Consider the following 62,380-nt stretch of genomic DNA (forward strand, 5'->3'; position numbering starts at 1 on the left):
GAGGTGCAGGTGTGACAATGAAGCAAAGCAGAAAAACTAAGTTATTGAAAATATCCGCTCACTCACTGTGTGTTTTATGATAGTAACACCCTCGGTAAAGAAGGAAGCACTCGTCCAGGACAGGGTCGCAAGGGTCACAGGGGTCAGGAGCCTATCCTGGAAGCGTAGGGGCAGAGCACCGCTCACTGAGGGATCTCTCTCACACACAAACACACGCACACGCACACGAACCCGCGCTGCGCCGCCGGCGACTTCAATACTCCTTCCCGACATTGTTTGTGTGACTCTGCAGCTCCGCACCGAGAGCGCGGCGCCGAGCTGCACACACTGTGTATGTGTGTGAGAGTGAGTGAGTGAGTGAGACAGCTCCGCGCAAGGACGTGCAGCACTTCGCTCGGGAGCGCGCGCGCGCGGGGGCGCGCAGGGAGAGCGGGCGGAGCCTGCGGGGGATTCCCCGCCCCGAGTCCCTTCTCTTAAAGCCTTGGGCCGCTCACGAGCTCGAGACTCGGCGCTCGGATCCCCCAGCAGCTGCGCCAGGTGTTCTGTCGTCATGGCGGGTGAGTCGCGAGCTCCGCTCCTTCACTTGTACCCGCCGTCTGTCTGTCCCTCTGTCTGTCCCTCTGTCTGTCCCTCTCCGTCCCCCCAGCCCCAGGTGCGCGCTGTAACTGTACAGGACTGCTGTCGCTGTGTTGTACTGCGTTACTGTATCTCAGTCAGTGCTCGCGCTCTGAACGCGCTCATGGAAACACAGAAAGTTTCGCTCGACGCTTGACACACACTGACTACTTAGTTTGAACGGCTCGTGCAGCTCATGCCAGGCTCCAAGTTCAACGAACGCGGTTGTTGAGATTCGTTCACTATTTTATCTGTTGTTGTTTGCTAAATACTTCTCTCTCTGTTCTTCGCGAATCCCGGCTTTGATCCGTCCCAATTAATAACAATAGTAACAGTAGAAACAGAAAGCCCGGGGACCGCAGCAGGCTGGCTCTCAGTCTCAGGCCAGGGTGTGTTAGTTCTGTACTGTAGTGTGTGTCTTAAACTGCGTATCGTGACGTGTCATGATGCTGACTACCACCACCACGATGATGATGATGATGATGCTGAAGAAATGTGATTGAAGAGATCTCATTTAATTTATCTCTCATATTTATGAACGTGCGCTGAGTGAACACAGGAAGGCGGAAGGGAGACGGAGTGGGAACTCCGAGTGGAACACAGAGTAAAACAGGGGAAAACGTGGTACTGTATGTAAAAATGAAAAGAAAAGCATGTAAATCATGAGATGGGTGTGTCTGCGCTCTTAAGTGCTCCTCATCAATGAAAGTGCTGAAAGTGTGAGGGCTCTCTCTCTCTCTCTCTCTCTCTCTCTCTCTCTCTCTCTCTCACACACCGGTCTCCTATACTTTCATTACTTTGGTCACACTGGTATTTTAAATATGAGTGTCTCTGCTGATGTCACACTGTCGGGGAGGGAGGGGTCACCAAACTGATGGATCAATTGATCGATTGATTTGAGATCATTTTTGATGGACCGACTCCTCACTGAACAGCCCAGCTGCTTCACTGGGGACTGAGCTCATGGGTGGGCAGCAGGGGGCATAGTGGTTAGAAACAGTAAATACAATCATGTCTGAATTTGCCTGGTGCTGCTGCTGCGGGACAATTGATACTGTAGAAGTTACCCTGCAGTATAAATGGTAAATCAGTGTAAGTAGCTCAGTGGTCAAACCTCACTCACAGTGTGAGTCGCTTTGGAGAAAAGCGTGAGATAAATGAATGAAAAATGGAAGTGAAAGGAGTTCTGAGTTCACAGCTCCAGGTTCTTGGCTCTACCAGGTCCTGCTCTTCCCTCTGCTTGACCGTGTTTATTGACCCGTTATTCTTGACCGTTTCATTCACTCACTGACTCCTTCATTCCCAACAGCCTCCATGTTTCCACTGACCGGCGACTCCCACCTCTTAGGTAAGACCTTCTCCACACGACACTCTGACACTGACTGAGAGAGGAATCAATGGGCTCTCAGTCATCTATCCTCAGTCATCTATTCCCCCCCGTTGGGCTCAGCGACAGGACTCTCGAAGGACATGGAGTGCAACACTTTTACGCTGTTACACGTGTTTACCGCCGTAATCCGCCATGTGGCCCACGAGTCCAGTGGCAGCATGGTCCGTTCTGTAGGGCGGTGCGGTCCAGGGCAGGGGCCCCGTCCCCCCAATAACCATAGACTATAAACACATGAGTCTCCAAGTGGAAGAGCAAACAGATGCTGCTGCAGTCAGAGCTCTGTAGGGGGGGCTCTCTTACGCAACTTTTCCACTGATAAACATGTCGATTCAGTGGAAACTGTGCATCGGGGCGGTTCAGGAGTCGGCGAATCTGAACACAGTCTGCCGTCGCTCTGCCTTCGCGCCACCTGGTCTGAGAATGGAGCCGGTACCTGTATGCAGGACCCCTAACGGGGCGCCACCCAGGGCTCGTTCACCTGCCCAGGGACTCTGGGCTCCACACTTGTCCTGCCTAGTCCAGGAGATCCAGGACCTTTAACAACCTTAACCGTTAGCGCCTGCAGAGCCTGCGGTGCGCAGCTGTGCTTTTCCTGGAACACCTGCACAAGCGCGGTACTTATACTCATGAAGCTCGCGGTGTTCAGTTTACCCTAATCATTACATCCCCGTGTGGCCAGTGGGAGAGCCCTGCGTTCAGATCTTCGAGGAGCCCAAGCAGAGGGGCATGCGCTTCCGGTACAAGTGTGAGGGACGCTCAGCTGGCAGCATCCCGGGGAGGATGAGCACCGACAACAACAGGACCTACCCCAGCATCCAGGTGTGTATGAAGCACCACCCTTATTCTCCTGGCTCTGCCCACCCGGCATGCTTTGAGCTGTGTGTCAGCTGCAATACAAGTTGTAGGCTCGAAAGAGGCATGATCTTCCTGTGCAGGTTGTGTGTGCAAGAGTGTGAGAGAGTGTGTATGGCCTCTATGCATTTCCAGCTCTGTGGTTTCTGCTGAGAAATGGTTCACTTGTGTGACAATGCTCCACTGAGGACGCTCTCAAGGTCCATGAGAAGACACCGCTGCGCCAGGTGTGTTTGTGGGGGGTGGTGAGTGCGGTTGGCTCCTGCTCATGGGGAAAGGCCTGCAGGAAACCACCGCCTCTCCATCTCCCCCAGCTGCACCGTGGCACAAGGGTTTGATGCCCTGGCTGAACGCCCGAGTGTGTGTGTGTGTGTGTGTGTGTGTGTGTGTGTGTGTGTGTGTGTGTGTGTTATGGGAAGGTTTGCCACATGATGCCTCTGCCTCAGCTCCCCACCCCTCCCAGAAGACAGTCTCACCTTACATTCATCTCGTCTCACTGCAGATTCTGAACTACTGTGGGAAAGGCAAAGTGCGGGTTTCCCTGGTGACCAAGAGCGAGCCCTACAGGCCACACCCCCACGACCTGGTGGGCAAGGACTGCCGGGACGGCTACTACGAGGCCGAGTTCGGGCCCGACCGCAAGGTCATTGCGTAAGTCTTGTGGACGAGCGCTACAGCAGGAGGTGCCATTCGAACCTGGGTCCTTTGAGTCCTAAGGCAGTGGCCCAAACCACCACGCTACCAGCTGCTCCTTATTAATACACACTTACCCATTATTAGATATCAGTTGTTATTCAGTCACCTTTGAACGTCACACATTGAGTCCTAGGGCAGCACCCCGTGAACTGCGCCGCTCACATGTTCTGACCAAGTGCTTCCAACTGTCCTTGGTGTGTTCATGGTTGCCGTGTGCTCCACATTCATACGGCTTTTATTCATATTCATCGCTGGAGTGAGAAAACCAGGGGCTCTTGTGGTTTACGATCCCACGGTGATGTCTCGCAGTGATGTCATCACTTTCCCCACCCACACGCAGCCCTGGCCCGCGTACCGAGCAGAGGGGTTTCCCCTAGTGAAGGGCAGGGGTGGCTCGACCGTGCAGCGGCCAGCGGGCCAGCGCTCTGACCGACTGCGGGGCATCGTGGAGCGTCCTCTCATCGTAGCCCAGCAGGGTCCATGCTGTAGTACTGTGATGCGGCGCCACCGTGTCTGTGTGCGGGGTGGTGGCGGGCGGTAGCACAGGTGAAAGATGGGTCTGACCATGACTCGGTTGCCTTCCAGGTTCCAGAACCTGGGAATCCAGTGTGTGAGGAGGAGGGAGGTGAAGGATGCCATCGTACAGAGAGTGAACCGCGGCATCAACCCGTTCAACGGTGAGGGTTCTCTTCCGGTCAGCTCCCCGCCGGGGGTCAGAGCGCGGGAATCGCCCACATCTCGCCACCACTTCACTCCAAAGAAATTCGACAGATGCCGGAAACCTCTGAGCAACACACGGACTCAAATGGGACAGTCTGGTTCTGTTCTGCCTCTGAAAGAAGGAATAAATTTTAGTGCGCTCCTAAAACAATTATTAGGTTATAGCACTTTGGATGAGTTGCTCTGCGGCTAGCGGAATGGTAGTGGCTATGAGCGTCGATACATTAATACCAGAAGCACGCTCATACGGTAGGGCTGTCAGCCCGTTCCCACCCAGCCCCCAGTTTGGACACAATGATCCCTTTCTACAGCCATTCTTTCGGTGAATCACGCAACCACACGCAGTTGTGGCAGAACAAACATGGCGCCGAAGGGATTTGATCAAAATGTGAGGGAAAACCACACAAAGGGAGTCTGAAAGAAAGGGGAAGCGAGAGCCGGTCGGGGCGTGACTCAACATGGCGCCTAAGAAGGGTGTCGCGCTGCACCCGAGGTTCCGCGGCCACCGGCGCCGCTCCTTCTGGGGCCCCTGTGAAGCAAGGGCCCGTCTCACTTCTGCAGCGAAACCCATCTGCTTCCTGCAGCAGAGAGCGGCGAGCGTTCGACTTCCTGAAATGGGTTCGCGTCCCGCCGGCTCTCGGCCGCATCTCCCGGGGTCCGCGATCGCACGCACGGTTGCTGCCTGACCACCTGCAGTGGGTGCGAGAGCTGCCGTTGAGTGGATCCACAGAGAAACGTGTCGGTCTGCTGTGGTACGAAGAACAGAAGTTTGAACGGGACGCTTGCAGTGACATGTAGGAGGAACCGCCCCCGCAATGTTGCACTATTAGCGCTGCACTATGAATGTGGCACTATTAATATCGCATTATTGGCATTTCCCTATTAATGTGACACTATTAGCGCTACACTATGGTGACACACTACTAGCGTCGCACTATTAGCTCTGCCTTCATCTTTCTAGCTCTTTGATGTATTGCTTCTAGCTACAGTTTCTTCTGTTAGCTTTACTATGGAGATGAAACATACAGATCTTCGGGCCCGCACCACCCCCACCCCATGCAGCGCTTCCTCTCTGAGGGCTGAGATTAACCCTCTAAGCGCTGGAGAAGCCTCTGGTCCATGTGATGTTGAGCTGCGGACTGCAGTCGACCCTCTGTTTTTCGGGTCTTTAGTTGGGCAAAGTTGTCCCGCCCCTTAGAACAGCTCTGCAGGGTCTCTCCTTCACGAGTGATGATGTCGGTAACGAAACGAGTGCCCGTAGTCGCGAGGCGCACCTGGACGAGGATGCTGCTCATTGACTGTACGGCCCAGTGGCCCGGAGGCTCCCCGTTGACCACACCCATCTGGGCCTCTCAATGATTGGAGATCCCAGGCCAGGGAGTGACCGCTGTCCCGATGGAGGATTGCAGTCGGGGCTGAGCTTTGGGAACGGGCTTCTCGCCGTGCTGTCATCCAGACCGGCGTAACGCCGCCCCCAGAACTGAAAACGCATCAGGACTGTAAGAAAAGGACAGTGGAACGAGACCCAAAAAGGGCAAAAGTCAAGGTGTGAGTCACGGGAGGGAGTAGGAGGGCGAGAAGTTCAATATCCAGTCCCACGGAGTGATCGCACCCGCCCCCGGGGCACCGTCCCTAATTCAGTCTAAACCACTAACCAAGTCGCTCTCGCCCTACCACCTGCACTCTCTCTCTCTCTCGCTCTTACGGCCTACTCTCGCTCTCTCCTCTCCGCGGTCGAGTTTTACGCGAGTCTGGGGGCTGCTCTCTATGTCACACTCCGCCTAGCTGCAAGGAGCCTGAAGGTGTTTCCGCACCCCCCGGCCTCCGCCCCCCCATCTGACATCAGCGAGCGGCCGATGACCTCAGCTGTAGGTGGACATGAGAGATCCCCGGGATAAAATTTGCGAGACGCAAACCTGCGCATACACGTGTTTGTCCCGCACTCGCTGGCGCCCCACACAGGCGGTCTTTGGTCTCCCCTGCACTTGTCCTCCCATCCTGCTCTCTTTTGCCTTTTCTTTCCCTCATTCCATCACAGCTTTACACCTCAGTCTGAACTCTGCCGACCCCCCTTCTTTGTCTCCGGTGCATGATTTGCCATTTACCGTAGTGACCTTTGCCCCCCGCAGTATCCCGCGAGCAGCTGCTACAGACGGAGGAGTACGACCTCAACGTGGTGCGGCTCTGCTTCCAGGTGTTCCTGCAGGACCAGTCGGGTCATTACACTCGAGCGCTGAGACCCATCGTCTCCAACCCCATCTACGACAACCGTGAGTAACGGCTCCCTCCCGCCAAACAAACTGCCGTTCCGCCTCATTAAAGCAGGGACCCAGGTTCAAGGTCCGAGTATTTCCAGTCAAGGTACTTACCCTGCACCGGTAGAGTAAAAATAACCCTTCCGTATGAATGGGCAAATCAGTGCAAGTAGTGCAGTGCACAAACCTCTCGCTGTAAGTGATCTTGCGGAGAAGCACCGGACAAAAAATGGTTTATCTCAGTTAATAGTGTGTGTGGCGCTTTGGGCACCTGTTGCTAGAGGGGTCGAGCGAAGGACATCTGTGCGTGAGGAGACTGAGCTGAACACCACGTTGATGGAACACCGAGGACCTTGTCCCGTCGCAGTGCTCCCCTTGTCCCCCTGTCCTCCCCCATCACTCTGTCCCCATGGCTCTCTGTCCTCCCTCTGCCCTTCTGTCGTTCTGTCTTTCTGCTTTCCTGCCCCTTCGCCTGTCCCCCCCCATCCTCCCCATCCCTCTGTCCTCCCTCTCCCTCTGTCCTTCAGTCCTTCCTCTTTCCTTCCCCTCCCCCTATTCCTTGCTCGCTCGCTCGCTTGCTGCAAAAGAGGAACACACAGCAGTTCCCCTTTCTTTCAAAATCTCTCCAAACACACGCTGGCACTTCCTCTTCCGAAAGGCTGATGTGAGATTTAAGGTCCCCCGTCGGGCCCTGTGAGATGCTGGAGTGCTGTGGAGGCGGAGCTTGGGGGTCCGCTGGGAGGGGACATTGCAGGTGGCGCGTAAGCCCAGCTGGAGAGACACGACCCTACATGACCTCTTCCTGCTGCAGTGCATCATGGGAGGCCAGACTGATGGACTGGTCAAAGCCCTTCGCTGCTGCAGTTTTCTGCGCAAATTGATGGACAGCTGGTAGCGAGGTGGTTAAGGCTGCTGCCCTTAGACCTGAAGGTTGCAGGTTTGAATCCCACCCCCAGCTTCAGTACTCTTGAGCAAAGTACTTACCCTGAATTGCTCCTGTGAAATTACCCTGCTGTAGAAATGGGTAAATAACTGTGAAGCACTTTAGAGTAAATGTAGACATGCAGAAATCAACATTCAGTGCAGATCCTCTGTGGATTCAGGGTCTTTGGGATTCGTTGGTTGCCTGACCTTTGACCTCTTCCCCGACTCCCCAGGAGCCCCCAACACGGCAGAACTGCGCATTTGTCGTGTCAACAAGAACAGTGGCGGCGTCAAGGGCGGGGATGAGATCTTCCTGCTGTGCGACAAGGTGCAGAAAGGTGGGTTTGAGCCACAGGGGAGAGACAGCAGCAGGAGAGTCGCGCTGCGAACTCGGTCATCCTCTTCGCTGACAGTCCATACATCGTCTTCTCGTGAAAGACGAAACACTTTCCCTCCGTCCATCCGTCCCTCCCTTTCTCCGCAGACGACATCGAGGTCCGATTCTTCACTCAGACCTGGGAGGCCAAGGGCTCCTTTTCCCAGGCTGACGTCCACAGGCAGGTGGCCATTGTCTTCAAGACCCCCCCATACTTCGACCCATCCATCACATCCCCCGTGACTGTGCACATGCAGCTGCGCCGTCCCACTGACCAGGAAGTCAGCGAGCCCATGGAATTCCGCTATCTGCCTGATGACAAAGGTGAGACGTAGGCGGGGCCTGGCAGGTCCATCTCTTGCCTGACAGCTGTGATTCTCCACCTTTCACCTGACTGATTTTGTCAACTGTGGACTTCTGGGACTCTTTGGACTTGGAGAAGTGTTCTCGCCAATCACAGTGCTGCACTCCTTTGGTCCTTTGGATACTCATTGCTGGCACGTGTGTGTGTGCGCGTGTGTGTGTTACAGACCCCTACGGCTGCCAGGAGAAGAAGCGAAGGAGGGAGGACCTGATGAAGGTATTGCCGACTTTCTCAGGTGAGGAGCTCGGCGCAAGACACGGCCCGCTTCCTGACAGGGTGAAAAAGGTATAAGTGATGTAAAAACACTGTGCTGCTCTCTGTTCTGCAGGAATGAGCTCCACAAACCGAGTGAAGTTGTCGGCGCGGACTCCCACCACGACCGTGAAAAAAGGTTCGAAATACAAACGCGTTGCGTGTGTTGTGTGCGCTGCTGGAGTGGCAGTTCTGTCGTGGTGTTTATTCGGTGTGTTTTCGTTCCCGCAGAGCCACTCCACATGTTCACGAAGCCGCTGATTTCCAGCCTGATGTCTCAGACTGCGGGGGGAACCTACAGCAGCAGCGCGGCATATCAGCCGACTCCACAGCGCCCCATGGTGGCGCCGCCCCCCATGGGCCAAGCGCCGCTCTCCACCAACCCGACGTGGCTGCTGCCCAACCCGGCACCGCCTGTCTCCCTGGACACCCTCCAGTTCAACACGCCCCCCCCTTCGGCGACTCCCACATCGGTGTTCCCGGGAGGCACGGGGGAAGAGCATGGCGGCAGCCTGCCCCAGCTCATGGAGGGGGACCTGCAGTGCCTGATGGCGGAACCCCAGGCTCCGGAGACCCCAGCATGGGGGGCCCAGCAGCAGCTGCTCCAGCGCCTGCCCCCTGTCAAGGAGCCCAGGGCTTCCTGGTCCAGTTACGGCGTCCCGCCCCCCCAGGGCTTGCTGAACGGCAGCGGCTGCCCCCCCGCGCCCATGACCCTCGACTACCTGCACCTCATGGAGACCGAGGAGATTCTGCAGCCCTTCAACCCCCAGCTGGTGTTCCAGGCCAAGCAGGAGACGCCCACGTCGGGACAGGATCCAAACCCCAGTGCGGCCCTCATGACTTCGTCCAACTGTGGCCCGTCTTACACCCCCCTGGTGCCCGCCCAGCCGGTGACCAACGGCGGAGCCCTGGAGGCCCTGAGGCAGGCTGGTGGGGGGGCGTCCAGCAGCCCCGGTTCCACCGCACACAATAACTTTGGCAACGGGGTTGGCGGCGAGACTCGGTTTGACACCATCAACTGGCCGTCGTTCTTCACAGAATGACGGCAGCGATGACGTGCGGCAGCTTCCCGGTAGGAGGTCTCCGCTGGCGGCGCACACGAGCTGGGACTCGAACTGGAGCTGGAACCACGCGGTCGGAAAGGGTCTCTTATAACTGACTGTGTGGTTTTGCGCTATACCTGGACCGGGTGGCCTGCCCCCCCATGTGAACCGCACTGACCCTCCTACCGCCGGCATCAGAACGGATTTTGTCTGTGACACAGCTCCACATTCACTGGGATCGTGTTTGTGTTTCGCACGTGAACTGAGCCGAAGCTGTGGGACACGGTGACCTCAGACGCACTTTCGTTTGACGAGGAGAAGTGAGAGGAGGCTACGCTCCACTGTAATGCCCGTGTCATGTCGAACCCTTCGCCAACAGGAGCTCTGCACTTTTCTGGGCGCCCTGTGCCCACGCGCCGCCGCCCGTGGTTCTCTGGCGTGGTTCCGCTTTTCGGGGGCGGAGCTTGTGAACCGGGCACCTCGCCCTGTACGCTTAGTGCTGTACATTTCCCACACCTGCCTTTCTTTGAAAGATATACACAGAATGTTTTCTTAGTTTTATATGTAACATGGTTTGTAATTTAAGTTCATCTTCAAGAAGCAATGACTGTATTTAATGTATAATTAACGTTTTTGAAATTGTCAATAAAAATTTGTTTCATACATTTTCTTTTTCATTGTTCCAAAAACATTGAAAAACACATCACCCTCAATCCAAAGGGCAAACGGGACTGTTTCTGTGCACTGATGTGCTGGGGCTTCCACTCAGGGTAGTGCCGTGTGTACATGGTTTTACCACTTCCCCACGAGTACAGCAGCAGGTCTTAGATTTGAGCAGACAGGCATCTGGTTGCACGGCCACTTCCTTTGCTGCTGCACGGCGCGCGTGTGTGTGTGTGTGTGTGTGTGTGTGTGTGTGTGTGTGTCACCTGCAGCTTTGTGTTTGTGCAGTACAGCTGGAGGTGATTCATGTCCAACCACAGGGCACTTGTGGTGTGTGAGAGAGAGAGAGAGAGATACTCAACACCAGCACCCAGACATGCCAGCTATAATGTATACTTAGAGTCCACAAGGCACTTACAGTTTGTATCTCCAAGAAAACAAAGTGACACCCACCCCCAACCCCTAGGTCCATGCTGGCCAGCACGGTGCTTCATTTTTATAACAATAATAATTTGTTATAACTTATAGCTCCTTTAACAGCAGCTCCTCAAAGACCTTTGCAGTACAAGGAAAGAGAAATAGGCAACAGTTAGAATAAAAGACTTGAATGGTCGATACATGCGGTGAATCGGACACTTTCCATCATCGATGTGGAGCGGAAACCAGGCGGTAAGAGTCTGCTGAAGATGCGGTAAATAATACCGAGAGAGTGGAGTACGGTGACGGGGATGTGTCCGAACATAGCAGATACGTGAGAGGGAGTGGAATGAGCAGCGGAACTGAACATTAATGGCTGTAATCAATCTACCGATGAATATATAGGGTTTGACTGTACGCTGTGTAACCATTTCAAGTTCAATTCCATGAAAACAAGCGCAGGAGTTGGTAGCCTAGTGGCTACAGCCGCTGCCTTTGGATCCAAAGGTCGCAGGTGTGAGTCTCACCTCCAGCTGTAAGAATCTTGACCACAGTAAAACTGACCCAGCAGTGTAAATAACTGTTAAGTAGCTTTGAAGAAAAGTGTCATGTAAGTACAGCTTAAAGCTGGGTGATGACAGTGGAATTGTGCTGGACACCCCAGAGGTCAAAGGTATTTGGGAACCGAACCCCGTCCACGGTCGTGACAACTGCTAGGCCACGGGGGAGAAATAATTAACAACAAATAATGCTGCTATTGTCGTTATTATTACTACTATGAGTGTAAATAGAACCGAGTTGTGCAGTCATCCTCCTCATCCTTATTGGGTCTTTATTCCTCACGCTGAGGTTTGCGGAGCTGCCCGAGTGCGGCACGCACACGACGTCTGCACGCGTCCCCTTACGAAGGGACAGGGAACGGAGATGAGTGGGAGCAGGCGTTCGAGGGCACGTCTGCTCTTGACAGGACGCAGCAGAGCTCTGGGGACCTGATCTGGTGAAGAGCGTTGAGAGCGAAGTGCTCACACGGCGAGAGCATCAGCCGCGTGTTTTCCTTGGAGAAGCCGAGGCGCCGCCGCACAGAAACCAGCCTGAGCGAGTTGGCGCCGGAAACTGGTCTCCTTTATCTCTGCCACAGACGCAGAGAGAGAAGGCTTTTCGGAGGACTCTGACACAGCCGAGGATGTGACCTCAGTGCAACGCACTTGAGTGGAACTCCAACGCCACGGTGCTTTCGGGCGGGAGGATGTTTCGTCACCGGAGCCCAGACAGCGCGTGCAGAGCAGCGCACGCGTCTGATCTGATTTGAGCCGCTCTCGCCGCCCGTCCGGGACCCCGAAGAGACGAATCCCGTGGGCCCTGTCGTGCCAGCGCTCACATTTGCGTGTCACTGGGTCACGACATCCACGCCCGAATCAGTAAGGAGCTCGAACCCGTCTCCATGCACACCGGGTGTGCTGGGTTCACAGTGGGCTCACACGGCGACAGATGTTCTGCCCGCATGCACTCTGAAAGGTAAAGTCACAGTTTGGAGGCAGCACACCTACCGTCTTCCTTGTCCCCAGCAGGGCGTCCGGCCCCCACCCCCCAGCAGAGCATGTCTGGACCCCGTTATCGTGTGAGTTTGTCGTATTGCTCCAGTTCCTCACTTTCCCATCATCTTCTTCCAGCTGCTAGCTTCGCCAGGGTAGGGCCTGCAAAGTACATACCGCGGTACAAGGGTCTGAAACAGCGGAGAGAAATCATGACTTGAGTCACATCCAAGGGTCATTGCTCACATTCAGTACTCTGGTTTCAAAGGGTTAAACATGGCAAAGGTAACGTAATGAGGTGCTTTCAATATCTCTCGTCCTCCCCCATGTCTCCCGTCACTGGTGTCCTGTTTGTGCCCCTGTCCTGTCCAACACTCTGGTCACAGCCTACAGGACCATCAGCTCACCTGCTCCCCAGTACCCACAGGAGCTGGTCGCTGTACACCTCCAGCTGTGTCCTCTTGAGGGTCTCATGTACAAGAGGTTGAACATTTAAAGCCCCAAGGTTCAACGTTTTGGCTCCATTTTGGTGGAATCAGCTCTCTCTGTCCCTCAGAGATGCTGAATCCCTTCCATATGAATAAAAGTAAATCTAAATGTACTGTGTAACTGCAGGTTACTCTGAAAGGTAAGGCAATTTTGCAGAGATGTAGACATCTTCTTACAGCACAGAGGGACCATGTCAAGTGTACACTGTGTGTGTGTGCGCGTGTGTGTGCGTGTGTGCCTGCACCTTCAATTTGCTGCAGTTTCCCTTTTACCATTCAGAGAAATCTCAGTGTGGGCTTGTCAGAGTATCCGATCGCCCTGTGTTTTTGTTTTCTTTTGGTTTCATATCTTCGACACACGTCAGGAGGGGAAATATTCCCTTCGGTGACTGTTTAAGGGAGGAAAATAAGTGTCTCATAAAAGCATCCTGTTGACGGGAGAGACCGCTTCACTCTGGTTTATTCCTGATTGCACGTCCTGTGGCTCTGCCTCCGGGGAGAGCGCACCCGTCAGTAGAAGCACCGGGCTGCACCCTGAGAAATGATGGATGCTCTTCTGCTGGAACGTTTCCACAGGGAGAAGAAGCTTCGCGGCATGAAGAGGACAAGCGTTTGTGTGAAAACGCTGCTGATGGGAGCAACCGTGGTCATCAATCCTGGAACGTCGGCAATGAAGTTAAAGCGGCTGCATGACAACATGACCGAATGGCCGAAGCTCTCGGGTTCACAGGCGAGTGGCTGTTTTCAGGACTGCGGTTGTGGTGCGAAAGTGTCCCCCTACCCCCCCCCACCTTCTCTTCATAGTCAAGTTTTGTGAAGGGCGGTTTTTTTATAAAGACGTGGCTTCCTGTGCTCAAGAAACAGCACGCCTGGGACTTCTCTAAAAGAGTTAAATAAAGACGCTCCTTTTGCTTTGCATTTGCTTCACGTGTGAATTTTGGACCCAAAGAAAAGTAAAACGAAGACGCTGTTGTCAGTGTTCTCATCTAGAACATGGAGCCTGGAGTGTCTGTGCTTCATTCATAGTTTCTGCCTCCATCTGGTATTTCTCCAAAGATTCTTTGCAGAAAGACGCATGTCCATCACAGCCATGATTTCATGCAGGTCTGTAATGTCCAGAAACGGTACAAACGCTGGTACATAAATAATAAAGAGGGCTGAATTGCGCTGAAAAGGCCAAAGTGACACGGCCTCGATGTACGTGACGCTGCGTCTTCTAACGCTGTTAAAACACAGATTTGTTCAGAGGTACAAACACACACACGCACACGTCAAAGTGAAAGTGTTGAACAACTGTGTCAGCAGTGAGTTCCTTGAGCCCGCAAAAGCCAGCAAACATTTTAATTTTTGACAATGTGTGTATTAGACGTTTCTCCAACATTCCTTCCTGGAAGCCTGTGGTAAGAGAAGGAGAAGCGACTCAGATGAACAATCAATCAATAACAAGTAAGCTGTGTATACAGTTTGGAAACAAGATGAATTCATAGGTGGTGTTTGTGTGTGTGTGTGGGCCATGTGTGGGTCACTCTGATCTCGCAGGTACTCTACATTCGCACCGCCGCCATCCTCATCCTTATCGTCTTGTCCAGGCATAGTCCTCGCTGCTCTCCCTGCTCCCTCGCAGTGTGCGTTGAGGCTCCGACAGACTCCTGTACTGGTGCATCTGCAGCGCTGCATTTGCGCTCATGAGCCACTGCACACGCAGTGCGAGGGCCTACAAAATTTTTAGGAGAAATGAAGGAAGGAAAAAATGTAAGAACCAGAAGAAATAAGAAAACAGGTTGTGAAACAGCAATTTAATTCAGCTACAACCACACGGTGAAATTACGGTTCAGTACAGAAGGCTTCTTGGCTTTTCCCACATCAATCAGTGTAATTCAGCTGGCGTCTACCCCCTTTTCACTCATGTCGCAGTGGAATTACCAAGGATCTACGGACACCACAACCCTGCCCAAGGCACCGGTGGTAAGTGGGTTCATGGCCACGGTGTATCGAGGCCACCGAGGCACTTCCACCCAAGGCCGGCACCTCCGGGCTCATGTTCCCGAAGAAGGTGCCGGATCGCGGTGGACTTCCGAGAGCTGGGCCAAAGTGCGGCCCGAGTGTGCTCGACCCCCAGCTCCAAGCACCCGGCAGCATCTGGGTTAAGCCCCCCAGCGAGCGCATGACTGTCGAGTGCCACAGCGGCCTACCCCACTTCCTTGTTCGCAAGCGAAGGCACAGCACGCGCCTAGGGAGAAAGAGGAAGTGATGAGCTCGCATGTAGAAATCGGCGGCGCGCAATCGGGTGCCACCCTCAGCCTCTTAAACTGAATGTGTGTCTCCAAAAAGCTGCGTGCTGCCATGGAGACGGGCAACTCCTGAGCGGGATCGCGGGGTTTAACGTGCGGCGTGAAGAAGCGTTCGCCAATCGCACGAGCCGCACCGCCCGTCGTGCGCTCGCTACACATACTCGCGGAGAGCTCACGCTGCTGCACGGAGAGCGGGCGGAGCGCCGCACGTCAATCACTGGGGAACACAGAGGGGTTCGAGTGGCCGGAGGCTGAGCGCTAAAGGTCCCGGTGCAGTCTGGGCTCGGGCTCAGACCCATGACCCCAGTGCAGCGACACACCTGTGCGCATCTGATGCATTCGCAGGACTTTGTGGAGCATCAATGTGGAACTGCGAGTTCTTCCTCCTCAGTGCAAACAGCCGCAGCAGCAGCAGCAGCAGCAGCAGCAGCAGCAGCAGCAGCAGCAGCAGCAGCAGCAGCAGCAGCTCAAACCCTCCACCCCGGCGACTGCAATCCCATCCTGTACTTCTGCTTTTTGGTGATCACACACACATGCACAGGAAGTACACACAGTACGTCCATTCACATTACAACAATGCATTCTTTCTGATTTGTAGTGGGGTTTTTTTTACATCCACTATAAATATCCTACAGTAACCCTTCATTTGACTATCGTTGTGCTTAGTGGATATTAGAGTGAACACTTATCAGAAACACATGCACAAAATCGTAGGTTTCATCTGCACAAACACACTGGATGTGTGTGTGCGTGCGTGCGTGCGTGCGTGTGAAGACGAAGCTGCCCAGTCAGGAGGACAGCACTTTCAGTTCTTTTCACACTGCCCCGCTGCGGTCTCTCAACAACTGACGGCCTGTAACAGACGAAGCGCAGACGAAGCGCAGACGGACGGACTGCGGTACGAGATCACGTGGTGGCGCGGAAATGACCAGACGAGCATACAGTGCCACCTAGCGGTGGAAGGAGGAAGTGACGCCTGCGCATTGTATGTTTAGCCGAGGATTTTCTCCACAACGAAGTACAATTATTTACCCAGTTATAGAGCTTGGCTGCTTTGGATAAGTGCCTTGCTTAATGGAATTCGAACCTGTGACTTTCAGGTATAAAGGCAGCAGCTCTAACCACTACACTACCAGTTGCCTTTTTCAGAAAGAGAGAGAGAAAATTAATTGTAACAAAGAGACACAAAGTGGAAAGAGACTTCAGTGTGTGTGTGTGTCTGTATTACGACGTTCCTGCGCTGACATGAGCGCCACTCTCCTGTCCTGTACTGTACTTCACCTGGTCTTTCACACCCGCAGACATGCATAATCGAGTTCAGAGGGTCCCATTCTTTTAAATCGAAAGTGGGGCCCTTAACAACATTAATGTAACTACACGCTACACTACGACGTACGCTTTGGCTAATTTCCACGATGAGAAAAGCATGAGAATTTATTGCGCAGAAATGTTAATTTTTGGGGCGAGCTCATGGTCCATCCATTGGTCGAGTCTGGAGCCGCGCGCTGCCTACGCATTTGTCGCGCAGAGCTGAGCAGCCCTGAGCAGCCTGAGCAGCCTGAGCAGCAGGACGCTCGGACCGTGTTTTCGCCAGGATGGCGTCGCAGCCTCCGCCGAAGCCGTGGGAGAAAGGGGCTCCCGGCACTATTCCCACTCCGGCCAACTACCGGTACGCGACTTTACCTCACTTTCTCAGTTTCTGTCCCGGCTTTACTTGTGGAGGGAGCGGGTTTTCGGCACTGTGGCTCTCGCTCAGCTGTGTGTCCCTGCAGATCATCCGGGCCTCTCGACGAGTCTCGTCTCGTTCACCGCGCACGCGACTCCCGCCGTTTTCTGCCTTCGCTTCAGCATCGAGTCCAAAGGAGAGAAAAAGGGTCGAATCCGCTTCGGCTTTTCATTCCACCTCTTTCACGTCTTGTTTATACTTATTATTCCCTGTGTCTTCACCGTCGCTCCAGCACTTTGTCTTCATTCTCCCACCAATCAGTCCTTCCTCGCCACCAACCAACGTTCATTTTTTTCAGCTCTTAAATTCTAGTAGTTCTGGTGGTTATCCACCTTTCGCTTTCCACGTCTCTCTCTTTCGTCCCTTTCACCTCTGTAATTGTTAGTTCTTTAGTTTATTTTTATTCCCTCCTGTTCTCAGGTACTCAGCAGAGAGGACGTGTGTCCTACACGGTTTACATGCTTTTACATGCTTTTACACGCCCGTGCCGCGGTCAGTTGCAACCCCTCCGGACCGCAGCCCCTGATGTCCACCCTGTAACTGTTCACAGCTCGGGATTCGAACCTGCACTGCACTGGTTCCTTCCCCACACCGTTTGCTTTCCCATCATCACGGTGTCCCTGTCTTACCGACGCAGGTCGCCGGAGTTTGGTTCTGCCGGGCTCTCGAGACCCGGACCCCCGGTGCTGACCCGCGTGGCGCCCCCCGTCCCCCCTCGACCGGCCCAGCAGCAGTCGGGTGGCGCCTTGTCGGCGTACCGTCCCGCGTACGGCTCCTTCTCGTCCGCGTGCAGCCCGTACGGCAGCTCCCTCCTCGGCGGCTACTCGCCCTACAGCTACGGGGGCTACGGCGGGTACGGCGTGGGCGGCGGCCTGGGCTACGGCCGCTTCCGCCCTGAGGAGGCGCCGCCGAGCCGCTTCGTGCAGCAGGCGGAGGAGAGCAGCCGCGGCGCCTTCCAGTCCATCGAGAGCATAGTGCACGCCTTCGCCTCCGTCAGCATGATGCTCGACGCCACCTTCTCGGCTGTCTACAACAGTTTCCGCGCTGTCCTGGACGTGGCCAACCACTTCTCCCGCCTCAAGGTGCACTTCACCAAGGTGTTGTCAGCCTTCGCCCTCGTGCGTTCCCTCCGCTTCCTTTACCGGCGCCTGCAGAGGATGCTGGGCCTGCGGCGCGACTCCGAGGCAGACGACTTGTGGGCGGACAGCGCGGGCTCAGCGGTCGCCGTCGGGGGCCTCGGGATGGATGATCACAGCTCCGTCAAGTCCTGGCCCATTTTCCTCTTCTTTGCCGTCATCCTGGGTGGCCCGTATCTCATCTGGAAACTTCTGAGCTGTTCGGAGGCTTCGGAGGAGAAAGGTGAGGCCCCTTTAAAAGCGGATGGGGTGACGGGAGCTCGTTGCTGTTGGTCTGGTTGATCATTCATGGGGTTCCAGCTGTGAAGCTCTTCTGCTGTTCCTGTGCAGCTACGAACTGGGCCAATGGAGAGGACGACCATGTGGTGGCCAGGGCTGAGTTTGACTTCACTGCAGGCTCTGAGGAGGAGATCTCTGTCCAGGCGGGCGATATGCTGAACCTGGCACCCAAGGGTAAGGGGTGTTGGCAGGGCAGTTGAGTGGAGGTGGGATCAAGAGGATTTCATACAGTCTGCTACGATCAAGGTGAACCGGCACGTGCAGACAAATGTGGAAGTAGTTCTGGTCCAAGGACACAGTGTGTATGTGCAACACACATTTTGTTGTCTGCTCAGGAATTGCTGATTTGGCTGAAAACCAAACATATGGCTGCAGTTGAAGTGTCTTATTTTGTTGATGTTCCAAAGTGCCTAAAAGAGGCCTTGAATATCCTGTCTACAGGTTAGAAATTGTAAACTTCTTTAGGGCCTTAGCAGCTGAGCGCACAGATGTTGAGAGAAAAGCGAGGAACTGAAGATGGGCGCGCTTCCCGTGCGAGTTGCGTGTCCCTTGTGGATCAGCAGTGCCTGCTTAGCTCATTACTGGGGTCTCAAGAGTCTCTGGGAAAGAGTAGGAAAAGCGCACACATGCTTCTGTGATTACTTATACTTGATAATGGTGTGTGCTCTCCTGCGATACAAAGACAGCTTGTGACACTTTCCCACCATTTGTAGAGCAACAGCCCAGAATCCGCGGGTGGCTGCTGGCCAGTGTGGACGGCCAATCCACGGGCCTCGTCCCTGCCAACTACGTGAAGGTCCTGGGAAGACGGAGAGGGAGACGACATGCAGAGCAGGAGAGATCGGAGCAGCAGCATGTGGTTCAGAACCTGCAGCCGAGACCGGCCGCCCCAGCGGGCCCTGCCGACGTCGTGCTGTCATTCGGAGACCCTGAGATGATGTTTGAGTCTGTCTACAGGGAGGCCCCTGGTCTGACTGACACGGGCTCCTTTCCATGTGTCTCCGACAGCCACGAGAAGGTGGACCTCTGAGCTTGACAGTGCAGTACCCATGTAAGTGTGTCCACCTGAGCTGTGCCTGTGCTCCCAAATCCATTTCTCTCTGATGTTGCAGTGTCCGTTAACGTACAAGTCACCTGCTACCCTGGTAAATGACTTGTACCACGGTGCAGAGCTGCTTTGCCGGGACACACGTCTTGGAGCCCTCAGGGTTGGGTTTGGTGAACACGTGCTTCTGCTGCGCAGTACACATCCTGTCAAAAGCCAGCAATATCCATCTGTCTAAAACTGAACGAAATGATTCTTTCACACTGACCTGTTTCCCCCACCTCATTAATTTTGTTTTCCACCAAGGAATGTATTTGTGTACCATTAATTGCAGTCAGGTGTCACTGTGTTTTTGCAAATAAGCTGGGAATGAGTGAGATGAATAAGAAGCCATTAATTTTTGTGGAATGAGGCAGAACAATTTTGTGTAAAGGTTTTTTTCTGCTTTAAACAGAAGTTGGAATAATGACTTTATTAGGATGAATTAAATGAATTTTTTCTTGTATGTGTTTAAGGCGCAGTAACACGACAGAGTGAAGGAGGTGCCGAGGTCCTTGTTAACTGGTCTTTCATTAACACGCTCACAAGCCATAAGTTAACTTTTACTGGACTTTCAGGCTCGTGCAGTTTTAAGTTGTTAGGTTAGAATGGCACTGCTGTAACAACAAATCTTTTCTGCCATGTTATTGAAGAAACATAAATTATTTAAAGTAATTTTAGGAGATTGTTTATATTGTGAACCCTATTAGATAGTGGTTATCTAAACTTTGAGGACTTATAAATCATCTTTGTTAGTTACCTTGTCCTGTGTATTTTCTTGGCAGTGCAGCTTTACATACTGTTGATGGCTCTTAACACACACGGGGAACATTGTGATTTCTGTCTGCAAAACACTTTTGGTTAATTGGTTTTGATTTTCACCACATCTGGTTTGTAATCTGTTTTCCACCACATTATTTTTCTCATGTTAAGTTGTTTCTTGGGCACATGTACAGTAACAGACCGAATGCTGCTCATATAACCCATTATAGACCAGAGGATCTTTTCAGAGCTACATTTTCAATTGTTTTATCTGTGCAACAGGACATAGTGGCAATAAAAATGTTTAAATTTTCATTTTACTCTGTGTACCTAATACCTTGAAGGAAATCAGTTTGCAGGCTGAAAGATGTGTAATCAGTGATTATTAATTCCAGTAATGTATGACTACAGGCGCAGTAAAATGTTGAAGTTGATATTTTGAAGCAAGTTTATAGGAGGAGAAGTGCAGGTGGGTGACTTACTGTTTCACTTCAAGGTAAGTACTGTACCTTTCTCAGTGGTCCTGCCGCAGGAGTGAGATTCACACACAGGGCCCTGAGGGGGTATGGCAACGGCTCTACCCACTACCCCCCTCTTCTGTTTAGTGCGGCTCCCATTGAAGAGGAATAAAAATGGGTACTTGCTGAACGCGCTGTTCTTTGCACCTCGCACACTTCCCTGGCAAACGAGTTCCGGATAATCGTCTCCTAAAACAAACTCTCAATTACCATTAATTTGAATGGGGATAAAGAGTTGCACACTGGTTAGAGCTGTGCTCTTTGGGTTCAGAGGTCCCAGGTTCAAATACCAAGTCTTGCTGCAGTACCCCAGACTAGGTACTGAGCCCAGATTGCTCTGGTACATAAAAAATTACCTGCTTATATAAATCACATAGGCAAATCACTGTAAATAGTTTAGTGCTGTAAATGTCTTCAGAGAAAAGTGTCCGATAAATTAATAAACCTACAGTAAATGTTGCATTGCATCGTCCGCAACGGCTTGTCCCGAGCGGGGTTGCGGCGAGCCGGAGCCTACCTGGCAACACAGGGTGCAAAGCGGAAGGGGACATGCCCTGGGCGCGATGCCAGTTTGCTGCAAGACATCTCAAGCGGGGCTTGAACCTCCAGACCCGTTACACCACCGTGCCCCCCTACAGTAAGTGTGATAGATTAAAAATAATGTGTTCTTAGTCCACAAAAAGTTTACATATTTTTTTCCCCACAAAGTGAGAAAAATATGGTGTAACTGTTCACACATTGTAATTCCATAAGCATCCCCAGATAAAACCTTTATTCAGCCAGTACTCTGGCATTGTATTTGCTTATTTGTGTATCTTATTTAAAAAAAAAAAAAAAATTGGTGGGAGGGTATCGGGATTTGACGATCTTGCGTTTTATGTACCTACTTGAACGATGAACCTTGGTGCAGCAAGTGGTCGGGAACAAACTAGGTTTGCCTGAGACTTTCATGTCTGCAGCTATGGCTCCTTCTCTCAATGTAATGCATAAATTGTACTTTTGCTGAGATGTACGTCACTTTGGACAAAAGCGTCTGCTAAATGAGTAAATGTAAATACCTGCATTATTTTTAAACGCCTAGAAAATCTATCCTTAGCTGCTCATCCAAGTCAGGGTCACTAGAAATGAACAGTAAAGTTGTTCTGAATGATGCTGCATTTCAAGAGAAATCTGCATTTTATCACTTCAGTTCTCAAGCTTATCATGTAAAAAATTCTTTTGCAATTTGAACATATTGTACAAATTTTTTGCTTTGGAACTCATTCTGCTAGATGGCGGTTTCGTGCTATAGTGTAAGTCACATGATCTGAAAGATGAGATGCTTGCAATCCCCCCACACAGCTCTGAAGCAGCTGAGCTGTGCCTTTTGTGGTGCTCCACCAAGAGTCGTATTAATATCATACGTGTTTGTTCTCGTGAGGTGTTTGGTGTGAGTCGACAGCTCTTTGTGTGAATTTTAGGGTATAAATTACACCGCTCGTCAATGTGAACTCCCATAGCTTGGCTTATTAAACGAGGGAAGCCTGTATGGGCCTGTACACATCTTCAGATGGGCTCTTGGTGGCATCTTATCGATTCATTTAGCACATGCTTTTCTCCAGATCGACTTATAATCCTAAAATACTTGCAGTGATTTGCTGATGCAATTGTTTTTGTTTTTTTTTTTTTTTTTTGTTAATTTTGGGTAATTTTTCAGTAAATTAATTCAGGATAAATACCTTGACAAAAAGAGTGACGAAAAGGAGGGATTTGAACCTTCTGAACTTATCTAAGCAATCCCCGTAGATTCCTTGTTCCCATTATTATTATTGTTGCTGTTAAGGAGGAGAAGACGACGAAGCGAATCTAGTGAAGAGCGAACAAGGGTCCGCGAGCCGCACCCTCCTCACCTGCGCAGCAGCGGGTTCGAACTGCATTAACTGCTACTTAGGACTCGCTCGTCCAAGGCGCCTCATCTTCGCGGGGCTTTTACCCATGTACCCAGCAGGGTAAGTGCCTCGATCGAGGGTACTATAGCACGAGGGGGGGATTCGAACCGGCTCCTTGTCACTGACTCCTCGCCGTTGCCCAGCAACCAGGACGCCGCCATGCACCTGCTGCACTGCGGCACCGGAAGCGAACGGAAGCGCACGAGCCGGCCGGCCGCCCCCCACGCCCTTCCACCCCCTCCCATTCCCTTCCCATCCCCGCGCGCCGCTTCGGCCGCTGCGGGTTGCTGTGGCTCCGCGTTGAACGTGCACTGCGCAGCCGCGCGGCCGATCGGATCGAAACGGGACGGAACGGGGACGCGCACAAACAGTGGAGTCTGCGATGGAGGGAGAGGCGCGGGAGCGGGAGCAGAGGGAGGGAGGAGCGCGGAGAGCCGCGGCCTGAGCGCCAGGAGAGCCGAGGAGGAGCATCCCGACAGGGAACTGGCGTGGAGGACGAGCGCTCATCGCTGCGCGCTCCGTCGGCGACTCAAGCGACCGGTGATGAGCGACGTGCGCGCGGAGTCTCTCTCTCTCTCTCTCTCTCTCTCTCTCTCACACACGCAACACAGGCTCCTTGCCGGCGCTCAGGCTCCGCAGTGTCTTTTTTTCCTGCTCTTCGCTTCGCTTCGGCCTGTCACGTGTCGCAGTGTCGCACTGTCACAATGTTACCGCGGGCACGAGCCTCCGCCGTGACTTGGCAACGTCGTGTGTATGTGTGCCTGTGCCTGTGCCTGTGCGCGCGGAGCTGCTCCGCTCTCACACTGTTCGTACAGCGTTAGTGCAAAGTTAGCGCGTCATCGTGCGCCGGGAGCGAGTGTTCCTGGGGTCTCCGGTTTCCGCGCACTTTCTGCTGCTGGCCTGAACTCATTCTCCTCTGCTCTTCTCTCCAAGGTCACTTACGCTGCAAGGTTTGTGCGCTGAGCTACTTACACTGATTTACCCCTTTTATCAGTTCCACGCAAGTGCCTCGATCAAGGGGTGGGATTGGAACCCAGCACCTTCACACTGTGAAGTGACAGCTGCAAGCTCTGCGCCGCCTGCCCGGTTCACAACCGGCCGCAGAACACCATCATTTATGTGGCTCTGAACCCTTAACAGTCTGTATGTGGCCTTGGTACCGCGGTACGACCTTCACACTAGTTAGCGTGTTTTTTTTTTTTTTTTTTTTTTTTTTTTTGTCCTCCAGCGGATGTTTTCATTTGCACTGAAATGGTTTGGTTGCTTTATGACTCTGCAGAGATGAGTCGCTTCTGCTCGCTCAACAACAACTTCCCCTACGACAACAACATCCTGGTCCTGGACATGGTGCTGAGCTCTTTGTGGGGAGTCCCTCAGCCCATCGACTGGGAGAACGTCGCCCACCTCGTCCCAGGGTTCACGCCTAAAGAGGTGAGCTCGTCGCCTTGCCGGGTGTGGAGGTGGGGGGGGGGCTGTACGACACGGTCTCAGCCAACGGTCACGGATGCGTGGCACCTGGACAGCCTGGGTGTGAACTCCTGAGTGGCGTGTGGTCCCGGAGAAGGTCCACCTGCTGGTGGCCGAGCTCTGATTTGTGCACTGACGTGACGTGCGCGATGGCGTCTCCGGTGAGGTGCGTGCGTGTGTGTTGTTGTGCTCCGCAGTGTGCCAGAAGGTTCGAGGAGCTCAAGGCCACCGGCGGTTTCCATCCTGTGGACGACCAGTGCAATGCCCTGACCGCAGGGAGTGCCGTTTCCCCCGACACCCTCACTAGCTGCGTCAAGGAGCTCCTGGAACCCAGAGCAGAGCTGGGCGAGACCCGGCTCATCCAGAGCCTCAAACCTGTGACCGGTGAGAGGACGCGCTGTAGTGCAGCATGTGTGTGCGTGCGCGCGGGCAGAATGGTTCCTCCTGCCGACTTGGCCGTTTTACTTGCAGCGTGAGCCCCGGGAGCCCAGATCCTGAACGTGCCGACATGTCCTGGCTGCGTCCGCAGGTCTGACCGTTCCAGGCTCTGCCAGAGGGGGAGGGGGAGACGAGAGTGACGCCGGCGCTGGGGACATAGGACAGGTGGACGAAGGCAAAGGGTACGCAACGCTGCTTCCTCGAACGATGGAAAAGCCCCAGAGAAGCTCAGCTGGTGCCACTGAGCTGCATCTGCAACTGGACCTGGTCCAGAACCCGTCCAGTAACATGCTGAGATGTACTGGTTTCTAGTGCTCTTTTTTTTGTCGCTCAGAGACTTCTGTCCACCTCTGCAGGCCAAACATGGTCATCCACGTGTGCGACGAGGCGAAGGGTGTGAGGCAGGACTTTGTGTGTCCGCGCAACCTCCTCGTCAGCGAGATGAAGTACTTTGCCGAGTACCTGTCCACGGACGCGCAGCGCTGGGACGAGGTGGACATCTCGGTCCACTGCGACGTTCACATCTTCGACTGGCTCATGAACTACGTGAGGAGGCACGCGGGTGACGGCGACGGCGGCGGCGGAGGCAGACCGAAGCTAGGTAAAGGGGCTCCGCGGCCTCGACGGCGCCGCCGCTCGCGACGGGACCCGTTCCGGTCCTCGGTGGTGTATCTGTCCACAGTGGTACCTGGCAGTGTGTTATGTGGTGTGTGTTTGTTGGTTTCAGAACCCAGCAATGTGATCTCAATCCTGATCTCCTCCGAGTTCTTGAAGATGGAGACTTTAGTAAGTGTTGTGCGGTGGTGTGTGGTGGTGCGGTGGTGTGTCCCGGCGGTGCGGCGCACTGCATGGGTGTGTGTTTGCCGTGCGCACCGCAGCACGGTGCAGCGCTCTCTCCTGGCCCGCAGCCGTAGGCATAGGCGCGCTTGTGTGTCGGCTGCTAGAGCGTCGGCTCGCGGCTCCATCACGGCTGCGCTCCCCGCCCCCAGGTGGAAGAGTGTGTGCGGTACTGTCACGCTCACATGAGCGCCATCCTAGCCACGCCCTGCAATATGAGCTGCATCAACAGCAACCTGGCGACGCGCATCGCCGACCTCTTCACCCACAGCGAGGCAGACGGCATCAAGGACAAGAAGGACAAATTCAAAAGGTGAGAGGAAGCCAACCTGAGGACGTGGACAGCTACGAATATTTAAATGATTGTATGAATATTTAAATTTGTCCCTCCTACGTGCAGCAAACTGTTTCAGAAGAAAATTGAGAGACTCTTCGACCCCGCCTACGAGAATCCCGACTCGCTGGGCAGCGCGTGCACCTTGTACAGGTGAGCGGCGCCGCGGGGAGGGGCCGGCGGTACGCCCCCCCGCCCCCCGTTCGCTGTTCCCTCTGACCCGCTCACCTCCCCAGGTGCAGCTTGTGCAGCAAACTTTTGACCAAAGAGACGGAGAGAAGGATTCCCTGCGTTCCGGGGAAGATCAACATCGATCCTCGTGGGAACATCGTGTACAGTCACGCCAGGTGGGGGTGTGAGGGTGGGGGGGGCTCGCCGCATCACCGCACGCTGAGCTCACCTGCCGTCCGCTCTGTTCGCCACCCCAAAGGCAGAGGAGCTGGGATGTCCATGAGCACCTGAGCAGCCTGCATGAGGAGCTTCAGTCCTGGGCGCTCGTCTACTGGAGGCTCTGGGGAACCGTGAACTTCCTCACCTGCTCCAGCTGCAAACAGGTACCCTGGGGGTGGGGGGTTTGGGGAAGAGGGGTGTTTTCCGCTTTCTTTCACCCTTTTTACCTGCGCTTACCTTCAGTTACCTGCTTTTTACGGTGTTCGCTATTTATGACGGCAGTAAATAACGCCGAAACGGGAGCAGTGGGTAGCGGGGGGGTTACGGCGCCCCCTAATGCTGTGGTGCCAAGAAGCACCAGCTAAAGAAATCAGTGTAAAACAGGGTACTAGTGACTCGCTCCCACAGTGTTTACCGCTGCTGTGTGCCGCGGCTCAGTCGGTGATCAATAAGACGAGGAACGCTGCACACGTTTATTGGACCAATCGCTCGTCAATGAGTGCTGCGGAGGGGTTAGTGGAGACGAAGCTTTGCATCGTCACTCGCTCTCTCTCACGGTCATCAACCGCCCGTCCGGGTCGTGGTAGTTCGGAGCCTATCCTGGACAGTCGGGGGTCGTGTCGCTCGCACGCCGACACACACGGTGCGGCGGTTGAGAGTGACCGGTGAACCTGTGCCCCACCCCGTCTCCGCAACCGCGCCGCCGCTCCTCGGTCAGTGTCCCGATACGTTTTGACTTGTTTGTGCGAACGCTTTTACTTGAGCTTTTCTTTTTCTTTTTTCTTTAACGTACCGATGTTTTTTGCCCCGAGTGCCGTGTTTCGCTACGGTACCTGCCTGTGCCCGTGAGTCAGGGAAACGGCCGGGCCGAACGGTTACGTGGCTATTGCCTGTGAGCGGTAACGGCGCCCTCTGCTGGCAGGTGTTCCTGTGCACGGAGCTGTCGCGGTGCAGGTACCACCCCGAGGCTGCGATCTACCCCTCCCTGCCCACGGAGCAGGGCTGCAGCGGGACGGGCGTCTACCCCTGCTGCCACCAGAGGGCGCTGCGCTTTGACCCCGCCTGCCTGCCCAAGGTGGGGTGCGCTCGGAGCGGATGGTGCTGCCTCACACACGCACTTGTGCTGAAGGAACAGTGATTAAGTGTGTGTGTGTGTGTGTGTGTCCAAGGGCTGCAGACTGAGGGACCACACCGTGGGGGTCCCAGAGGGCAATGCCAGTAGTGCCCCCCCGCTCAGCCCAGCTCAGGCCCAAGTACTGAAAGACCTGCTGCAGCACAGAGATGCCGTCTGTGTGTCCACCCCCTCGCCCCCCCACAGGTGAGCCCCCTCAGCCTTCGTACACCCCCCCGCCCTCAGCTACGGTACATCAGGTGTGTTGCAGCACGGGTTTGGCTGCAGCTCAGCGTGTGTGGAGTTTGCGTGTTTTTTGTGTGTGTTTGCGAGGGTTTCCTCCTGCATTCAAAAGACGTGTTGTTGGGGGCCTGATGACTCTAATCTGATTGCTCTGTGTGTGTGTGTGTGTGTGTGTGTGTGTGTGTGAGTCCCCTGCGGAAGCATCCCCTGCCTCACACCCTGCCCTAGACACACAGTTATGGAGAACAAACAAATGAATAAATACCCCTGGTGGCCATCCATTTCCACACTTTCTTTGACTGGGGTCCTCTGGGGGCCCACAGCCTTAGGCTCCGCCCACCTCATGCTCCTGATTTGAGAGTTCTGACAGCCCCCCCCCCCCCGTGCTCTGTGTACTTCAGCGCAGAAGAGACGTCCTCTGCAGGGGAGCGGTCCTTCGACTGTGACGTCCAGCTGGAGCCGAGGCTCCCGGGGGCCCCCAAAGCGGGCGAGATCACAGCGGTACGCCCCACCCCCCACTCCAGTGGCCCCTCCGTTTCGGGGCCCTTTTTAACTGCAGGGACTTCCTGTTACTGATCTGCTCTCTGTCTGTTTGCAGTTTTCTTTGCTGAAGAACTGGGGACTACAGCTGGTATGTGGCACATTCTCCTTGGATGCAGTGGTGTTCAAAGCTCAGAGAGTGTGTGTGTGTGTGTGTGTGTGTGTGTGTTAGCTCTTCCGTTGCCCCCCGCCGTCCTGCAGAGGCAGCAGTCCCTGCTCTCGGAGGACGAGGAATACACCACCGGCTCCGAGGTCACCGAGGACGAGGTCGGCGATGAAGAGGAGGTGTCTAAGAAGCAAGGTGTGGGCGGGGCCTCATTGTTGCCGAGTGCAGTGACTCTTTTCAGCCAGCGGGTGGAGACATATTTGACTTACACACCTGGACTGAAGTGACTGTTGTCTCAGTACCAGTTCAGACGCCACACTGAGGGAGGAGTCCATTGTCCTTCGCCGTAGTTACAGTATTTCCGTGTGTGTGCGTAACAGTGGGGACGAGGCATGTCTTTGCACACAGGTGTGAAGAAAGCCAAGAGATCCAGCAAACCCCTGAAGAGACAGGTGTCCTCCCCCAGTTTCCAGCGCAAGGAGAGGACATCGGAGAAGGTGCATATCTGTGTCGGAGAAGGGGATCTGTGTGGGTGGGTGCGGTCTCGTTCACCTCTCTCTTTCCAGTTCTGTACTGAAGGTCTCCTGCTGTCTGCTTTTAGGCTCCCTGTCGGGACACAACTGCTTTCACGTGAGTTACCATGTTTACCTGCTCCCAGTAGCCGGCGGCCACTGCGGCAGCGTGCGGCGCAGGATCTCAGCAGGGTTTCTTCTCCACAGAGTGAGCGCTACCAAGAGCAAGTGGGACAGCAGCCGCTCCATGCGGTTCAACCAGGACGCCCAGCGAGAGGAAGGTGCGGTGCGGTGCGGTCGCGGCGGTCGCAGCGGTCAGGAGCCGTGCGGAAGCGGCCCGTTTGCTATCGCTGTGTCCTGTGTCACAGATCAGCGAAGGATGGCTGAAATCATCGGGCATCTCTCCAAGATGAGGTATGGAGACCTGGAACAGAGCAGATCGAAGGAAATGAAAGAGGTGAGTTGGAGGAGTCTCCCGTATCCTGGCAGCAGCACCACTCTGCATGTAGAGCAGCTCCTGCGTGCGCTCTTGAACGCTTCGTTTACGGAGTTTAGAGGTGCTTTCCACTTTTTCTGTTCTTCACATATCTGTCCGTAGCAGAGTGAGCATGAGCTGTTTACCCTCTCAGCCAGTAGGTGGCAGTAAAGAGCACCACAGCGACCGCCTTCATTCAGCTCCATTCCACAGCGTTCACAGCTCCTGTCTGGTGTTCCTGGGGGTCGGTGATCAGTAACAACATGGGCAATGTCTCAGTTTGCATTTTTCCGCTCGTTTTAAATTAGCTTGAAGTTACAAATTTGGCACTAAGAAGCGTTGCAAAGTACTGCTGATGACGGTGATGTCTGAGACTTTGACAGGAGCGGTAAGTAAAGCGGGGAGCTCCGTGTTCGTCGTTATTCGTGGACTCGGACTCGGCGACCTAAGTGGCGTGTCATGGGCTCGTGGAGGTGGTGCGACCGCTATGGTCACGGTTCGCTGCTAGTTGAGCCGTGCGCTCAGTTCCTGCTCTCGCTCCTGCAGCACACCGGGGGGATCTACTCCAGACTGGAGGCCCAGGTGAAGCTGTCCTCGCAGGCCGGCCCCCGACACTCGAGCTCCGAGAAGAACCTCAGGTAAAGTCGGGGCAGCGGAACCCCTTCGGACCGCCGCTGCTGTTGCGGCTCTTGTCTCAACACCCGTTTCCCCTTCAGTCTGACCTCCTTTACTGCTCCTTCCTCAGAGCAAAGGTGCGTTTGGGGCAGGGAAGACCCACCTAGAGGGACAAGAGAGCCCCTCTCAGATCCCAAGATCTGCCCAGACGGGTGCCCTGGTGTCCTGCCTCTCCCGCCAGAAGCTCTCTCCCTCAGGGCCGCCTTCCAGGGCCGACCCCTGACCTCAGGTCCCACCTCCAGCTTTAGCCCACGTGGGGCCGGTCTCTGACGCACTCAGGTGACTCTTCCCGACCTGCTGCGCCCTCCCTCTGCTCCCCGCTGCGCTGCAGGAGATTCCACCGGATCGGCGACGGGACTGGGACGCTGCTGTCTGCCTGGCGACGTTGTGAGGAGCGCACAACCCACAACCCCGACGGGGGTAGCGGGGGGGAGCCTGCTGCTGACGCCATGACGACTCGCTCCTTACTTCACGATCAAAACGTTCCGTTGATTTTCATCGTCTCCGCCGTCTCGGTGATGTTGGACTCCCTTCTCCGGGCCCCTTGGGGGTGTGACCTTGTTCCCAACTGTCCGCTGCTCTGTGGCACCACCCCCTTTGTTGCAGTAAAGATGCCATGAACTTAGATTGCACTAAACAACATGAATAAAAATAACACGTTACAACAGGGAGCTTCTGTGTGCTTCTCTCTCTGCTCGCTCCGGATGTCGTCGTCGTCGTCGTCGTCGTGTGAACAGTAAGTTTCCTGCTCGCAGCTGAACAGAGCAAGAGGAAAATAAGACACGGCAGCACCGTCTCCCACGTCGTCTCGTTCTGCTCGCTTCCTATAGCTCCCTGCATCCGGTTCAACACTCTGGTTACAGTAGTAATTACAGTTATAAGGCAGTCAAAGGATGTGAACCCCAATACCTACAGGACCTGGTCACTCCCTACAGCCCAGAAGGACCACTGTGGTCCACACCTCTGACCGCTTCTCCCACTCACAAGGGTCCAAAACCGAAGCTCCATCAGTTCTCAGTTTGGTTCCCGATGTGCTGGAATGAGCTCCATGTGTCCCTCGGAGCTGCTGAATCCCTCCCGCATTCAAGAAGGGTCGCGAACCCATCTCTTCGAGAGCCACTTCTCTCCTGATCTCCTGACAGCTCCATCGATGAGTCCAACACCATCTGCTATGATCATCTATGTATTTGCTATTTGAATGTCACTTCTATAGGAGCTACTGGAGGGATGTGAACCAGCAACATAACGATGTCCATAGTCCTGTGTGTGTGTGTGTAAAGCTTTTTGTCTGTTGCTGATGCACTATGTTTGCTCTGAGCTGTAGAAAAACTCTGGTTGCTTCCTGGAGCTCATTAACTGTTGCCCATTTCCTCGTTTGCCATTGTCAAACACGCACTTCTTTCTATGACCCAGTGCATTGTGGGAGCTGAGCAGTAACAGCCTTCCTTTTCCGCACTTAACAATGACTCCAAGAAGAAACACGGGCCTCGGCACAAGTAAAGATCACGTTCGGTACAGGTGACCGAATGACGCTTTTCGTCCATTTAATATGCTCTCGGCGCCGAATCGAGCCTGGAGCCGTGAAGCTCCTGCACCTGCTAGCTGACCGCTCTCTGAGTGTCAGGTTCTCCCTCTGTACCTTGGACTCATTGTGGGGATCGGCTGGCAGTGACAGTAAGTCATAAAAAGTCAAATCAAAATATGACAACTTGGGAAACAAGGTGGAGCTTCTTGCTGGAGTCCAGAAGCTCAGATCGCTGGTCGTCGTCTCGTACGGCGTTTGTGTGGTGGACCGGGTCGTGTCCTGTCCTGCACCATGGGGCCGGCGGGCCGCCTCTTGGTCATCATCCTCATCCTTCCTCTGTGCTCCCTCTGTGCCGATGAATCTTTGTCCAAAAGGAGGGGAACCGGTGAGCAAGAAACCGAGACGGACCGTTGGACCGTAGCGGAACAGGGCTTCGGGGCCCCTGCTTTCTCTGGTTTCCTTCCGGTCACCCTCTGCTCAGTTGCCTTCTAGTCACCCTCTAGTTTCCCGCTCGTTCGCTCGGCGCTCTTGTCCACGCTCTCGGACCGCGGTTCGGGGGCTCCGTCACGGTCGTCACTCGGGGGAAACCCAGACTCTGCTCTCACAAGTGAGTTTTGTGCCTAAATGGATGATCTCTGTCGACAGCTTCACCCATAAAGTGTCATTCTGGGAGTTGGAACGAAGTTGGATCCTTCGATGAAAATTATTTCGGTAAGATTTCACTCTAAAGACCCCACCTGCAACACACTTAACGTGCTCATGCATGTCCACAGATGTACCAGTACCACTTTATCCTAGTATTTATTTCACAATAGATATTATTAGTATAAAATATTACTGTCAATTACTATTAGTATAAATATTAGTATTTATACTAGGATCATTTTCGATGTGCCACCAATGAGCTTCAGAAGCCACCCTCTGTTGCTGCTACTGGTATTCATATTAACACTATTAATAAGTATTAGCTCCCTACAGGGATTTGCTCGCTCACGCAGCAGGTTCGTTTTTGCTGAAGCAGTTTTACGGTAAATACCTTGATCAAGGGCACTGGAGCAATGGGTGGGATTCGAACCTTTGGGTCCAAAGGCAGCAGCTCTAACCATTCTGCCACCTGCTGTCCCTGGTTTTAGTCAAAGTAATATTTGTTTAAGTTTTAGTAGTAATAAGCCCTGTAATCTGCTACTGTAACATGTTTATAGCGGTTGTAAGTGAGCAGAAAGGTCTCCTACGAGGAGAAGTGGATTTTTACAACACCTTGCGTTCTTTTCAACGTCCAATCAGGTGATGTGGAGGAGTTCACCCGGGTCCCAGTGGATGAGAATCTCCAGCTGGTGGAAAACTTGTTTCCACAACATCTGGACTTTCTGGAGCTGAGTTTCACCCCTGGAGACTCCGTCGCCGTCGTGAGGACCAAGAAGCCGCTGGACGCTGACACCCAGTGGCTGGTATGTGGTTTCTCAACATGAAAAAGCACACCTGTGTTTCTCATTGGCTGATGATGAGCTCAGGCTGTTTCTCATTGGCTGATAATGAGGTCAGACTGTTTCTCATTGGCTGATGATGTTACCAATGAGAGAAAATTCAGAGACGAGAACCGTTCTGCAAGAAGCTTATTAAAAATTATTCTCCTCAAGCAAAATGAGTAAAACTGACTTTGTTGCCACTTTACCTGACAGGAAAGAAGTGTGTAAAAACAAGTAAAATGTAATGACTTTGTATGTGTGTGCTTTTAGACTGGGGGTTCACTTTATTATTCCGTCATGTGTAAGACTACAAAGGTAAATGTCTGTTGTAGAAATATTTTTAAATCTTGTTATCTTTATTTCCTGAATGAATTCTCAACAGCAAAACAATTCTCGGATTCTTCACATCACTGACGTAAAAGGATAACGGCCCAGTTTTTGAAAAGAAGCGTCACCAGGTAACACTGTCGGAGGTGAGGAGGTCTTTACCTTGTGAGCCGAAAAGTGAGCACGGTCACGATTTGGTTCCGTGAGTGATGGAGTCCATCCGCTAGTGTAAAGTGGGCCACTTTGCTGACAATGACACAAAAAATGCATTTGTCAAATATCGCACGTGGTGGCGTCTCGTAATCCGGCCCTTTCGCCGGTTTTAACCGTCGCTCTGAATCGGTCCTCATTTCAATCATTTCTTCACGCTCAGACTTTGCCGGTGGGGTCCGGCGTGCTCCAGGCTTCCGCAAGCGATGCAGATGTTACGTTGGAGAACAACAAAGTGTCATACTCTTTTCTGGTGAGCGTTTCAAGTGACCATCCATCAGACGACGTCCTCTAAGCACTCGGAGAACCGTCATAGTGTAGCCGACCGTCAATCCCTCTTGTGGCAGCGAATCTTCAGACAGGCACCTTCAGGTCTTTCAAAGAGCCGCCCTGAGCTGCTGCCCCCACCTCTGATTCGGTCCCTGGGGGGCCGGTCGCACTTTGACTTCCGTTTGTTTACGCGCGGGACTGAAATCTACCTTCTTGGTTTTTCCGTGTATCCAAAGCCCACGGAACCAAGTGACCTTGAGCTGAGGGATGACGGAACCATAGTGTTGAAGAGACTGTTGGACTACAACATCACAAGAGGCTACAGGTTCACTGTGGAAGCTCAGGTACGAAGGATGGTGCTTCTTTGGCCCACGGTCAGTTTGGGGATGCACCCGTGAAACCCGAGTCATTTGCGTTGAATCACAACGTTACTGCTGTTTCGCTTAAAGCCGAGAAAATCGTGATCCAGTTTCTTGGTAGTATTTAAATTCTATGAAACACTGAACAGCAGACACAAACAGGGCAGTGACATTGATAGCAAGTAAACCGCCTGGCACCTGAGGAGAGGAAAACAAAAATCTCCCCGCTATGAGGAAGCAACAAGCAACATGCAGTATAATTAGAGTCAGTGGAGCCTGAGCTCGTGGTCCAGGTCCAAAGTGGCAGATCCAGTGGGTGTGGTGAGCAGCCCCCGGTTCCCAGCATCAGGCTGCTTGTCTGAAGAAGGTCGGTACTCTGGTATAAGGCCAATTACAGTCATTCCTGGAGCACTTGAAACAAACGGCGTAATTGGCGTATCGTAAAGTGTGCAGAGCACGTTCTCTTTAGGATACCGTAGCTGCGGTGAGTGCGATGAGTGTAACGTTGTCCAGTGTCCATTTCTTCACGCCTGATGTACCGTCCAGGACCCGGAGGGTCTGAACGCCCCGACCACGGTGGATGCAACGGTGGAAGACGTTGACAACGTGAACCCATATTTTAATCAGAACGTGTACAACGCTGCCATCAAAGAGAACCAGGTGAGTCTCAGGTCCTTCAGTGTGTGTCTGGTCATATGCAGACAACATGTACAGTTCCTCTCGCGAAATCGACCCGATGCTCTCGGAAGGCCGGGCCCCTCCTTCGCATTCTGCCTGAGGCTATAGAAGCCAAGGATGGAGACACGGGCATCAACCAGACTGTGGTCTACAACATCGGCACAGGTTCTCCTCAGCCCTCTCCACCGGTCCACTCGCAGCTGGATGGACTTTTGGCCAAACGTTCTTCAGCATGCTTCAGGTTCACCGGTGCTCCTCAGGCCAGGATTTCACCCACGAGGGTCCGCTTCACTTCTACTGGGACGTCTGAGCGTGTCTGTGGGGTTGGCTTTCACTCTGCCAGGACAGAAGAGGGACGGTAATGTTGACTTATTGCACCGGTTCCTCAACGTACAAACACAAGTGGGACTGGAAATCTGAGCCTAAAGTAATTTGTTTATTTTTTATGGTCCAACCATGATGTCACAAGCAGTGACAGCATGAAACATGTCCCTTGATTTATTCACAGGTTAGATTTTGTAAAAAAAAAGAAAAAAAAGAGAACTCGGATAAAGCTACGATGAGTTAAAATGTTCTTTATTCCATTTTCACCAACAGCTCGTACAACGCAGGACACACGCTGGACAGGACCTCGGCGCTGCCGTTTATTCTATTATCTTGTTACTATTAACCTTGAGGCGAGATTGAAATAGTCCAATAAACAAAAAAAAATATGCCGAACGAAATCGGTCCTGCACTTGTGTGCTCAGCAGTTCATATCCGGAATGTTCGTAACCTGGGGCGTCAGTAGCCAGTTGCAATGAGCTGAAAAGTGTATCTCGAAAAATTTGTGACCCAAATGTTCATAACTCGAGGACCTGGTGTTACTTTTAAGCCGCAGTGGACCTACGACAGGCAGGCTGACTCTCCTAAGGGTCCAGTGGACATTGCGCTGATGTGTTCTCTCCCGGTGTGTGTGTGTGTGTGTGTGTGTGTGTGTGTGCGCGCGCGTGTGCGCGCGCACAAAGCCACTGTCCCGATCTCCCTGATCAAGGCCAGTCTCACAGGAACAGTGGCCTTCGAGCGCTCCTTGTACAACTTCAGTGGGGCGGGGAACGAGGCCAGCGGGACCGAGGTGGGCCGGGTGAAGGCCGAGACGGGCAGCTCCGTCGCGTGGGTCACCTGCCCTCTCCAGTCCCGCGGAGACACGTTCACAGTGGACAGAGAGGGCAGGATCCAGACTCGCCGGAGCCTCGACAAGGAGTTGCTGGAATGGTACGCGCTCACGGTGGAGGCAGTGGACGGCAGGACTCCGCCCAACACCGCGCTCACTGCGGTATGGCTGATCCAGCCTCTCGGCGAATCCCGCATATTAGGTGACCGCTACGCGATGGCTCCTCCGCAGCTTCGCGCTTTCGCAGACGGCGGTAATGTCCCGTCCTTCAACCGCTGCAGCTCATCGAGGCTGAACGTCCTCGTCTTTGCTTCCCTCCGAAGGTCACGGTGCAGGTCGAGGATGTCGACGAACCCCCTGTGTTCCTCAGCGCCAGCTACTCCGCCAAGGTGTTCAGCATCGCCCCGTACCGACACCCCGTGCTGCAGGTCCAGGTCGGTGAGGGAGAACTGCATAGAGCTGATGGGACACTCGCAGCGCGAGAAATGAGTTTGCCATGGAAAATGTCATGAGGTGCAACAACCCCCTGCTTACAGTAAAACGTTGAACGCATGACCATATATGACCAATATGATTTATCGGAAAAATGACACAAATACTTAACGTCGACGATTATTTCTACTGCAGGAGGCTGCAGGTGCCTTTATAATATTTGAGGTTTTGTGCGTGAGCGTGTGGGTGAAGAGAACACCACCATGAGCCGTCTGTTGCTCAGCAGGCCTTGGACCCTGATTTTGGGGAATGGGGTCGACTGCGGTACGGCCTCCAGGAGCCCAGCCGACAGTTCGAAGTGGAGCCCTCTACTGGTCGGCTCTATGTGTTGTCCCTGGAGGGACGGGAAGGGCCCGTGACGTTGCAGCCGAAGGCCACCGACTGCAATGGGGAGGGTCTGTCCGGCAGCACCGGAGCGGAGGTGAGCAGCTCAGTGTTCCGGTGAGGTTTTCCCATGTGTGAGTGTGAAATCAAACACTTTCTTAGCTGAAACTACAAACCTCCATCTCTGTTATTCGGTCTTCCCATATATGTATGTATCTGGTTTTAAATGCGCCCCACCTGCAAGTATTAATACCACGTATCGTTAGCCGGTCCCGGGTTTCGTAAGCGCGGTCTCTCTCACATCCAGTCTGGTCTGCAACGTTCAGTGTGGCGCAATAAACTCGGATGCATTTGAAAGCTGTGCCAAGTGGCTGTGTGAGACTGTGAGCTGCGCTGCATTGTGGGAAACATGTACCCACGCTCTCGGTTCTCTTCTGTACTCTTCTTGCGTATTTGTGTTCGCATCTTCTCTTCTTCTCTTCTTCACCACTGTGCTTTAACTTTGTTATTCGTTATAAAATAAGTGATTTCATTATCCCGTTTTTGACATTGGGTCCGTTTTCAAGAACACGGAATTGAATTAGGACTGGTGAGCGAGGGGTAAGGTGCTCAAAAATGGACATTCATAAGATTTACATTAATAACTTGTGCCATATCAATTCAGGGTAGTACCTTACTCAGTTACATTTATTCATTTATCACAGTTTTCTCCAAAGCAACTTACAATGTTAGTGATTTACCAATTTATACCACTGGGTCATTTTTACCAGACCAATTCAGGGTAAGTACCTTGCTACAAGGGTGCTACCTCTGGAGGTTGGATTTTTGAAACCGGGTTCTTCAAGTCCAAAGACAGCAGCTCTAACCACTGTGCCACCTGCTGCCCACATAATATAACTGTAAGATTGACATTTCTCGTAAAGCATTACAAATAGAAGGGTTCACTTTACACCTGTTTTGCTTCTCACAGATTAATGTTGAAGCAAGTTCTCGCTCCAGTGTTGTGGTCATCTCGCTGAACCAGGCAGTCAACATGGTCCAGAGCATGGTTCCTTCAGTGGAAGAAGAAGACAGAGGCACGTTGTCTAAACGGAGCATCGTCCAAAGCTGCGGAAATGTGCCGATGGTTCGTCTTCATGGGTACCACGGGAGTCTGAGCCAGGCGCTGGGCTGGAATGTCACAATCATTCAGGTGTGGAGTGTGAACACCTTCAGCAGCACAGTCAGATCTCCCAGGAGCAGCGAAGAAACCTACGCGAGCCTCATCACCTCGGATCCGAGCAGCAATGCAGTCATCGCCAAGCATCGAGTGCAAAGGTACAGCATCCAAGAAGCTGGTCCACGCTGTCAGTAGCAGAGCTGGGCTCCTCTCACATCTGGGGTTTGTGTCAGAGGATCAGCTCAGCGCCGCTGTGACACACCACTTGGGTGTGTGTCTGTCCATCCACAGGAAGCTGCAGGATGAGCAGGCCAGTGTGACAGCCCACATGGAGGTGCTCTTTTTGAAAGGGGTGCAGTATAGTGTGGTGGAGAACATGGGCCCAGCCATCCCTGTTGATCACATGACTGTTAGGGTGTTGGCTGTCTGCTGGCACTGAGCATCATGGGAATTGTAGTGCAGACAGCGCATTTTTCCATCCGGTAAGGCCCGAGTACTTTTGTAGAGGAGAGACTGAACGTAAAATTTAAAAAAAAAAAAAAAGCTTGTCTTGGGTCGTTGAATGAAGATCAAATCTTGTGGGGACTAGTAAGACGCAAGTAAGAGCATCAATGAATCACGATTTTGCTTCCCTCCTTTAACTCAAATTGACAGGAAGCACAAAACAAAAGCTGGCAGCTCCTGGAGGGGGGGCTCGGAAAATGATCTCATTCCTATGTGAGTAATTTGTTCTCTTTGCACCCACTCCTCACAAAACAGGGTTGATGTGCTCTATGAAATTGGTCATCCTAACGTCCAGTGTTATGCACAGGGTCAAATTACCAAGGAAAAAAGTTTACTGGACGAAAAATGTCACCAAAAAAGTGTATCCATGTAAAGGCGTCAGTTAAGTACTACATGGTATTCAGAGTAGAATCTGCTATTTCAGTTATTTCACATTTACATTAGTTGATGGTTGAGATTTTAAATGTTGTAGGAAACCCTCGGAACACAGAGTCTTTCAGGTGTACCTTGTTTTACATACTCTGAACTTCTAATGACCACGCTACATGCTACCGCTTCGAAAGTACCCTGTTTTTCACCTCAGGTACCTGTATTATGAGTTACTGCCAATTTAAAGCACAAAACATCTGCATTTTCTTCTTAGGAACGCAGAGAAAAGTCAAGAAAATGATGCAGAAACGCAGCATGAAAACAAGGTAGGAGAACAACCAAAATATTATGTGTTAAGTACAGTGTATCAATTAATGTATACCAGAATACTGTGGCCGTTTGTGCTTTTTGCTCTTCATTGATTGATTGCAAAGCCTTAACCCCCCCCAAAAAAAAAGCTCATACAAACCCAGAGATGCCATGAAATGCACCATAAGAAATGTTGGGAGAAGGTAACCAAATAATACAGAACCTTATAGAGTACATGACACAGAATAAGCCAGTCCAGTTACCTACACCATCATTGAGACAACAGGCACCAACATGCCACACCAGACACTTAGTAAACACAACACATATGCAACTACTTGGCAAGGGATGATGGGAACATTAACAAAATTTTATTATTTTGCTACAGTTTTGCAAAGTGAATGGCAAGAAATATGAATTTGCATTTTTTTAAAATATTTTAACTAATTTCTGATTTAAATTTTTTGTGGTCAGCGGTGCAATTGTCTTTATATCATCAATCTATTTTCAAAGCTGTAGTTTTGCTCCGATGAAGAGGTGGGGGCCACCCCAGTCCAGGCAAGGAGCTCATAGTAGTCCAAATGGTATTGTTTCGTATTCACAGAGGCCTTTTATTTGAACAATTTGTCAAGTCCCTTACTTTTGACCAACTTGCTAATGGTGACTCCAGCAGGAGAACAAGATTGTGGACAACACAGCCTTCTTCTATGTAAAGTTGTTATGTGTGTGGATAGGGGTAAAAACAGCTGTAGTTTAGGAAAATTTAAGACAAAAAACTGGAAAGTTGGTTTGCATGTTTTTGATACAGTATGTGAAGATATATGGATTTACTTTTTGAGGCTTCATTTCAATAAACAGTTGATGAAGGGTTTGGTATTAGTGGTGTGGAAAAAAAACTTCTTTGCGTTGGGCATTTGCGAAGTACAAGGATATGACCACACACACCACTGTCAGCACTGATTTGCTTTTAATGTCATTGCAGAAGCGAAACAGGACATCACTGGAATCGCCACCCTTCTTGAGTACGGAAGACAATTACACCTCTGCTGTGAAAAGGACATTGCTGGAATCACCACCCTTCTTGAGCAGCAGTAACGGGTCACAATCGTAACAATGTTAGTTCCTGTACTGTCTATTCCACCTTGTTTAAAACAGTATTTCAACTTCTCAGCCTTCTGACCAAGGATAAAGTTCTGGACAGAGTGCAGAGATTAGATTGCCAGAGTGCCATCGACTGCGTGACTGAGTGTGATTTGGTCGCTGCTGTTATGGGGGAACCTCTGCCTCCCAGCACACTTTTTTTTTTTTTTGGTCTGGGTAGCACATGGAGCCCAAGTGCAGCTTTGTCTAGTGATTTTTCCTAATTGCTCAGTGTAAGGTCCCTCAAGACAACAGGTTCAAGGATCCCGACTGAAGAACACCATCCACTTTCACTGGTGGAACGGGGATGATGGTGGTGGGTTTCCTGAGCAGGTTCCCTAACCCTTCGTCCTTGGACTCATGAGACTTCCAGGTAAGGAAACGGTCTGCATCACTATTGACTGAGGAGCTGTAGCAGAGGGTTCGGGAGCCACTCTCCTACTTTACTGATCCAAAGTGGAGGGATGACTAACTGTCACTGAGCACATCTTCAACCCCTTGTCTCCAGCTATTGAGAGCCTTCTTAGGGAAGTTTGTGTTTAAAGGACGTGAGGACCGGACGGATGCGGTCGCCATCTGGAATGGGCTTGGCTGTTTTCATGTGCGTCTTCATGGATTTTGCACCACACCGGGACTTGGGCGAGGCTGGAGGCTACCAGTTTGAGGGACAGTCTCCCTCCCACCACCTGAGTTTTAGCTGAGGACATACTGGCAAGGACTAAGGGCATGAAGTGCCAAAGGTGGCAGGGAAATATTTTAATCTATTACATAGTGATGGTTTGTTTTGGATGTGCATTTGGTGTTAACATCTGGCTATGCTTTCTATAATTTTGAGTCCCTCGTGGATAATGTCTCATGTTAACCAAAATGTGACTTTTTGTGTAGAACTTTGCATTTTTTTGATACTTAATACTTTTTCCAACTTCATTAAATTCCAATAATCTTACCTCTGCTGTAAAATAATGGTATTAATGGACTAGTTCTTAATTTTGTTCAAAAAACATTCTACATTAGTTCTATCTACATGAAAATGTGCTGGTTCCATTTTTTACTTTCCATTTAGACCCAACATCCTAAATGATCTCAGTAGATTTAAGGATGCTTTTTTTATATCATGTATTTTCTTAGTGCAACATTTAACACAATGTACATGATCTGTTAAAATTCACACAGCTGGAAAAACTGCAGGAATAATTAATTTGAATGTGAATTATACATTGTTTAGAGGAGGAAACAGGTTCTGGACATGCACTTTTCAATTTATGGAACAAAAATCAGTATAAATTTATCCAAACCTTAACCAAATGAAAAGAAAGTTGCATGCTGACTGAGTGAAGCTGAAGTGCAGTAATGTGCATCTACATCCAGATTTCTGCAGCCATTATATTCGATGCAGCAATATAAGAAGTGTAGTGAATTCCACAGGAGTGTCTATCAGCCATACTGCGTATACAGTATTTCACTGAATGAGGGCAGAGACAGCAGAGCAATATACAGGAAAAGTGGTTGACTTTCTCAGGTATGTATGTGCATTTTGGCAACACTACGCAGTTTTAGAAAGGTGTTCCCAATGAATGTGATGTCCTCAGTGACTCCCCTGCTTGCTCATTCTACAGAACTTATCAGTTACAAAGAAAAGTGTGAATTAACCCTGAAGCAGTAACTCTGGCCTGCCCTGGGTTTTTCACAGTATATTCCAGAAGCAGCAAAGGCAACAGGTGTAATGCTTCCTTGTATAGTTTCCTCGGATGTATGACGCATTGGAAAAAGGCACCTGCTAAATGAATAAATGTGTGTTTTGCATCATGCTGAAGTAATGGGTTGACAATTATATAGGTTTTTTTTTTACAGTGATTTAGTGACATTTGGGAAAACTTGTTTGGGGTTTTCAGATGGGTGGGGAAAACATTTTTCACCAATTTAAATAATGGGAAATAGACATAACCTGCACCATTTTCAGGAACTGATTGATTTCATACATTGGGGAATGCCTGTATGTAACATGTGGCTATTAATTTTAGTGAACTTAAAGACTAAACTACTTAGTGAAAAATCAAGTTTTAACAAGCAGGATCATAGGCATCATCAGCTCTGGAAAAACAGCAGAAGGCGATTAAAAAAAAATGCATAAGGTGATAACTTCTACAGCAGCTGTTTACCTGCTATCAGGAAGAGCATCCTGAAGTCCAACACCTTGGTCCACCTTCTCTGTTGGAAGAATGAAGACTAGTCCTTCTGATGTGCACTATGGATAAACCAAAAAGCAATTTAAAAAATAATGGACCCATTAGGTGGCATAGTGGTTAAACCTTTGCTTTCACACAAATCCTACCCCTCCCATAGTACCACAAACTGATACAGTAAGTTACTCTACACCATATACATACACTGGTATTAAAGTATTTGCCCCTTCCTGATATCTTCTGTTATTAATTTTTGGAATTGAATGTTCTCAGATCTTCAAACAAAATGTAATACTTGATAATGGGCACCTGAATGAATACGTATTTTTTTCTCCCACTTCTTAATGAACAAAAAGTTATCCAACACCAGGCTGCAGCTTGTGATAAGATGTCCACTCCTTAGTGGAAGGTACTGAGTTAATCAGTAGCTGATCTCAATACTCCATCTGTTCTTAATCTCAAACCAGAGACAACACACACACACACACACACACACACACACACACACACACACACAGCAGGTGGCAGTATAGAGCACTTCCTGCTACTTTTTAAAAGGAATCAAATACAGCAGGATTTACATTTATTCATTTAACTAATACTTTTCTCCAAAGCAACTTACAATGTTAAGGTACTTACAATTATTTCCCATTTATACAGCTGAGTTTTTTTTTTTTTTTTTTTTTTTTTTTTTTTAAAAAGGGTAAGTACCTTGCTTAAGGCTACTATACCTGGGGGAGGGATTGAACAATCCACAACCTTTGGGATCCACAGGCAGCAGCTGTAACCACTACACTCCTAGCTGTCACATTTACAGAACATGTAGGAGACGATAGGTTTATGGTTACGGAAAGGAAGGAGATACAGAGCCAGATTACTGACATCTTCAGTGTTGGTCATCTAAAAATCAACCTGTTAAGTGTTATGCACTAGTTACCAAGAGTGAAGCATTAGTACATGTGACTAGTTACATTTTAAATGATGTGGTGGCACAGAGAAGGTGCTTGAGCGGGGATTTGCACCCTGTGAACCGCACTGACTCTTCCTGTGGGCACCACAGCTGCTCTCCCAGAATGGATTGCTCACGTGGTTTTTCCTAAAGCAGGTCACGGGTGGACGGACTCACCTTTTGCTGGAGGTTTGGCTGTTACAGCACAGGCAGCACACCAAGTAGCCTCCGTGCCCAAAAAGTCATTGGCAAGAGCCAGTAATGCCCTCCAGCTTCTGAGTTACACAGGTTTTAACAGGTGGACAAAAATATTTTTTAAAAATTTTAAGTGTTAAAAAAAAAAAAAAAAAAAAAAAAAAGCTAAATCAGTTTTTGTTAGAGTATGCAAATCAAGTGGAAGCAGGGCACTGAGGTAAAAGCTTTTTTAAACTATATGCACATTAGCCTCTGCCAGGGACCGCAAGTATTGACCATCACACCCCTCGCTAATATGAAGGACAGACATGTCCATTTTATCATGGGGGGGGGGGGGGAAAAAAAAAAAAAAAAAAACTGGAGACAAAATTATAAAATTCTTTTAACTTTAATCAGATCCAAAAAGTTTCACAACAAATGTAACACTTAGTGAAGGGAGAATTAAAGATCAGGATTTGGATTTAAACATTCCTCTAATTAGACTGTTGGCAAGTTTGTATTCTCTGGATAAAAGCCTTGTTTGTTTGGATTTAATTTCCAAGAAAAAAATTGAAAATGCAAAAATACAAAATTAAATGTAAACCACTTTTTACTCTGCTCTAGTGTTCTTGAAGCACTACAGCATGGTAAACAATGTAATTAGTACAACTGAATCTCAAAAGCCATCAGAATTAACATGAGTTATAAAGATGCAGCCGATAACCTATAAATATTTCAACCACTTTCTCAAACTTCGATTTAATGAAGGCTCACAAATGAGCAACAATCCTCATTGAGGAAAACAAAAACCTGATGTCGGCTAAGCGACAGCGCAGACGCACGCGCGCACACACAAAAAACGTAAAGTAAAAATAACCAACTTTATGTTCCCATGTTTTTAAAGATGCTTTACATTTTGGGATGATATGCACATTGCTGTTGAGCAACAAAATTCGGTGGGTTTTGTCAAGCGCGACCACAAGCCCAACTTCACCCCGACACCACAGACGGAAAAAGCAGCATCGTTCAGACTTCATTCATAATCGCCAAGGTTCACATTCTCCTGCGGTACCACGGGGGGGGCCACAGCCCTTCACTCCACAGCTCCACACCACCAGCGTTCTAGAAGCCGTCCCACAGATGGACTATTAACAAGCACGTTTACAACAGTTCATTTCTCCCACCTTTTATATAGAATATATAAACAAGAAAATAGGCTAGGGGTAGGGAGCAGAGAAATTAAGTTGTCTTTAATCCTTACAACCTCATGCAGCTCTAAATAAAACAGAAAAAGATGACCAAACAAACTCGAACAATGGAAAGATATTACACAAAATTCTCCATATAAAACGCATACTATGTAAAAAGGGCCACTGGGTGACACAGTATCATTTACATATTGGCATTGTTTTGGTCGACAAACACCCAGGTGCCAGACCCGCTGTGGCGGGAGGACCAACACCGCATTCTGATGAATGTTTTGCTGACGGCTGTTTGCCTCAGTCACACATCTCCTCAGGGATTTCGTGGGGGTTGAGGATCCCAGGCACAGACATCTGCAGCTTGTGTTTCTCTTCCTGGGCTTGGCGCAACGAGGCCTCCCGCTCCTCCAAGAACAGGTCTGTGGTGTCTTCACCAGCAAATTCCTGTGGGGAGGGAGGTGGGCATTCAGCACCTCAAGCCATGCCAGGACCCGTGAGCCATTCCAGCACCACGAGCCACAGCGGTTACAACCACATGCCATATGTGCAGAATCTACACACGTTCGCTGCGTATGGAGGAAAGCCCCAGCATATTACAGCATAAGTTCAATGGTAGGAAATGTACCCCATACTGGAAATTCATGCCTTTTCAGCATATTAGCACTGTAAAATACTTTACCTGAGGATGCTGATACCCAAGGTCACCACACTTATGTAAGCACATACACTGAAGATCTTAAAACCACATCTGCACCCTCCACAGAAACACCATCCACATTAGAGCTATCCTGCATCCTAGTTTATTAATTTTTTTGCAGTTTTCCTGCCAAAAATGTTGAAAATATATCAAGCTGTATTTTAATAAGTACATTTGGAAACTTCTAAGCAAGTCATTTTTTGTGTTGCATTGCTTTTACTTCTAGCATCATCATAGACTAGCAAATGCAAACTCCTCTGCAGGTTGAGCTATGCAACTGTTTATTTTCTGTATTGTTGCGAAAACTGCTGCTTCATAAAGCTTCCACACTGTGAAAGGGGCTAAAAGCTACTTAGGACCTCGAAAGATGCGCACACACCCCCAAAAAAATTTGAATGGGGGGGGGGGGCACAATGATATAGGTCAACTTTGTCTTTATGTTATATTTAAACCATAACAGTAAGGGGAAAAAAAAAAAAAAAAAGACAGGCCGGTGTGGTGTTCTACCTTTATCTGTACCAGGAAGTCCCTCAGGTGTTCCTTGAAGGCAGGAATATCTTGATTTAAGCTGAACAATCCTGTTACGAATACCTTCACCTGGGCACTGTGAAGACAAAAGTTCTGTTCTAACACTAGAAAAGAAACAAGGCATCTAAAACATATGGATATAGAACATTTGACAGATGGACACTCACTCTTGCAGGTGTGGGAAGGCTGTTTTTAACAGGTTTGCCACATACTCTTGGATGAACACCTGGTTGTTGACTGGATTTGTGGGATTCAGTGCAACACTGATCTTCCCTTCCTCCACCAGGTTAAACATGTATGCCAGAATTGATGCATGCATCGTGAGCCCTGCAATGGAATCGGGGGGGCATCGTCACTTACCCAGTTACAAGTCACACTGCAGGCAAATCAAACAAGAGTGGTCTAAAAATGGGCTGTAGGGACAGGATTCCCCTCACCAGCTGTATGAGATGTATCTGTCACGACAGAGAAGATATGCTGCAGAATGTCACAGAAGTAGGTCTGGTAGAAGCTCTGTGCAGCAGCCTCTTCCTGGGCCACATTCTGGAGGAGTGTGTAGAGGATCTGGAGACCTGAGGTAAATAGTCATTACAGCATTACACAACCGGCTATTCAAAGTAGAGCGTTTGAAATGCCCTCGCATTACCATACTGATTGAGTCCAGCTCACCTGTGTCAGCCACATTCCTCATGGTGTGTTTGAAGGCCCAGATGATGGAGTCCAGCACCAGCTTGAATTGCGCAGGGGGGATGGCCAAGAACGCTGGGAAACAGTGAGAGTTCACCGCTTGCAATAGGTAGAAGAAATGTGTTCGATGTTCAGGATACTCCTCAAAATCCTGGAGGGGATGTTTAAGATACATGTTTACCAGCGAAAAGGGTCTGCGCATCCAGCACAGGTAACAGATGAAACCAGAAGACAAAGCATAACTAACAATGTACAGTCAATGCAACTCACTTTGTTGATCATATTTAAGGTGCACTCAAACACAGCATCAAAAATCTGTGGGATCTCCCCAGTGATGTGGCCACCCAGTTTGTTGACAATGGTTGCCATGGTGCTGAGGACTTCGGGTTCCCTTGCCGCAGGAACATTCCTCTGGTAATCTATCAGTACGGCATCCAGAAGAGGCGGAACAAAATTCTCGCCCACCTTGAGGCAGGAAAGAGAAGGTCCCCATCAGTAGATCCCAGCCAAGCCCTGACTGGATTGTTATTCTGTTATTTACTTAATGCATCTTTAGCCCATCATCACAAGTACTATTCAATTTTTGGTTCACAAGTAGCTGCACAAAAACCAGAAAAATCAATGTAGTCATCTATAAATTTTCACTAATCCTGTTAAATACTTTCAACAGATAACTAAATATAGCCTGAGAAGAACAGAGAATGAAACCAAGCAATAACAAGAGACTCTGCTACTTGTAGTCAAGAAACCTATTTTAAGCATCGTCGGGTAGAAGGCGGTGGATCTAACAAAATTTGACTTCTAAAAAAGGTACTGCTGTCAAAACAGATAGCCTTACCATCTGTGGATCATTGGAGCGGCTGACCCAGCCTGAAATCAGCTTGAGTGTCTCCCTTTTCACCGTACGCATACTCCTTATCAAAGGCTGCTTTGTCACCATCTCCCCTAAGGAAGAGCACATTTGGAGAAAACTGCTCCATAATCCACACAGATCAAACAAACAATTTCACACACATAATTGGTCATAATCACTATTCATGATGAATACAAGTCACTTCATACTCTGCAAACAGAGTTCCTCGAAGCTGGACTATTTATAGAGGTTGCAATGTCTGTGGGCACGTGATGTCCTGGAACACAGTAACCCTATAGGTTCTGTGGAGCCTCCCAAATTACCATTGGTCTGGATGGCAGCAGAGATGTTCTCGCTGAGGCACTTGTACACGTTGAGCATGTCCAGGTAGATGCGACCAAGCTGGATGACAAAGGGGTGTCCGACCGCCTTGCATGCCCGCACGTTGGTCTTCAGGATGCTCCCCAGCTGCTTCACAGTCTCTGGATCCTTCAGAACATCTACATTCTGTTTGATGTTGGGGGGCCAAATGTTAATTCAACCTAATTAAGGATTTACTCCACTGAAACTTCCAGCTAGGTTTACCACTGATGTCTGAGACCAATGTGAAGAGGAAAACACAATGTTGCAATGGCATACACTGCAACTCACCTTGGTTGCCTGCTGGATGATGCTGTCCCACACCTGGTTGGGCAACAGCATGTACTTCTCGATGAGGTGCTCCTGGACAGCCTGGTCAGTCTGAGCCCCGATCATATAACCCACGGCTTCGTAGAACGTGTGAACCTGGATGCAGGAGACTGCCACCATCAATATATCTGCCTACAGGAACAACTCTCTGCCATCAATAACATCCACCCACAAGAAGGTCTCACCTGCTGGGGCTGAAGATCGCAAATTATGGTATTGATGTTGTTGAGGATCTCATCAATGAAGGGCATCACCTCTCCGACCTGTACCTGGACAAAATGCCTCCTGCACTTCTGGGCAATTTTGATGAAGGTATCACATGCCATATCCTGCACACCATCATGGGTTTCTGGAAGAACCACAACGCAACATATTAAAAGCTTTAAGCCAAGTACACAATGTGTATAAATTCTCACTTCTTCACACAAGTACCTCCATTGGAGATGCGAGTACTAGGTATAGGGTTAAGACACTCACAAGCTGCAATGATCCAGCTGCACTAGCCAAAAGACACTCACAGCTCAACCAAGATAGGTAATGGCAGCGATGTGATCCTCTACTCACCATGCATGAATTCAAAGAGCTTGTTGACCACAGTCTTCAGAAACTTCCAGTGGGCCCGCAGAAAACGTGGGTACTGGCCCACTATGTACATGATATTGGATGCAATGATGGCCTTATTGTCCTTGCCTCGCTTTTGCTCACAGAGCCCCAATAGGTCCTGCACCAGAATATGCAGTTAGCCACCTCCTCCAGCCCCTTCACCAAAAACCCTCACCCAAAGCAACAAATTCATTACTTACCCATCCACCCCCTCACAACACACTTAAAGAGTGTATGAATGCTGATTTACTACTTGCATGCACAGCAAGTATTACTTATGTCATCATTCAGTTTTATATTCCTCCAGTTCTTACGCACTTGCAAGCAAACCAATGGAAGTACGCCTTTGTGGGAGGGTAATTTTTGAAGTGTGAAATTGAGAAGTCAAACAGCTATACCAGCAAGGACTGCCCTACCTTAATGACAGTAACAAGGAACCTCTTCTCATCCTCCTCATGCATGGCCCCGCTGATGGAGCCAATGGCCCAGCATAAGGTGTTAAGGTTCTTCCAGGACCACTCCGTGCCATTCACCTGGTTGTGCAGCTTCTCAGTCATGATGCGCTCTGTGTCAGCGTAGTCCAAGTGTGTGAGGTACACTGCAGGAGAGTGAAAGCCATGTTGCCACAGAGAAAGACTTACATAGCACACTCCTATACATCCCAGTCACACACCACAGGAGAGCACTCACCGAGGGTCTCCCTCATGTTCTTGTACAAGTTGATTGAGTCGGTGTCCTTCATGAACTCCCTAACCACCTCCCCCTGGTCATTTTCCACCACTAACACCTCCTCCGGCTTCGCCATGCGGCTCACCATGAGAAGACGAACCTGCCACATTCCACAGAAACCAGTAAGCTACTGTGGCATCAAAAGGGGAAAGCTTTCCAGGTCAAAGAGCTAACCTTGGACAGCACAGGCAGGTAGAGCTGACGGCGAGGAGGCACATCAAAGTGTTGGCTGCCAGACAGCAGAGGCGATGTGGAGGTGGAAAAAGGGCTTTCCCGATACAGTTCTGCTGCCAGGTGGTTCCAGTACTCCAAGCAGATCTTGAAAATCTCAGTCTCCTCCACCTCTGACACCAGTAGCATGTAATGCAGAGCCTAAGGGTGACGACATGCAAAACAGATGTTTTTGGGCTTGTCTTTCTCTTGAAACCAACTTATGACTGGTAATTTGACTTAGAAAGTACAGCCTTGTTCAAAGATATATTTCCTGATAAATGAACCTGCTGACCTCTAGCCAGGCACTATCATTCAAGTAAAAGACAGGTTTGGCCAGACAATCCTATCTTAGATATGCCACATCTCGCAGAGCTCACCTCCATCAGAGTCTCCCTCAGGTTTAGTCTCTTCTCAATCAGTTGGCCATGCTCTTTCAGAAAGGTGCACAGGAACAGGCTCAGGTTCTGGATAAAGTTCTGCTCGTCATCTTTACCATTGGCATACGCCAGGCGGATGTTGGTATTCAGAGGAAGCATCTGCACAACAAGGGGAGAAAGTCTTTTTACACAACATTGCCAGGGGCACCATTTAGACCCTCACCTTTATTTATTTAGCAGATGCTTTTCTCAAAAGCACCTTCCAATGAGCTCTGTGTAGTGTTATCAGCCCACACACCTTATTCACCAAGGTGACTTATACTGCCAGGATATACTACTTACAATGGGTCACTCATCCATACATCAATGGAACACTCTTGATCACTCACACACACACTATGACTGAACCTGAACAGCATGTCTTTGGACTGTGGGAGGGAACCAGATCACCCAGAGGAAATCCACACAAAGAACACGCAAACTCCACAGACTGAGCAAGGATTGAACCCACAACCTCTTGCACCACCCAGGCGCTGAGAGACAGCAGTGCTACTTGCTGTGCCACCCTCACTTGGTAAGACACACACACACACACACACACATTTTCAGAACCGCTTATCCCATACGGGGTTACGGGGAACCGGAGCCTACCCGGTAACACAGGGCGTAAGGCCGGAGGGGGAGGAGAGACACCCAGGACGGGACGCCAGTCCGTCGCAAGGCACCCCAAGCGGGACTCGAACCCCAGACCCACCAGAGAGCAGGACTGTGGTTCAACCCACTGCGCCACCGCACCCCCCACTTGGTAAGATTCATTCCAAAATCCTGGTTACACTGCTAAAATGGCACTTTTTTATTGGGCATTGCTCCTCTTGAATGCCCATGAGTTGTGAACAAACTGTTCAAAATTTTCTTTTGACAATTTTCCTCCACAAGTTACCTGCATGGCCTCTAGTTGCCTGACTGTTTATACAAATTTCAGATCTGAATTTGCTCAACCCCAGAATAACAAAAAAAAGTCAATGTGTGGTGTACCTGTTTTAGCTGCATCATGGTGAGGGTGAAGAGTGTGACAAACTGCTCCTCATATTGACTCACACTCACACCAGCGATCTCTGTCAAACACTTGAGGGTCACGTTGCGGAACATGGGCACATTAAGAAACTAGAGAGAAAAAGTACAGAAGTTACACAAGGGAGTGGGTTACTGGCACAGCTACTTAACAGCACTGCTCTCATTAACACGCCTTCCAGCCACTAGAAGGGCTCTGTGGGGGGGTAATAGTGATGTTTCAAACTGGCACACTGACTAAATGGGTTAGACAGTCTGTGTTAATACCTTTCCATATCTGTCACAAAACTGCAACTTATCTTGATGTTAACACCTATTTCCACACGTAAGAACTTTGATACTCTTTGTAGAAAGGCAGAATGCATTTCAGCACACATCATTCACATTCCTCCAATACTCCTATAGACATTTCAAAACCATTTTTCTACATTAGCACTCAATGTGCATCCACTTCAAGGGAAAGAAATACATTTATCAAAAGAGACATGTAAAATAGCACATAAATCAGATTGCACACTGCCTAAACAGTCCAGCGATATTCTCATCTGTACTCCGATTTTAATATCACTGGTGCTAGAGTGAGCTGCAACTGTCTCGAACCCAGGTTCAGCAGTGTGTTGTACCTTATAAACCAGTGTGCTGATGAGTTTGGTTTCAAATATGTATCCTAGAGGAATCCAGTTCAGAAAGCGCAATAGTGTTTCCAATGTAGCATGAACCAGGGGGGCATTCTGGGAGTTTTCCTGGAGTGGGGGGGAAAAAAAAAAAAAAAAAAAAAAGAGGAAAAAAGGTTTGAATCCTACCCAGGTGCAGTACCTCTGAGCAAGGTACTTACCCAAAATTGCTCCAGTAAAAATTACCCAGATGTATAAATGGATAAATAATCGTATGTAGCTTAACATTAAGTTGTTTTAATGAAGTGTCAGAGACATAGATGTAACAATATTGTGCTTGCTAAGCAAGGTTAGAAATGTTCCACAGCTTGCGATCTGTACTGTTTGGAAGGATGTGGAGCCAAGTCTCTACTCACCATAACAAACTGGCAAAGCTGGAAGATCTGTGAAAATTCATTGCACATGCTGAACAGAAGAAAGAAATTCAACTTTAGACACTCACATTAGAAGTTTGTGTTCAGTAACTCTTAAACAGAGTGTGCCCTTGCATAATACAGGTGGACACAGTACTAGTCAATCAAGAGGTCAGAAGATCATCCACTCCCTACCTGTCCTTAAGGTGCTTCGCCTTAACTTGTGTCATCTGTCCACTGGAAAAGTCAAAGACCTCCTCGCTGAGCAGCTTGAGGATGACCATGTTGTTCTGACATAGGCTCTCGCTGGTGCGACTAGCCCCCACAATGTCGCTAATGAATGTGGGCCAGTGCTTAGGCCACTCTTGCTTCAGGATCTGAGCATCAGACGACGAGAGATCATTTATGAGCGCTCCACACAAAGCCCATGAGGATATACCCTTGACGTGCCCAACTTCCTAGAGTAAACTCACCTGTACCAGAATCATGTTCAGTTTTCCAATGTACACCTTCTCCTTCTGTAAAAGACAAATAGGCTCAACAACCCACACTGACTGCATCAGAGATCAGTACAACAGAAACTCAACAAATAGGACTTGTGGTACCAACTCACCTCGACATTTGCGGCATCAGATGAAGTCTTGATAATAAGTCCAACAACATATTTTTTAATTCCTGGAAACAAAATAAGATGACAGCTCAATAAGGTGTATACCAAAATCACAGGTACTGAGGTAACCGTACTTAAGGGATGAACAACAATTTCACATCAACTAGAAGGTTTTTTTTTTTTTTTGGCATTTTACCCCTTTTTCCACCAAATGAAGCTACCCAATTTTTAAAACTTCCCCTTGGAAAAGGACACTACATACACACAGTTCCTCTGTGGCATGTACATCATGTGGTGTTTTTCAAACCAGCTCCTTGCTCCCCTGTGTACCCTGCTTTTTGTTCAAAATGACCTTGTACAACAGCACTGTTTAATTTACATTAAACTGCAAGCGTTTAAGACTTGACACTTCAATAATTAGCATGTTAACATCATTCTCACAATAACAGTGAACAAGTTCACATTGCCTTGTACAGTGATAAACATCAGCCTATCATTTGATGTCAGTTATAGCAGTGAATACCGATGCTGTCAGTCTTTGGCTTTGGCTCAGATTTCTGAATATCAGATGAACTGTTGAGGAATAAAAAGATGCACATAAACACCGCTGAGACAAAACAATGAACAAAAACGACAAGCAGCTGCAAAATACACATTGTTCTCCCCAGTCACACAGCGCCCACATCTTTCATCCAGCTGCAGTGTCTACCATCTCCAACTGGCAGGCTTACCAATTGCAGAGCTGCTTGAAGCCAGACGGGCTCTGCAGCGCCCCCTGGTGGCTATGTGGCAATCCTTATTACATTTCAGACCACCGTCTCACTTTTTAATCAAATAGTCATATTTAAAATGTCATCAAGTCATTTTATGCCAACATGTAAATTCCAATTACCTATGATGACAATGCTGAAGTAACAGGTTTTATAATATGTTCTTCACAAAACAAGATTTTACTCCAAAGGCAAACACAGAGCACTTAAATACCCTGAACCATTTCCTTTTACATTTACTCATTTATTTAGCTGATGCTTTTCTCCAAAGTGACTTACAATGGTAACCTACCTACTTGAGCCATGTACCCATTTGTAGAGCTTTTACCTACACAAGGGATTTAAGCCACAAGGCTGCTAACAAATATAACAAAACAGTAGTATTCGGCACAGTAATGTGACATAAGCTTCTCCTCCCCTCTGCCCCCCACACACACACACACACGAGTTTTGATTTAATTTAGACAAAAAAAATATTTTCCCTAATACTGAACTGAAAAACTAACTAATTTGTAGAGAATCATTTCAATTGTTTTTAAATCACACTGCAGCTACTTTCAAATCTGCTTTTCACTGCCATTCCTGGTTTCTCGACCAGCTAATGTGTTTTGGAAAGCAGTTCAACAGAATGCTGTATTTGAGGCAGTCTGGTTTTCTGCATTAGAAGTCAGACCAAGTGTAGAAGGAGCTCTACCAGTAACCTTTACTGCTACAGGAGCAGGTTTGATAAAAACCCTTCTCCAACATCTACGTAAAGAAACACACTGTACGCGGATCAGGTTTCCGGCTTATTTACAAATAAGTTCTAATGAAAACATACACAGTAAGCTGGACAAACAATTAACAACTGCAAGCAATAAAGGCTAAAATAGTTGGTGCACAAGGGCCTCGTACAGAATGTAGATCACCTGACAGCCGCTGACAAAGCATGGACACTGGAACAGGGGTTGGTTAAAGAATTCGGACATTTCAAATTCCGCTCCACGTTACAGGCATAGGCAGAGAAAACACAGCAGATTCATACAGCTCTATCAATGTCTACATTCACCTCCCTAATATGGGATTCACTACTGAAGTCTTCAGAGCTTTTCACTCACAGATATAAATACAAAGCCAACAGCACAATGCCTTCCTTTGTTGACACTGCAGTCAATGCTAAATGCCAAGACAACATGCCATCTTGCCTGGCACTACTACCACTCTGTCGCAGAATTACTACAGCAATGAGTGCCGACCCATTTGGACCGGGTACACAGCACCACCGAACACACAATAGACCAGAGTGCTTTTCCAAGGCACAGAGGGACACCTGGCAACTGCAAGAAAGCAACGATGGCACGAAGGCAAGGGCAAGTCATCCAGACGAAGCCCAATCCATTGCCACAACCCAATAACCAGAAGTTGCTCATTAAATGCAATTAGTATCTCTATGGTGTATTTCGGTCTAGTCTGAGAAAAAGACGACACCTGATTCCAGCACGCCAAGAGGGGAGGTATAAGGAAGCCTCATTTCCAGTTAAGGGGCACACATACCTTCACACTGATTCCGGGGTAGTATCTTCCATCTGGTTTTAATCACCGTTTCCAGAATCTGCAGTGCATAGTACTGTAATGCATGAGGAGAAGGCAACGTTAGCGATCCCTGTGCTACCCAGGATGCTCGCAGCATGACAGCATTGTTTTACATTGACAAAAGGAAGAAAGAGACATTTGCTCTTAATTGTGCCTGCCTGAAATGTTTCAAACGTGTAATGAAATTACTTTAAAAAACAAAAAGACCTATTTCACATTTCATGCATTTAAATGAGTTTTTTCTATTTTCTACAAAGTGTGAAGATTTGGATGCAACCCTGTAGACGTCCTGCTGTTATTCCCAGTATCACACCAGACAGTGAAAGACAGAAGGAGGGTGGGGGAAAGAAAATATCTGTATACTCAATAATGGCTGTATGCAAATCTGACAGCCAAGGGAATATCAAACTTAACAGGAAGAGGGTGTTGGCCTCTAAAAGTTACTGAAAATAACTGGACCCCCCTAAAGAATACAGCTTGTAGTCTTACAGGCACTGTCAGGTCTACATACATGTTCCAAGCACACACTCACTTGTGCACACTCACACACACGCAGCCAGGGGAACAAATAAAAAAAAAAATGAAACCTGTTTTCACCCTGAACTGGTGTGTCTCTCAAGGAACAGCAAGACAAACCACAGGTTTACTTTACAATCTGAAATCCTATTCTGTTTTTCTTTAATATCTTTTAAACCAATTTTTAAAAACCTTTTTAAAATACTCTAACTGCTGGTTATACAATTATCATTATGATCACCTGTATTTCAACTGTAGGGATCATTGATTCCAAAGGGTAAGGGGAGGGACAACAAACCCAACCAAAAACAAAGTGAGAAAGAATGCACTGTAAGGTTAGCGTGTCAAAGCAAAAGAGGTTTGCACTATGTAGTGCAAAGGGAAGAATCATTAAAGGTGAACGCAGCTGGTTGTCCACACACTCTTCCTAGAGGAAGCATACACAGCAGCACTGAGTTTGCTGTCCTAAACCTTGAGACACCTCAGAGCTTCCACCTTTAATTCACACAAGACAAATGAAAACAAGCAATAACAACAAAATTCTGCAATGTCTTCAAAAACCAACACATCCTTCCCACTGCCACATTTTTTAAAAAAAAAAAAAAAAAAGAAAAAAAAAGTTGAAAAAGCAAAAGTGTTAAACAGAGATGAAGACAGATGACAAAGAGAGGGGTGTTCATGATCCCTACAGGGGAAATACCTGCTGCCACGCTTCTACGGGCGAACATGTGAACCCTCCTTCCTCCCAGTGAGACAAATGCAATAGAAACTGATGAACAGAATTCAGTCAAAGGGAATCAAAAGGGTAGACCTTGTGGAGGCCTGCCGCCAAAGCCTAGCTGTGTCAAGGTGCACAGGGAGACACACCCCTTTTCTTCCTATTACAAGCAATCAACATAATGGAACAGTATGATTAATATCAAATATTAACAGCTGGAATTAAAACAAATTAGTAAGAAATGTAAAAAGCCAAAATTTAAGTGCTTTAGATTATGCACGGCTTTTATATATACGTTATCGCTAAATAAATAAACGAATAATTTAGACAAATTTAAGAGGTTTTTACCTTTTCTGTTTTCTGTCTGTTCCTCTAATGACCTCACTTTTGGCAAGTTAGAAATTTGAGTATTTAAATACTGTTGATAAATCAACTCAAAGATTAGTAATGGCTGTCAGTGGGAAGAGCAATTTTACAGGCAAGCAAAAGAAGGCAAAATGATTTACCATTACTTTGAGGAAGTCAAACACTGTCAAACATTGCATACCAACATCTATGGTATTAATGTAACCATACTGATGGGCACCACAATAGACAGCATTTTTTGTGTTCACCCATTAACCGAAGGCATCACACAGCACCTTCGGTAATTAAAAACAGGTGTCACAGTGCCTCAGTTAGGTGAAAGCCAATCTGTTTTTTGTCACGAGCAACAGGTATTTGTGAGGTCATGAAGACAGAAGCACCGAAAAGACAGGTGTTTCCCACAATTAAAGTGCACCAAAATTAAACCTTTTAACCACAAGCACGGGACTGCAGAGAGGAAGTGTAAACAAGGTAACAGAAGATGCCCTGCGTGTCACCACCAAAGGAACAAGCAAACAAAAGAGAAAAGTATTTGTGACAAAGGGAATACAGGGTTCAGGAGACATATCCAAATCACATATTGCCATTTTCCAAGTTTCACTCATAAAACTAAGGTTTGACAGAACTTCCTCAAAGTACAGAAGTCAGATCCCATTTGCAGCACACTCCTGGTGTGGCTTACTTTGGTATTCATGTTCTGCGAGAACTCCAGTATGGTGTCAACTCTCGTCCAGGCATCGGGATGCTCTTTCAAATGGGTCAACACCTCCTGTGCCATTCTTTGCTGTGGTGGATAAATTAAAGGAGATCAGACACCATGACAAGTTAGTAGCGCTTGCTTTGCCCCAAAGAAACACAGCCATTGTAAGTAGAAGTAATTTAAATCAAAATTATTATGAACTAACAGGACAAGAAAAGTGTCAGGAAAGCTTTTTTTTTTTTTTTTTTTTAAAAAAAGGATGAGGCCTTAAATCAAGTGACTCAATGAAAGCCCTCTCCAGCCAGGAGCCTACAGGCAGAAAGCTGCTGACCCTCCAAATGCACCTGTTTTCATACACTAAATGACCCATGCAGTGTAAAAGAAGTCGTTACAGACAAATTCACAGCTGGCCATTGCTGTATGAACTTGAACCATTTAACTCTGGGGTAAAAACTGAGGAAATGTACAAAAGTCTCTATATTTGATAGATTTGAAATCAGTCATACAAAGACCACCTGGATATCCAGCAAGTGTGTGCACAAATTGAGTTGATGTGTATAAGCCCATATGGATTAAATTCACTAATATGGGATGACCAGCACCTACCTGTGGTCCTTCCCCATGGTAGAGACAATTGACGACATTGTCCAACAGGTTAATGTCCAGTTTCTGGCTGAAGTCCAGCAGCTGTCGAGCTGCATGGTCCGCTAACATTGTCATAATTGCTGGCATAGAGATCTGCAGCACACGGGGGAAGGGCATCAAGCAAAGTCATGTGAATTGGACGGCAATTTCCAAACAGCTGACCTTTCCTGTCTATCTCCTACTTCTAGACTGTAATGTCACACACAAGGCTTTATACACTACCACCAATATGCTACTTCAGTGTATCATCCCAACTCCCAGAGAAAAACTCAAGACTACAGAGTAATTAGCTCATTTGGCAGAGTAAAATCAGAGTGAAACTTGAATGGAAAGCAAGGGGCACTACTCCCCGCCATCTCAGTGCTATCAAGATTTAAACGAAAAGAGGTCAAGCCCAGCAGAAGCCCAGGCTGCCCCCGTTTTGCATCGTCACTGCCGTCTTATTCCGGATCCAACAAGCTGGCATTATACAGCATATAAGAACACCTAATTTCAAGATTAAGGGGAGTTACATAACCATGAGACCACGTGTGTAGTGATCTTGCAGGATTTTCCCACGTCACACTTTACTTGGGACAGCACAGCTGCACCTTGGTTTTAATAATGAACACAATCCAACTCGTAACTGACCAGCAGGCATAAGAGGCGGCCAAGATCCTGCGAAACATGCTGTTCGGCACCTCTATATCGCGCTTACTTACTTACCTACCTACACTTTAGCCTATAGCATGCTGCAATGGCACAGAACCCTGAGGTTACCAAAGGGTCACACCAGCACTATGGCAGACCCTGTCTTAGTGAGCTGTGAGCATCCTCTCCACAAGTATCTAACATGGACTCATCCAGCTCGCTGGCATTAATCAATCCGGTAAGCTTTCTGGAGGGGCGGCAGGGGGGAGAGCGCACACGTTCATCCTCGTTCATCCTCCCTTTAAAGCGGAGGCCCAAGGTGCGGCGCACTCGCATCCATGTCACATGTACTAGAGTACACACACAAAGCAAAAGAGGCAGGCCGCACCAGAATAGAATCCCACACATTCACATTCAACCTATGATGGGCACCACAGCACAGGAGGCTATTCAGTGGCCGGCATCCAGTCCTCATCATCCGCTGCGGGTATTTCAGGCATCTAGTGACTAGACTAGTCTGTCCTTGAAGCCCCTTGTTACCACGGGCACGTGAAGGGCCGCGTGCACCCGCACCGCCAGGCTTGACCGCGAGAACGTGGCGTGGCGCGGCCACGGAGCAGCCGCGCATAAGCGTTAGTTAACCAGGAGCACTTCGTTACGCGTGTTGGTCACCTGGCAGCTGCGGCCAACGCTGACCAGCGGCACCCGAGCCAAGGACGGTCTCAGCGGCGCGCGCGCGCGCTGAACATGTGAACGTGCACGTCGGGGGACCCGCGGCGTGTCGCGGACAGGGCCCCTCCCCACAAAGCGGGCTTCCAGGCCGTTCCACCGCGCGTAAACATAACGGTCCCCCACGCGCTGCCTCCCCGTGCCACACCTCGTTTCCCCCCCCAAAAGTAGTCGGGGAACGCTTTTCCTTTCGTCTATATATTCTCCTAAAAAAACATACACAAACACGCGTGCGCGCGCGCTCGATCGATCACGCCACACGGAGGACGCGTGACTTCATCCTCTCTCTAGACTCTAGCATCGCTCGAGACGTCCGCCGCACGCGCGCGGTCCCGAAACTCAATAGGGAACGAGCGGTGAGCCGCGCGCGCAAGCGGGGTTACTTACCTACGTTAACCACCTTCACCCTGCCTGCTTCTCTCGACTCCAGCAACTTATAATTAAGTACAACACACGGTCACAATTCGCCTACAGTTCTACAGTGAACGCTACCAAATAAAATGTTTTGTTTTTGACCGATAACACAACCAGTAATTACCTGCCAAAAAAATCCAACCCTCTGAGTCTGAATGAAAGAAGTGGCTTTTGCCAGGCTACAGACTGTGGGTTCTGTGGCGCTGCTGCTGCTGCTAGCAGGACTGTGGCTAATGCTAGCTCTCCTCCACCTGAATGAGCGCTGCTCGCTACTTCAGCACCACTCTGCTGTGGCTTCTCCGGCAATAATCACGGCACGCTAAGCAAGCTGTTCATCCGGTTCATTTTACGAAAATAAATAATCCTTTGGTTCACAATTTACTTCTGTACTGGAATACTTTATGCAGCGGGGCGGTTTGAGAGACTGCAAGCCTGCGCCTCTTCTTCTCTCAAGCAACAAACTCATAACCGGTTGAAACCGGTTCAGACTGGGAGATTCCATCTCGGTTTAGTTTTCAGCCGATGGCGCCGCGGAAAGTTTGGACCGACGTCACGCCCATCCTGTACTGTGATTGGTGTAATTCCGATTCGCCAACGCCCTGCTTCCTTCTTACTGGACTGCTTGGTTGTCAATCTATTTCAATTCTCACAGGCGCCCACGCCACTGCTCCGCCCTTGACGGAAAAAGGAGGCGGAACGGAGGCGGGATGAAGCGCTACCACCTTCCATAATGATTGGCCCAGGGCACTGTCAATTTTCCATTGCCAAAATCCGCGTGTTCGTTACAATGAATCCGCATGTTGCCAAAGTGTGGCGTCCATTGGCTTAAAATACGTGATGGACGTGCTGTCAATAAGCTTTCGCGATGCAAAATCTGAGGCGCAAAGGAAAACGCGAGTTAATGTGAGCAAACCGATCAGCCACCGAATAATCATTATTCGGTGGCTGATTATTATAATGTGCATCGCTGACTGCGCAACTAACGTTCTCGTGCCACGGAATGTGTTAAAAAAAGGTTGTGCTGCTGCTGGGGAGGAGTCCGTTCGTCGGCGCGCGGCGCTCGTAAATCTGGTAATTTTCCACTCTCCGCGAAGGGGCGTGGCTGCGTAGTGGCGAGGCACGACAGGCGCGTGGGGACACAAAGGAAACGTGAAATTTCACCGAGCGAGAGGACGGGTGCGAGGAAACCAGCAAAGCGGGAAAAACGGTCCCGGTGCGGTGTGTTTAAATCACGAACGCGACGCAGAGGGACGCCGACATGTGGGACACAGCGGCGTGCGCCACTTCCGCGGGTCACGTGATGCCACGAGCGATTCGATGGAAAAGTACTGGAGCGCGAGACGCGCAGTGGACCCCCCCCCCCCCTGCACCGAGGGGACTGGGCATCACCCCTCCTCCCCCCCCCCGCCCCAGTCGCTTGACTTCGACCTACAAATGTGCATTTGGGATGTTTCTCTGCAGAAAAAGCGCCGCTGCTTTTCATTCATGTGTTTTGTTTGAAAGCAGCCCATGCGATGCTGTCGGCCGATAAACCTGCTGCGTACAGTAATTTGTGGCGCATCGCAGCATTTACTACAGTAACAGTGTAGTAGAGCAGGAGGGTGAAGCCACAGCGCTGATGCAGTGCAGCTGGAGACTCCGGGGCAGGAAGCCGGTCACACAGAGCTGACCTCTTCTGAAGGTGGTGACACGAAGCACTAATTGGAGCAAAAGCAGATTTATGAAGGTTTATTACATATGATATGGAGAATATGCAGTGCAGCAAAAACGTTGATTGCTGTTATTAAAATTGTCCCGCTTGATGGATGTGTCCGGTTTTAGGCCAGCTTCTTGAAGCGTCGGCGCGGAAACGTGGGTTCCGCTGGTGACTCGCTGGTCGCTGCGATGGTCACTCCTCCTTGCACATGGTCTCCACGGTCAGCAGCGTAGCCGTGTGCCGTGTCGCGCCGATCTTTCCGAGAGCCTTAACTATTCGGCCGCCGCGAGCTGTACTGTGCACCTTGCCCACGAGGTGTGTTGCAAAGCGGGCTCCACCCGCCGGTTTCCACACCCTCAGCATCCCGGCATCAGGACCGCTCGGCGCCGGCGGCTTCGCGGTTGCGTTCGGCTTTGTTCTGGCTTGCTGCTGTCAGCCTGTGACTTTTAGGGTCATTCCGTCTTTTTTTAGGTGGTCTCGTGCACCACCATACATGGCTGCGTTTCAGCCGCTCTGCATCCTCAGGGAGATGCCGGGTGCTGCGAACACGGGCTGCTGAGCTTCTTTTAACTCTTTGGGCTCAGGGAGTAATAAAGGGCGTAAAGAGCACACTTGCACACACTCGCACGCACATCGAAAGGAGGGTCAGTAGGTTTTCAGCAATTTCGGGCCACGCTGAGGGGCAGAAGGTGCCATAGCGGTTAGAGCTTCTGCCCACCGCTGTAAGGACCAGGGTTTGAACCCCTTCTCCTTCTGTAAGGGACTTATTCTGAAGTGATACGGTAAAAATTACTCTGCTACGTAAATGGGTAAATTACTGTAAGTTACTTAACACCGTGAGCTGTTTTGGAGGAAAGCGTCTGAGACGCAAGTAAACGACGACGACTCGATATCTTTTATATCTCAGCTGTCAGCCGTGTCGAATATTACCATGACACACGAACACATGACCGTGCGGTGTGACTCTACGCGCTGCTCTCGCACACGTGGTACCTGCTACGCTGTGTGATGAGCTCTGTGCTGCTTTACGGACCAACCGGTTGAGTTTGGCTTGGGCCAGTGTTTGTCCTTATTTCCTAAGAGCACCCCCCCCCCCCCCCCCCCCCCACAGACACACACACTCATGACACCGGCGGTGCACTGCTCAGGAGCTGACGAGCCAAATCTCGTTCTGTCCGGTTCTGGCTGCTATTTACATACGTTATCATTACATCACATTGGGGGCTGACCTGAGTGAGCCTAAAAGCTCAGCTCTGTGTGTGTGTGTGTGTGTGTGTGTGTGTGTGTGTGTGTGTGTGCGCGCCACA

General features: G+C 49.9%; 4 protein-coding genes and 2 long non-coding RNA genes across 11 annotated transcripts in view; 4 read left to right on the plus strand and 2 right to left on the minus strand.

The window, feature by feature from the left end:
• The window catches only part of rel (v-rel avian reticuloendotheliosis viral oncogene homolog), a 13,577-nt gene extending 3,504 nt beyond the window's left edge, over positions 1-10,073 (plus strand). Inside the window, exons 1-11 of one of the 2 annotated variants that reach the window (XM_018740191.2) lie at positions 388-557; positions 1,925-1,963; positions 2,685-2,824; positions 3,360-3,508; positions 4,139-4,230; positions 6,403-6,543; positions 7,686-7,790; positions 7,937-8,152; positions 8,359-8,427; positions 8,521-8,583; positions 8,676-10,073. In XM_018740191.2, coding sequence (XP_018595707.2) covers positions 551-557; positions 1,925-1,963; positions 2,685-2,824; positions 3,360-3,508; positions 4,139-4,230; positions 6,403-6,543; positions 7,686-7,790; positions 7,937-8,152; positions 8,359-8,427; positions 8,521-8,583; positions 8,676-9,487 — 1,833 coding nt within the window. In that variant the 5' untranslated portion in view covers positions 388-550 and the 3' untranslated portion in view covers positions 9,488-10,073. Of the gene's footprint in view, positions 1-387; positions 558-1,924; positions 1,964-2,684; positions 2,825-3,359; positions 3,509-4,138; positions 4,231-6,402; positions 6,544-7,685; positions 7,791-7,936; positions 8,153-8,358; positions 8,428-8,520; positions 8,584-8,675 lie in introns of those variants that run through there. The other variant, XM_018740192.2, reaches the window with a different exon arrangement.
• A 3,841-nt stretch (positions 10,074-13,914) lies between these two features.
• LOC108926973 (uncharacterized) lies at positions 13,915-15,276 on the minus strand. Its single transcript, XR_001965516.1, has 3 exons — positions 15,199-15,276; positions 14,136-14,301; positions 13,915-13,982 (listed from the first exon to the last, which is right to left on the minus strand). It is a non-coding gene; the product is annotated as an uncharacterized LOC108926973 (long non-coding RNA).
• A 1,142-nt stretch (positions 15,277-16,418) lies between these two features.
• Positions 16,419-20,457, plus strand: pex13 (peroxisomal biogenesis factor 13). Its single transcript, XM_029251234.1, has 4 exons — positions 16,419-16,547; positions 17,242-17,963; positions 18,071-18,193; positions 18,733-20,457. Exons 1-4 carry the CDS (start codon positions 16,474-16,476, stop codon positions 19,047-19,049), a joined length of 1,236 nt encoding a protein of 411 aa, XP_029107067.1. The 5' UTR covers positions 16,419-16,473; the 3' UTR covers positions 19,050-20,457.
• A 1,768-nt stretch (positions 20,458-22,225) lies between these two features.
• On the plus strand, positions 22,226-30,108 carry sanbr (SANT and BTB domain regulator of CSR). Of its 4 annotated transcripts, XM_029251231.1 has the most exons (22): positions 22,226-22,371; positions 22,455-22,851; positions 23,591-23,742; positions 23,976-24,162; positions 24,308-24,398; positions 24,573-24,817; positions 24,944-25,002; positions 25,206-25,366; positions 25,454-25,540; positions 25,624-25,734; positions 25,818-25,941; positions 26,700-26,852; positions 26,947-27,095; positions 27,533-27,632; positions 27,730-27,762; positions 27,873-27,972; positions 28,186-28,274; positions 28,379-28,407; positions 28,497-28,570; positions 28,658-28,746; positions 29,311-29,402; positions 29,510-30,108. In XM_029251231.1, the coding sequence occupies exons 3-22, from the start codon at positions 23,593-23,595 to the stop codon at positions 29,544-29,546; spliced, it is 2,160 nt and encodes a 719-aa protein (XP_029107064.1). In that variant the 5' UTR covers positions 22,226-22,371; positions 22,455-22,851; positions 23,591-23,592; the 3' UTR covers positions 29,547-30,108. The 4 variants fall into 4 exon arrangements, with proteins under 4 accessions (XP_029107064.1, XP_029107065.1, XP_029107066.1 ...); XM_029251232.1 differs by having other exon boundaries at positions 22,226-22,851; XM_029251233.1 differs by lacking the exons at positions 22,226-22,371; positions 22,455-22,851 and adding an exon at positions 22,891-23,261.
• A 7,885-nt stretch (positions 30,109-37,993) lies between these two features.
• Positions 37,994-40,467, plus strand: LOC108927063 (uncharacterized). The gene is made up of 3 exons (XR_001965525.2): positions 37,994-38,119; positions 38,550-38,601; positions 39,567-40,467. It is a non-coding gene; the product is annotated as an uncharacterized LOC108927063 (long non-coding RNA).
• Positions 40,468-43,481: 3,014 nt separating this feature from the next.
• Positions 43,482-59,873, minus strand: xpo1b (exportin 1 (CRM1 homolog, yeast) b). Of its 2 annotated transcripts, none has more exons than XM_018740260.2 (25): positions 59,760-59,873; positions 57,566-57,697; positions 56,942-57,043; positions 54,621-54,693; positions 52,321-52,382; positions 52,181-52,225; positions 51,903-52,084; positions 51,711-51,759; positions 51,304-51,423; positions 50,645-50,773; positions 49,610-49,768; positions 49,194-49,391; positions 48,981-49,119; positions 48,707-48,888; positions 48,252-48,408; positions 47,873-48,036; positions 47,649-47,783; positions 47,321-47,504; positions 46,983-47,089; positions 46,415-46,609; positions 46,127-46,295; positions 45,895-46,029; positions 45,625-45,784; positions 45,437-45,533; positions 43,482-44,676 (listed from the first exon to the last, which is right to left on the minus strand). In XM_018740260.2, exons 1-25 carry the CDS (start codon positions 59,841-59,843, stop codon positions 44,530-44,532), a joined length of 3,306 nt encoding a protein of 1,101 aa, XP_018595776.1. In that variant the 5' UTR covers positions 59,844-59,873; the 3' UTR covers positions 43,482-44,529. The 2 variants fall into 2 exon arrangements, with proteins under 2 accessions (XP_018595776.1, XP_018595778.1); XM_018740262.2 differs by having other exon boundaries at positions 59,502-59,834.
• Positions 59,874-62,380: the final 2,507 nt, after the last annotated feature.

The sequence above is a fragment of the Scleropages formosus genome, chromosome 4 (assembly GCF_900964775.1).
Source record: "Scleropages formosus chromosome 4, fSclFor1.1, whole genome shotgun sequence".
NCBI classification, from domain to species: domain Eukaryota; kingdom Metazoa; phylum Chordata; class Actinopteri; order Osteoglossiformes; family Osteoglossidae; genus Scleropages; species Scleropages formosus.

Coding starts and splice junctions, on each gene's coding strand:
- sanbr (XM_029251230.1), top strand. CDS start 23,563: ATGGTTTGGTTGCTTTATGACTCTGCAGAGATGAGTCGCTTCTGCTCG. Junction 23,743..23,975: donor CAGGGTTCACGCCTAAAGAG/GTGAGCTCGTCG, acceptor TGTGCTCCGCAG/TGTGCCAGAAGGTTCGAGGA. Junction 25,735..25,817: donor ATCGTGTACAGTCACGCCAG/GTGGGGGTGTGA, acceptor GCCACCCCAAAG/GCAGAGGAGCTGGGATGTCC.
- pex13 (XM_029251234.1), top strand. CDS start 16,474: ATGGCGTCGCAGCCTCCGCCGAAGCCGTGGGAGAAAGGGGCTCCCGGC. Junction 17,964..18,070: donor GGAGGCTTCGGAGGAGAAAG/GTGAGGCCCCTT, acceptor GTTCCTGTGCAG/CTACGAACTGGGCCAATGGA. Junction 18,194..18,732: donor GCTGAACCTGGCACCCAAGG/GTAAGGGGTGTT, acceptor CACCATTTGTAG/AGCAACAGCCCAGAATCCGC.
- xpo1b (XM_018740260.2), bottom strand. CDS start 59,843: ATGAGTTTGTTGCTTGAGAGAAGAAGAGGCGCAGGCTTGCAGTCTCTC. Junction 54,694..56,941: donor CGCAGAACATGAATACCAAA/GTAAGCCACACC, acceptor CATGCATTACAG/TACTATGCACTGCAGATTCT. Junction 47,505..47,648: donor TCATCCAGCAGGCAACCAAG/GTGAGTTGCAGT, acceptor AACATCAAACAG/AATGTAGATGTTCTGAAGGA.